We start from the raw sequence: 60,948 nt of genomic DNA, 5'->3' as shown, positions 1-60,948 counted from the left end.
TTGCCCACCAACAAAATATGTTTTACCCAGAACTCACTTCTACAACTGAGTGTTTAACATAAATCAGCTGGTAAACTGAGAGTTTTCCTGTCAGGCTCAGCTCAATGGCACATAAAGATAAGAACAGTCTGCCATGTTTTTGCAGGCTTCCTCACACTTCTGTTTTTGGGCCCATAGAGTATGCTCACTAGAGTCCTTCCTCTTGCTTCACAGCCCAGTGCTGCTCCCAGAGGCTTGGGTAAAATGCCTGCATCTCTTTGCTAATCTGTCTGTTAATCCCACCTTCCATTTTATACTCACAAGACCAGTACTTCTAAAAGTCCATCACTTCAGGCAGCAGCTCGCTTTAAACCCAAAGAGAGCAATCCATCCTTTCCTAGAACAGAGCACTGACTCTCATCATTTAAAGTTTAAAGTAACTGAGTAAATGTACTTAAGTTTTTGTTTGAGATTATGATACTTCACTTGGTGGAGATTCCATAGTTCTACATTATTTTGGAGGGTATTATCAGTGTTTTAATCCACTACATACTGTATATCTATCTTATGATGTAATTCCCTGTAAGGTTTTACCTGTGAAGTGTTAAACACTATGATGCACTGTTAAACTGCATGGCATAATCTGGAATATATGGACCAGCAACACAATTAAACTGATACCGTAGGTCTTGATTGTTTAATTGAAAAGGTGTGAATATTGCTGATCACAAACAAGACTCCACTGAGGAAAAGAAAGGGTTTTTGTACCCACTTAAAGGTTCTATATGTAGGAATCAGAAATTAAAGGTTCTGTATGTAGGAATCAGAAATTCCTTCTCATTAGTGACATCTGTGGCCGTTAAATGAGCTGCAGTCAACATCTTGGTGCTCACGCTTGCATGCTTGCATGCATGCTTGTGGTACGAGACTATTGCAGGTGATGTCTTTTTCCTTGCTTACACTTCTCATAATTACATTAAAGATAAAAGATCTCTAACATTGTGTTTTGCACTGTGTTTCAGCAAAGCATCTATGTTGTAAAATTGGTTGACAGAGGCAGCTAGTTGTTTCATTAGCTATTCTGATCCCATTGCATGTAAACTGGGTGCAACTTCAACAGATAGCGAACACTGATGACAAATCAATAAATCGTCAGACGCTGAAGTGAAGTTTAACCATTTACTGTTGTTGTCCTCAGAATCATTGGCGGTCAATTACATTGTAAAACTGGAAGTTAACACAAGAGTACAATAAACGTGCTTAAAGCTATGCTGTTATATTTCTATTAGCATCTTTAGCCTTTAGCATAAACAGCAAGTAAGACAGAGTAATGTAAAAAATGCAGTATCAAAACATTCACACCATTACAGTTGAAATAACATATACAACAAGCATATACATTATACAATGTAGTTATCAAAGAAATAAAGCCTTTCCCAGGGCAAGAACGGTAAAGAATGATTTCACCTTGAAAGCTAATTGCTGTCACTGACCTCTGTCACTGTCAGTAGATATACTTCCTGCTTTGAAACATGTGATCTAAGCCATGTAAACAAGCTTAACCAATAGGAAAGATACAGTGAATAAATTCAGAAATAAATGCAATTCTACATTATGAGACGTCCACTAGGCATTGCCAAGCACAATATATACTAAGGTATACCATAACTCTCCCTGCCTGGTATTGTAAAGATATCACTATGAACTGTACCGACTGACTAAGAGACACTCAGTCCTTTGAAGACATGAGAAGCACTGTCTCAGATATGAGTCTCAAGAAAGTCTTGGCTCTCCCATGCTTGGTAACTTTCACTTCAATTCTTCTGGTCTTCCCATCCTTGTTAGGGAATGTCTTACTGATGAGTCCCATGGGCCATTCATTGCGCTCCAAAAGGTATCTGCAAGGTGCTGAATCTGTTTCCACTGCTGTCTGTGGAGATCTGCATCACTGAAACTCCCCGAAGGAGGAAGTGGAGAGCACACCTTCTGGGTAAGAAGCATAGCTGGCATCAGGAGGGAAGGTGAATCTAGATCCATTGAGATGGGGGTGAGAGGTCTGGTGTTGATTATGGCTGTAACTTCTGCTATCAGGGTTGCGAGCACACAGCATGAAGTCAAGTATGCGTCTTGATATCCCTATCAGCCTTTCCAAGGAGCCTCCCATGTGGAAAGAATGAGGCGGGTTGAAGATCCATGCATGCCCAGCTCTCGGCATGCATCCATGAAGTTCGTTCCACAATCAGATCAAATTTGCATGGCAGGTCCCCACAGAACCTGCACAGTGCATTGATAAAGCGAGTCCACTGACTCAATGAATTCAATGTGGACTGCACGTGTACTCAGGCATGTAAAGAGAACAGCCCATCTTTAACTGTTCACCTGTCCTCTTGTGCGTCTCATTACAGGCCAGGGGCCGAAGACATCCAGTCCCACATAGGTGATCGGGGTAGGTCAGCCATCCTCGGTTCAGTCACTTTGCCTCTGAGCTTGTTGCATTTAATGCAATGAAGGATGCCTTTGATTAGTTTTCTTGCTCCTGTGATCCTGTACCCTTCAGTGTAGACAGCACCTTCGGTGAAGACTCTGCCTTGGTGCATCACCCGTTGGTGATAGTGTTCCACAAGCAGTCTTGCAATGTAGCTCTGTCCTGGAATGATGAGAGGATGTTTTTCCTTGTAAGCGAGATCTGGTTAGCTCCATGGTATAATGCCCAAACCCACAAATTAAAGCAAACATTGCGAAAATTTGAAAGGATTTGGCGTTCCACCAAAGTGGAAGAATCTTGCTTAGTCTGGCAGGATAGTCTTAAAACATATAGGAAGACCCTCTGTAATACCAGAGCTGCCTATTACTCATCATTAATGGAGGAGAATAAAAACAGCCCCAGGTTCCTTTTCAGCACTTTGGCCAGGCTGACAAAGAGTCATAACTCTACTGATCCATGTATTCCTATAGCTCTCAGTAGTAATGACTTTATGAGCTTCTTTAATGATAAAATTCTAACTATTAGAGACAAAATTCACCACCTCCCGCCCTCAACAGGCACCGATTTATCCCCAAACACAGGGACCTTAGAAACAGCTGTAAAACCTGACATACAGTATATTTAGACTGTTTTTCTCCAGTCGACTTTCCTGAACTAACTTCAGTGATTTGTTCAGCTAAACCATCAACCTGTCTCTTAGACTTCATTCCAACTAGGCTGCTCAAGGAAGTCTTACCCTTAATTCGCACTTCTTTATTAGATGTGATCAATATGTCTTTAGTAACAGGCTATGTACCACTCCTTTAAAGTAGCTGTAATTAAACCTCTTCTTAAGAGGCCTTCTCTTGATTCAGGCATTTTAGCAAACTATAGACCTATATCTAATCTTCCCTTTCTCCCTTAAATACTTGAGAAAGCAGTCTCTAATCAGTTATGTGACTATCTACATAACAATAGTTCATTTGAGGATTTTCAATCAGGATTTAGAGCGCATCATAGCACAGAGACAGCACTGGTGAAAGTCACAAACGACCTCCTAACTGCATTGGACAAAGGATTTCTCTCCATACTTGTCTTGTTAGATCTTAGTGCCGCATTCGACACAATTGACCATCACATCCTTTTACAGAGACTAGAATGTTTAATTGGCATTAAAGGAACTGCATTAAGCTGGTTTAATTCCTATTTATCAGACCAATTTCAGTTTGTACACGTTAATGATGAATCCTCCATGAAGGCAAAAGTTAGACATGGAGTTCCACAAGGTTCTGTGCTTGGACCAATACTATTCACCTTGTATATGCTTCCTTTAGGTAATATTATTAAGAAACACTCCATAAATGTTCATTGTTATACAGATGATACCCAATTATATTTATCAATGAAGCATGATGAAACCAATCAGTTAAACAAACTCCAAGCATGCCTTACATACCTACAATTTTCTACCACTAAACTCAGATAAAACTGAAGTTATTGTGCTTGGCCCTAAACACCTTAGAAACACATTATCTAATGATATAGCTACTTTGGATGGCGATACCCTGGCCTCCAGCTCCACTGTAAGGAATCTGGGAGTTATCTTTGATCAGGATATGTCCTTTAACTCTCACATAAATCAAATTTCAAAGACTGCCTTTTTCACTTATGTAATATTGCAAACATGAGGCACATCCTGTCCCAAAAAGATGCAGAAAAACTAGTCCAAGCACTTGTTACTTGTAGGCTGGATTATTGCAATTCCTTATTATCAGGCTGCCCTGACAAGTCTCTAAAAACTCTCCAGCTGGTCCAGAATGCAGCTGCATGTGTACTAACACAATCTAGAAAGAGAGCTCATATTGCTCCCATTTTAGCTTCACTACATTGGCTTCCTGTAAAATCTAGAATAGAATTTAAAATCCTTCTCCTAACTTACAAAGCCCTTAATGGTCAGGCACCATCATATCTCAAAGAGCTCATAGTACCATATTGCCCCACTAGAACGCTGTGCTCCCAGAATGCAGGCTTACTGGTGGTTCCTACAGTCTTCAAAGGTAGAATGGGAGGCAGAGCCTTCAGCTATCAGGCTCCTCCCCTGTGGTACCATCTTCCAGATTTGGTCTGGGGGGCAGACACCCTCCCTACATTTAAGAGTAGGCTAGGATGCACTGAGCTCCTCTCTCCTCCTCCTCCTCTCCATCTGTATGCATTCATGTACCATCAATGCATGTTACTAATTTGGCTTCTTCCCCTGAGTTTTTCATGCTTTTTCATCTTGCAGGAAACTCTAGGATGCAGGCCAAGCCTTTGCGGTCCTTCACAGTCCTGTTGGTGTCCTTCCCCGGCTATTTTTGCTGTTATTGTTATTGTTATGATTGTTCCTCCAGTTTGCATTGAAGAGAGGTAAGTCGCATTAGGGCCTGCTCTCGGTTGTGTGGGAGTTGCTGATGCGGTTTTCTGAATGGTAGTGGTGCCATACAGCTGTTACAATCATCCATATACATTTCTTTGTCCATGATCTCTAAGAACAGTCTGTCTTCAATAGAGAGTCCAATCTTGTTGTCATTCTCGGATGTGTTGAAGATGGCACTCCCTAAGTTGCATTCTTGGATACTGCAGGTGTCTGGCACTGGGGCAACTTGATGTGCTGGCTTCAAAACATATTGCTCTTTCACCTGGATATTCTTCAGACATGGGCTGAAGAATGAAGGGTGTTGGTTCTCAAGCACATTTGTGTGGTAGCTTTGAATGTCTGAAGGCTTGTGGGCTGCCTCTAGACAGACTTCTCCTATGATGACCCATCCCAGGTCAAGCCGTTGTGCATAGGGGGCATCATGTGGACCGTTGCATTGCTCCCACACCTTATGAACTCTAAGGATGTTGCTTTGGTCATTGAGCACAACATATGCTCTTGTTGCTCTCTCTGGGTGTGCTTCCGGGAATATATTCACCAGACAAATCTTCGAACAGGATCTGCCGCTTTGAACATCTCAACAAACGTCAGTACATTTTGAGGTGACAGCAGATTGGGCTGATTGTCCTTCTCCCTCCCCACCATGCTCAGACAGGGTAGAAGGGGCAGGTCCTGGATGAAGAGCTGAGATGTGGCTGTTGCTCTCACACGCAGTTCTTGGCTAGGTGAGCATCATTGAACAACATCTAAAGCAGATGCCCCTATCTCTGAGGAAGGCTTTGCACTCCTCGAGGGGCTTGCTTCTGAATCCTCTGCAGTGTGTTAAAGGATGTGGCTTCTCATGGAGAGGGCATAACTTACATCTGCTGTATAGCTTGAACCATCTTGCGTGTCTTTTTCTCGAGAGACTTCTGTCTTATGTGCAAAGACCATGCTCTTACCTTGATTCTTGAATGGCAGCACCGACTTCAGCTGGGCTGTGTTATTCGTCAATAGCCTGAAGCTTGGGTCATTGCGTACGCGTGTCTCTTGGCTGATGAAATCGCAGAAGAATGCAAATGGTTGAAAGGCTACTTGGTGCTCAGCTTTGTATCTGGAACCCTGCAAGATCCACTTCTCTTGGATGTTGTTGGGTAACTTGTCTACAATGGGTAAAGAACCACACACAGTGTCCAGATAGCTCAAACCAGGCAGGTAACCCTCAAACTTAGCTGATTCCAACTCTTGGAGAAGGTCACTTAGCTCTCTCAGCTTCACACTTTGTTGTTGATCTTTTGGAAGTTCTCTAGCCTGTTGATGAAGGACTTTTCAATGACCTCTGGAGACCCGAAGCACTCTTCTAAGCGTTCCCAAACTTTGCATAGGCCGAGAGATGGGTGGCCAATATGTACTGCTCTTATTTTTCTCACAAGCTTTGCAGATTCACTCCCTAACCACTTAATTAGGAGGTCCATCTCTTCTTCTCTTGATTCTGAGTAGTAGTCCGTCAATGGCGTTCCTAAAGGATGACTTACAAGCCCAGTAATTTTCTGGAAAATCATCAAACTTGGTGAGACCACAGGTTACGAGGTTGCTAAGTTCCTAGCCACATCACTGACATTGGTTGTGTCACCGCTTACTGTAGGTTTGTACGATGAGCCCTGGAGCATGTCGGGCATGGGCTGCGCTGGTGTATACTGGCTAGATACTGTCTTTGGCCTACTAGGTTGCAGTAGTGGAGAGCTGTCTTCATGCTTCATCCTGGAGAGTGCTGTTGCTCATATGAAACAGTTGGACGCTGTCTGGGTGGTGAGGAAGATCTCAATACATGGACTGTTGGCTCTGGGTCGGCTATAGACTGCTTAACATCTTCAGCAGGTAGTGATAGCCATGACTGACGCTCTACGTACTGGCATGTGCAGTCAGTGATTGCATGAATGATAGCATCTGTACTACTGTCTTCATCCTCTGCCACTGCCTCAAGAACGTTGCTTCAGCGATGGCTACTGCCACTTCTTTCTCATGCAGCAAGCTCTTTAATCTTGCGTCTATCTGGGCTCTCTTAATCATAATCTGTGATTCCATCTTGGCATAGTCAGCATGTGCGCGAGTTACTTCCACTTTGACACGTGCATTGATAGCTGCCATACTTGTTGCCATTAGCTGGAAAGGTAATATCTGCAGGGTGTTCCTACTCTGATAGCAGCATTTTTGTTGTGTTGTTATGCCAGTTGTTTTTGACATTAGTGGGAGAGAGGCAAGGCCCTTGGGAGCGTGCAAAATTATCCGTTGGATTTTCCCAGAAAACCCGGCCCGAGTCTTTCACATAGAAATCAGTCCATAGGCTGTTACAGACAACCGAGAAAGTCAGAGAAGGTCTCATTTTTTACGTTACATTACTACCCATTCACTCATTGGCAATAAAAATGATTAATACATTTAAATTGCTTCCCAATTCTACATATAAAACCTTTAACTTTTTCAATATTGATCTACTGTGGGTGTATGTCATTTCAAACAAATTCAAAAGATAACAGGACATTTTTGACACATCAACCGTCTTGTGTGGCCAAAGGATTTACTCAGTGGTTTTCAAACACAGACAGCTGTTAACTGTCAGTTTGGGTATTCATGAAAGTGAAATAATATCAGAGAATGAACAGAAATGTCAGGCTGAAATTTGCATTTGCAATTTACTCCATGATATTACTGTAAATGTGTTAAAATTATATATCATCAACAATATGTGCTTCTAAATTAGAGTTCACAGCTTTTGCTTTAAAAAAACATATTTGTGACCCTCTAATAATCAAGTGTGACAGAAGTGAAGGAAAAAGAAAGAAGAGATGAGGATTCACAAGTTTACAGTAGGTTTAACTTTGTAACAGATGTTTCCTTAATGCATTTCCCAACATACCAGCCACATACAAAAATAATTCTGATAATCATAACTGCACAATCACCAAAGGCACCCAATTCTGACTTTTTTATTTGTTTTGTTTGTTTCCCATTTGTTTATGAGAAAAGATTTGATTTTTTTCAGTGAGACTGAAAGCACTTCTTCAAGTCAGAGACATGCAGAGACAATGTGAGAACCAGAGGCCCAATTAAAAGAAATGCATATTTACTTATGGGAGAAAGAAAATGTGTAAGAACTACTGGTTGCTGTTTTGAAATTAGCTTTTTAAAGAAGCTCCTACTTTCTTACTCTCTCTTTAGAGGCTCTGCAATGTGCAACAGCCAACGTGGGGCTTCATTTAGAAAACTGTACCCACATATCAAGTTAAGCAGCCATGAGCTCTAACATACACCATATAATACAGCATTATGAAAGCAGTAATGAACAGTTTCCACCGTTATGGACACGAATACTTCTTATTATTAGGAATTATATAAGCACTGAATAAAATGTACTCTGCATCTCACTCAATGTCAGCTGAGATTAGCTCCAGCTCCCCTGCCACCCTCTAGAGGACAGTGGTAAAGAAAATGGATGGATGGATGGATGGATGGATGGATGGATACAATTACTTACAAATTACATGATTAAGGCTTAGCCACAATGCAACGCATTCTGCACTAATTAACTCATTAATGAGGACTAATTAAAGATGAAACAGGCAAACCTTATGACCTTAGTTTTCAGGCAAACATACCATGTAACCATAACTGCTGAGTTGATCATGACTAATAAAGAACAACTTGTATGATGTCCATTTATGAATGAGGTGGTTAAGTCACGGAAAGAAATGATGTCAAGCAGGAGCTTGGCCGGCATTCTCAGTCATAATTAGAGGAATAACAGCAGGAGTGGTTATTAGTATAATAAACTGTTGTTGGAACAGACGAGAACTGAAGCCAAAGCGGAGCTCAGGGTCAGTTGTTTGAGCAATGAAAGCCAGTGTATGTGGTTTGTCCCCGTTCCAAAATGCAAACCATCAGGCAAGCACATGAATGGGCAGCAGAAACCAATATAACTAAAATATGAATGATGAGTCAAGAGCATAAAATGAAATGCAAATTCCACTGATGTAAAATGTGAAGGTAAGAATATGGCAATGCGAGGGCGCGTCATTAAATGCTGCAATAACACAATACAAAGTTCACTGAGCTGCTCCAGGCCTGAGAGAGGAAAAAAAATCAACTGGAGGTACATAAATACACCCAGTCTGCATACATGTATGATCCCTCACACACACACACACACACATTTAAATGCACTCTCTTAAAGACAAGTGATAAAATGACATTCAGATGGCCGTACATGTGATAAAGTAGCTGATGAGTTTCAGCTTCAGTTAGACAGTGAAATTATCTTTCCACTGTCTATTATTTTTTCCTCATGCTCAAGGCTGTCTCCAAGTAACTGCTCAATTGAAAAGTTTCATATGTTAATACTTATTTCAGTCTTTGTGCATAGTGCATGTTTAAATAAAAAAACAACCTCTGTTTTTATCCTACTTAACCATGAATTATGTGCTGGTTATAAGTAGAAATAATAATAGAAAACCAAATCCACTTTTCTTCTTCCAACATACATAAATACAGAGTCAGAGTCATAAAGAAAATAGCTTCAATGATGAGACAAAAAATAACAGCAGATGAAAACAGATCTGTGATTAGTGATGAGGAGAGTGTAACGCTCCTCAAATTCAAACATGAAACAAACGTTAATGTCATATTTATGTACTACTATTGTTTATCAGTGTTTGCTGATGAGTTGTCATCTTGTTGTGTCCCCTTCTTCTGCAATGGTTTAATGGCACCAACTGGAGAATTAGCACCACTAACTGTTAATCTTGTTGAACCAACTTCTAATATTTGGAATCCCACATTAATTTTCTTTGGCCAATTTTCTGGAAATTTTGTTAAAATTTGCGCTCTGTTAGGATGGAAACCTGTGATTTTATATTACAAACTGTTTTGTAATATGATAGTGGAGTTGAACTATGGGTTCAACTCCACTATCATAAGTCATAAAACTATGATATAATCTTTAGCATTATGTCAAATTATTCATAAATTTGAAGTTCTCCAAATTGAACAACACATTGAAGATTTTTCTGAGCTGATGCTCATAATTGCTTCATTTCTCTTTCTAATAATCTGTTTATAGTTATGCACAAGCCTACAGTACATTTAATGAATGTTTATTTTCCCCACTACAACCTTCCCTGTGGCGTCCATCTGCGCAGCATTTATGCCTGGTCTTCAGAGGCGGAGAATTGTCCCCGCAAAACTGGAATTTGTGATGTTGGTAAATCCAGTGGAACACATAATCAACCACTATTAACATGTCTCCTCCTAGTATTTGAGCGATCATCCCTCAAATACATATGCAGTGAGGAGAGAGACCTCACAGACACTCTTACAAATGACACACAGACTGTGACTGCAGCCTGCTGCGTCTGTTTGATAAATACACTGCATGTATTAGGGGCAGAATGCGTCACATCTGTAGCTGAAAAATAGGCGCAAAAGCTGCAGCAAATCTGTCCCTGAGCGTATTGTATAACATGTTAGCTATTGTATTTGCTACAAAATGACTTCAGGACTCACCCACTCCCTCCCCTCCTCATCTCTCTATCTCTTCTTCTCTGTCCAGAGAGAATGGTGTTCATCTGATAACCTGTCTGTTATGACCTTTTGCCCTGCTGTCTCACATCTGGTCAGCAGAGACTAATAATGGCTCTGCCCTTTTGTTTGCATCTGTTTCATTTTGTTCCGTCTGGTCATGCAAGAGAGGAGAAAGAGGAAGGCTGATGATTTGAACTCCTGCCTGCCTGCTGCTACTCTTCTGTTTTTGTTCTGGCTGCTTTGTTCTCCGCTCTACAGCTGAGACAGACGAAAAGAAAATTCTCCTCCATCTCATGCAGTTGAGCACAAAGAGATGAGCACAACACTGGCTATTTTCCACTTGTTACTCTCTCAGCTCTCTTTCACTCACTTTCTGCCTACATCCTTTCCTCATCCCTTCTTTTATAAAGAGGAATTAGAGGTTATTTTTGCTGAGGGCGTTCAACTGCCTCATTAAGGCGACCGGGAAGCCAGCATCTGTGGACTTTTTCACTGTTGTATATAAGATTTGTTACACTTGTCCTACTTCTCAGGGTAAAATGCTCAGATTATTTAAGTCCACAAGCCTAAGCTGTGTCGAGCCTGTCAGAGGCTCTTAACTCTGATGGAAATGGACTGCAGAGCAACATAAAGCAGTTTCCTCAGCCATGTTTGATCTATTAAATCTTTTCTGTTTTTTTGTCATTTGTCACCAGTTCCACAATTTTTTCACTGTGTAATCACTTTATCAATAACTGCCCCGCTGGTAGTGGGGACTAATGAGGGTGATGTCAGTCTGTCAGCTGGTTGGACTGTCTGTTGGTCCATGATAGGCTCAGTCAAGTCCATCTGTTCAAGATACAGCAACCTATATACAGTACTTAAAGTGGCACTCCAGCAATTTGGTATTACACTTCCACTAAGTTGTGGGTCTTACAAGAGACCAATTACAAAAAAATCATGTTGCCTCAAATTTAGTTGCTAATGGCTGTCAGCATGATTAATCAATGCAATATCAGTGTAATATCTCATTTTCCCAACTTAACTCAGTTGGTTTTACATTTCCACCACTCTGAGGCAAGGTGGCAAGTAAACTTACATTTTGAAGTCAAATTATCTTAAAATGTTTTACAGTGTAATAATATAGTGAATGTGTACATTCCAGCATTGTTTGGAGGCCAGCTCTTCTTGCAGGGTGTATAGCTGCTGTTTCACTCACTGGTACAGAACCTGAGGAAGCAGTTGTGGTTTAATGAATGCTGGTCTATATTCATCCATTTCTTGATGAGGCAGTTCACTGCATGAATCACCCACTTTAGTGAAGCGCAAAAACAATGAATGTAGCAAAAAGATTAGACTACAGAAATAGCATAAATTATAATATCACACAGTCAGGAGGGAAAACAGAGAATAAAAATTGTGCAGTCACACCAACCACTGTATGAAATGACACCAGCATTACATTACAAGTTGCTTTGATTTTCTCATGAATTTGTTCCAAGTGTCTCAAGTGTTCATTTCCCTCAGATGTTCCCTGCTGGTTTGAGCTGGCTCATAATACTTTATATTCCATGGATCACACAATCACATTGTAGCATTTATAATTAACATAGGCAATCTGGAGGACTGGGAAAGATCCTAGTGGCCTGGTACAGCTCTGGGCCGGTACTTTGAGCTAACAATATTGAGCCTTACTGTGGGCTGAACTGACAGGCAAGTCTCCACATACCAACACAAACAATAGTTAGGTTTACAACACAATTTGCAGTATGGGGGTGATTGAACGACCCCTCCCCTTAAAGGTGCAGTCTCGTCTAGTCTACACTGGATCATACAAAATTAGGCAGGAAACTTGATAAGGATTATAGTAGATGATCATATTATTAACCATATGGAACATGGAGGAATGTGTATTAAAAAATTAAGGGTGAGGACAAATTTTAATAAAACACATTTTAATAAAATATAGTGGTAATGGTGAAGTGGTGAACCTATGGAACAATCTTGAGGATCAAATAAAATGTGTAGTATAATTAAAATATCAATAGCCTGCTTCAAAATAACTAATAACAAATAATAATAAGACAATAGTTTTATGTGTTTATATGATGCTTTGATACAACATACCAGTATCCAGTGTGTGTGTGCATGTGTGTGTACTGTATGTGCATCTGCACATGCATCTACATGTGTAGGCATGTGTACATACTGTATATTATATATGAATCTATAGGCATAACTACCTTTACTGAATTCTCTGGACTGTGTAGCCCACAAAACCCCTTTTTATTTGTATTAATTTTTGTTTGTATCATGATAAGGGGAGGTGTAATAAGCTCTGGCTTCAGCTGACACCAGCTGTTTTTGACATTTACTCGTTATTTTAAAGTTGTTTAAGCTATATTGATGGTATTTTTTATTTTTAATTGTATATATTTATTATGTTATAACTTAAAGACAGAAATGGAGATCAACTCAGTCAAATGTTCATGTGTATTTTTAGTGTTACATTTTACAGTCACAGAGCAGTCAGTCCAGCCCAGATTTTCTTAAGGTAACAGATGATGTGACTACATGTAGAAGATCTTTTTTCAGAAACTAAATGGAGCTTAGCGTAGATTCAGGCAGGAAGACTATCTTTAACCATTCATTCATTTTCCACTCCTCTCTCTCTCTCTCCACTGCTCCTCCCGCTTTTGCATCAGCTGTTTATGGGCGTCACTCCTAATTATCAAATCAGATTCCTCCACGATCTCTAACCCTCTGTTTCCCTCTCTGTCGCTGTCAGCTGTCATTCCAGTGCAATCATCGGGACCCTCCTCCACCCCATCCACCTCCACAGCCGTGTCCCAGAAGCTTGCTCCTCTCCTCTTCATCCCAGATCACCATCTCACCTTCTCCACTCTGTTACTTCAGCACCAGGCCCAAGTTCACCAGAGGCTACCACACCACCTAGATCTACGGCTCTTCATCACCACCACCAGTGTCTAGACTCCATCGGGGGGGTTATCCTATACTATTCTCACATTCACCTCCCCCTTTCATATCCGGTGACATCACGATGGGGTCTAATCGCCAAAGACTTTTCCACCTTCATCTATCATGCTTGTTCAATAAATATCATTTACTTCATAAAGAAATGGAGTCTCTCCTGATTGAATTGTCTGTCATGTGTTTATATTGGTTTGGGGTTGTGTCCAGTTAAGGGTTTTTACTACCTGCTCAGACACCTTTTGTCGATCAAAGTCAGCCATTCTTCATCTTTTAACTTCTGGGTTAAAAGTGAGACCCACTCTGCCCCTGATAATATATCTGTTAGAATCAGTATATTGTTAAACCACCCGGTAGTTAGAATGAGCCACAATAGCCACAATGGTTAAACAAAAAAAACAAAAAAAAAGCACCAACAGCATCAATACAAAATCTAAACAATGTTGCAAGTTTTTGGCTTTAAATGGGATTGCTTGTCAGTGAATAACTTAACTGAACAGAGGGTTTAAAGCAAGCACTTGCCTTAAAACTAAATAGAGATGGATTTTTTTAAGGGTGAATAACAAAAGGAATCCACAGAAGGAACAGAGCTTAATCTGTTAAGTAAATCTCATCCTGCACAGCTGCCCATCCAAAGAAAGAGGACAAAACCCAAAGGCTTTGAAACAAGGATTTGTTTTCTTTCTGTCATACACCCTCTCAGGGGAGAGCTAATAACAAGAGAAAGGGGGTAAGGAAGGCAGGAGTGATGGATGAAAAGTGAGGGTTGAAGTCTTCAAAGTAAGAGAGGGGAAAGACATTAACCAGATGACAGACATAAAAAGCCCAAAGAGCCAGACAGGAGGGAGAAACAGGAGGGAGTACTTGAACCCAAAATTCTGAAAAATCAATATATGACATGAAGTCATTTCTGTATGTCCAAAGAGCAGAGGTGGGGCTGAAACAGTAACAGGGATCAGAGCTGGCAAACTGGGGAGCTCGGCAAGCTTCCACTGAGCTCAGACTGGAATACTCTGTTCCCATAGGTCCCTGTTTTCCACTGTTGCCTCTGGTGACCAACAGACCAAAGGCTGAGAGAGGCTTTACCACGAGAGCCATTGATTACCAAGCAACTGCATGACAAAAGCCCTATCCTGTGAGAAAAAAAGGTTAAAAACAGGAGATTTTCCTTTTATGCTAAAACTGTTAAGTAATAGCTTCCATTTGGGAGGTTGTGTGAGTGTGTGGAGAGGTTTGCAAGTGCTCATCAAACAGATACACTTAAGTCCAGATCACTTAAACCACTTAAGGTGTTTGTACTCTCCTGTAGCCAACATCTCAGGATATCCATGAAATCAGACTGACTGCTGTTATGTAATGTAGAATGACTTCAAGTAAGAGACATTGAAGTTTACTGCATTTCTACATGCCCTGTAATCATCTGTTTATTTCACATCACACACACAGTAAACAGTAGTAAACGATTTAAGAAGACTAAGAATAATTATAAAAAAAAAATTATATATATATATATATATATATATATATATATATATATATATATATATATTATAATAATTATTCTTTATTAAATTAAATGATAACATGATCATCACATCTAAATTTCTGCTGGGGAAATTAAATTACTTGAGCATGTATATCGCTAACTGGGATGTTGATGTTGATGTTGTGGAAATGTGCTCAACAAAAGAAGTTTTCTCTCTGAGGTTTTAATAGAGATTTATGTCTAAGTCTATGAATGTGTTAATATGTGTTGTCCTACTGAGGAAGGCATTAGCTGAAACTTTTGTAATTGTTACATTGTAAATTAATTAATATACAAATGTGAAGTCATGTATTTGAAAACTCATAATGGTTGATTTTCCTGGTTTAAATGCACCAATTAAACAATGGTGAACACAGTGATCCCTCACTACATCTGCCTCGTTTAGCACCAAGATTGGAAGCACTTTTCACTCCTCACACAAAAGCGAAAAAATACAACTTGCAACACCTCTCAAGTGTTTATTTTATGTGTTGTAAGCAAGCAAGCTTACAATAAAAGCATCACCTATGTTTTCCCACAATGAGGACAGGACATTTGATAAGCATGTCTTTGCCCACTGCAGTTTTTGTTCAAGAAATGGCCCCAACGCTAATGCTGCTTCTAAACCACAGTGTCTAAGTGTCTATTTTAAAGGATAGGTTTTTCTTGCCATAATCATTCCTCCTGTCCATACTGGCCAGTACACAGTCCCTCCAGGATTTCACTGATTTTTTTTGTTATTATTGTGGTCAAAAATGCTTAATGTGCCCTTATTGCAGTAAAATTGCAGGAATTGGGAAAAACTGCAAGCAAAGGGAAATAATGGTTTTCAAAAAAACTGCCACCAATGAAGAGTCATATGTAAACATACTGCATATCACAGAATCAACTATATTTCAGTGCTATTTTTTTGATGTATTTTCTGAACATTAGAACCATGGGCTCAAAGTTGTATAAAAAAGGAAATACTGTACTTGAGTTCCATTTAGAAGCCTTTATTAAATAGATTAAAGAACTAATAAGGAATACTATTGTACATTTAACAGAAAGTGTTGAAATAATAAAATGAAAGTTATGAAAGTTCATAATTTCACAGTGGAATTCGCAATGTGGTGGCCTTCATTTCAGTAAAAATTGGAGGGGAGACATACACAAGTGTGTCATGCTGCCAGCAAGAAACACAAACATTTGAGCAACATGAGAAAACATCTCAAATCACCATGTTCTTTACTAAAAAGCACTCTGCCGCAAGAGACTGTAACTACTGCCGAGACAGCTCTACCATTTGGTGAAATATGTAGCTACATACTGTATGCAGCCTGACAGACTGCTCCTACATAATACTAGTGCACGTCTACACGCTGAAAGAGTTCAACGAAGAGGAAACCATAGGACATCTGTATGTATCTATGTACTATTTCTGCATCACTGGTCATCTGACTTTTGCATGTTTTGTGGTGCTGAATGGACAGCTCCTTTAACGTCACTTTACAAACATTTTGTTTAATTTGCTGCAGAACTGTTTAGCACCATCACTGAAGTGGTTTTCACTGATATGGTACTACTAATATTCAGAGACAAGTTGTCTGACAACTGGCTCTGACTAGGTCACTCTCCCCCTCTATGATAGTTGTATGGAATTCATCTTGGTATTACTTAATCTTTTCATTTCTACTGTACTTGTTGTTGGCAACAGTGTTGGAATCTTTTGGTTGTTTTCATGATCACAGTACAGAGCAAAATGGAAAAAAAAGTTATTGTAAGCCAATCCACATGAGGTTTTGGATCACTGCAAATCAATACAAAGTTGTTCTGAGTGATCACCTTTATCCTATGATGAAACATTTCTGTCCTGATGGGAGTGGTCTCCTCCAGGATGACAATGCCCCAATTCACAGGGCACGAGGGGTCACTGAATGGTTTGTATGAAAATGATGTGAATCTTATGCTATGGCCTTCACAGTCACCAGATCTCAACCCAATTGAACACCTATGGAAGATTTTGGACTGATGTGTTAGACAGCGCTCTCCACCACCATCATCAAAATACCAAATGAGGGAATATCTTTTTGAAGAATGGTGTTCCTCAGCCTTGGCATTGATTCCACAAGTCTATGGAACTCTTCTGGAGGGATGAACACCATCCTAAGGGGACAAGTGGACCCAAACCATGCCAGCAAAATGCCCCCCACAGCATAACAGAGCCACCAGATCCCCTGATTGTAGGGGTCAAGCATTCAGACCTTTTACTGGTTTTTAATTTGTCGGTGGTCTGTATTTAAGCTGATCAACCCTGCATAACCCTGAAGAACATTTCCATTTGTGAGTTCACATACAATTCAAGTTTGCCAATTAGATAAGTTTCTCTCAACTGTACACTAGTAAATTTAACTCAACTCAGGGAGATTACTTCTGCTTCCAGAGCAGCTCAGCCACTCACAATGTTGACATTTGCCAATGTCAAACTGCGAAAATCAGCTTACAGTTTACATCTAAATCTGCTGTATGCTGACCTGGGTTACAGTCCAACAAACTGCAGTTTGCCTTCATCTTAAAATTAACAGTTGTATTTTTATTTCAAAATGCAGTTGATCCTTTTGGGGGAGATAAAAGTACTGAACCTGAAATTTCGTTATTTAGTATCTTCAAAATATGCAGGCACCATCTGTTAAAGGGAGTCATTTTATATTGTTTAGATTGTAGATATCTCAAACAGAAGCCCTTAATTGTACATCTTGAAGTATCCTGGGTGCAAATTCTATTCAAGTGAAACCGTAAGTTATTCAAGCTCTTTAAAGCAATGAAAGGAGTGTCAGGAGGATTGTTTAAGGTGAGAAAGCACATCAGTCTGTCAAGTTTATTTTGACAGCTTATCCCCAGGGATGCACAACAAAAGAATTGGCAGAGACAAGAAGAAACAAACCAAAACAACACAGCAGGGGAGGTATTTGCCTTCACCATTTTCATGTATAACTGATAGGAAACAAGCTCTTTTTCCACAGTGTCCACACAGCCACGATGTCAGATAAATACCAAATTTCCCAAGATACTTGAAATGTTTGATTATTATCCAAATAGATTTGTAAAATACAACCAAACCATCGCTTGTGGCACAAGTAGCCAGACAAGACTAAGACATTAGCCAGAGCCGTAACTTATCAGCATTTGGCTGCTAAGATGTATTTGACATGCTGGACATACCCCCTCATATCAGATATATAACTCTACTTCCTCACTGAGTAAAGTAACAATGACTCAGAGGAAAGCTCCAACAATGCTCATAAAACAAATGTGATTCCAAAGTGAGATTTAAGACAAATTTGTGTAGGATAGTCTCTGGGTTCCTTGTTTGACAAGATAAAACTTTTCAATATTGGATGCTTTTAATGTTTAGCAGGTATAATGTTTACCATCTTAATTTGGTGTGTTAGCATGCTAGCATCTGTTAATTAGTACTAAACACAACAAACAGCTAAGGCTGATGGGAATAATGTTATTAGTTTTGCATGTATTTAGTCATAAACCATTATTAGGAATCATGACTGTCTGTACAACATTTTGTCCCAATCTATACAGTAGATACTGAGATATTTCATTGGATAAGTGAAAACTTTGACTTACTGTTGGCACTAGTAGAAAAATCAGGGGTCACCAAAGTCATTAGGATTCAACCTCTGGGCACCACAAATATCTCTTCTGTATTTCATGTCAATCCATGACAGACAGACAAACAAACCTGTCTATCCCTAAAGAGAAATAAAGGTCAAAAGGCAAACAGAACATTTATTTCTTGGGCTCTGTCAGATTTGTCAGAACTTGTCAAAAGGTGACAGCATTACAGCTACCTAGGGTTTCCAAAGGGCTCTATGTCATGGTAGGCTGCATATCCAGTGCTCCTGCTGGCAGACCCAAAACCACAATGTTGTCCAGCTGCAGGCATCCCCTCTATATTTTACAGCACTCAACAACTACACCTGAATGCCTCCTGTTATGACTATGCAACTATGGGAAATGGGATTTAAAGTGCAGGTATCTTTTGCAAAGTATCAAAAACTCACAGTTGGTCAGAATGTATCTAGTCCTTTGATAAAAAGCTCACAGTACATGAATGTCTACATAAAAAGTAAGTTAAATTAATTACAACTCCCAAGGTGCATTTTGTAAGAAAACAGCCAATCACAGAGCTTAAAGTTCTGTTATTTGTGCTGTTAATGGTGGACAGAAGCTAAAAATGTCACTGTTGTCAAATACTGATTTTACAATCTGCAGTTTAAAAGAAATCACTTTCGTATTGTGGATCAATTTTGGATGAGTTCAGCAGTGATTACGTGTTTTGAATTTGCTACATTCACACCTCTGACTGGCCTCTTCTCCTTAGTAACCACCAGTGGTGGCTGGCCAATAGAGGGCACTAGAGCACTGCTGTCCCTTGTGTAAAGTGTTTTTTGATTTTTCTTTTTAAAATATATATTTTTAAAAAATATACGATAATGAGCTATTTTATGTATGTGTGTGTTTGCACAATAATGTTCAATATATAAAATATAAATCATTAAGTTTGGGGGAAAATCTGCTTCCTGTTCATCCCCTGTCTCTCAATATCTCTTCTGGGGTGATGAAAACAATGCTGAGTCATTGCAGCGGCACAGCTGACACAAGCTGACATAATATATGCACACAGCAACATAAATTTAGCCAGTCAATATCCTCAAATCTCATGCCTATGGGGCAATTAGTTTATCGCCCCAAGCAGAGTCAGTCAGTGGTAGAGTAGGGACACCTGACATTATTGACAATGATGAACACAATACTCAAGGCTCTGGATTTCAGCCACCCCAAAATTCTGTAAGATCTCATCTCCAAAATCCATTTTGGAGGAGAATTTTGGTGAAAAATAAACCATACATGAAAGATAGCCGTGCTAGGCTGGGTTAACATTGCTAGGCCACAGGATTGGGGTGAGGAAACACAACAAAGAGGTGGATAAGAACAAGTATATTTTTTCAAAGATAATTGACTGTGTAAGATTCTGCATGGCCTTTGAGCAGACCTTGCACGGCCACAATGGGACAGAATCCTCAGACAACCTTGGTGTTTTCAGGGGTTTACTAGATCTGGTTGCCTTGCTGGACAGTGTGTTGGAGGAGCACCTTAAGACAGCTACCATTTTCAAAGTTGCCTCAAAGACTGTAGAAAGGAACTTTTGGAGTTCTTAAAGATTATACTTTGGAGGAAGTAAAAAATGATGATTATCTTGCTATTCAGGCAGATGAGAGAACCGACATTTCCACCCACTGCCAGGTGGTGCTTGTGCTACAGTACATCGACATCCACAACAATGTCCAAGAGCGAGTTCATCCCTCCTCAGAATGCAACTGCTGACACAACCGCCACAGCACTTTTGAAGAAACTACGCACTATCCTCCCTGAGGGACAAGAGAGCAGACTAATTGCCCAGGCTTATGACAGGGCTGCCATGACAAGTGGAGTGCAGGGTAAAGTAAAGAATGTCTACAGAAGTGCACACTGCATCCACTCCTATGCGCATCAGTTGAACCTCATCATGCAGCAGGCAATATCACACATCCCCAGGATCAGTGCTTTTTCTTGATCTTGGTCAATTTTCTGTATTCTTCTCCTAGTCATTCAAGCAAACCACTATGCTTGGTCAAGTGGTGGCACATAAACTTCCCGGAACTTCAACAACAAGGTGGAACTTCCACAGTCATGCTGTTAACACTGTGAATAAGCACAAAGATGACCATGTTTCCAGACCATCAGAGACTCTGGTAACTGATCCTCCATCAGAGAAGCCGGTGGGCTTTGTGAGAATATTGGAAGATGAGAATTTCTGCTTTTTCCTGACATTGTTTCACAGGATCATGCCACACATGGACATGCTGTCTTGTAAGAGAATACTGATGACATTATTAAGACTTAAAGTTGTTAAAATTTAATTCTGCTGTTTATTATGTGTATTGCACTTTTTTAAAATTGTCTATCATTTCATAGGTATGTGATACCATTTTGAGTCATGCCAAAGAATGATTGTCTTTCACCAAGCACCTAATCAGTGCAACTCTAGTGCAAGGAGACATGTTCCCAGAACACACTGTAAAGTTCATGGATTCAGTGCTGGAAACCACAGTGGAGGCCTATCCCATGATGAACAAGGCCAAGCTCAAAACAGAAGTATCCCTGATCTATTGTATGAGAAAGGCGAGTTCGAGGCTTGCAGTAGTGCACTGACTCTGTTTCAGTTTTTCAAACAACCATTATCTATTAATCTGCTGATTATTTTCTTGACTCTTTCGTATATAAAATATTTTTTAAAATGTGAAAAAAGCACTTGTAATTTCCTAGTGCCTGAAGTGATGTCTTCAAAGTGCTTGTTTTCTCTGACCAACAGTCCGCTACCGAAAGATATTTCACTGACACTCATATTAGACAAATGAAAGGAGCAAATCTTTCACATTTGAGAAACAGAAACTAACAAATGTTCGGAATTTTTGCTTGAAAAAACCCCCAAACGATAAAACTGTTATTATTACTATCAAAATTGTTGCAGATCATATTTTTATTCGATTGACTAATCAATTAATCAATTTATCAGTGCAGCTCTGGAGCACATTAACATTTAGTGACATTTAGTTTGATCATAAAATACTGTATGCTATTCTTCAAGTCAAAGGTTTGAGTTCAGCCACACATCTACAGTATTTCTTTATTATGAATCCTTTATACTGTGTATGATTTCCTATAAACATTAAATTAACTTTATTAACTATAATTTGATGTTATGTGTAAAAATAAAAAAGTCAATTGTTTACGAGTTCAGTTTCAAATGCAAATGGAAAGTTTGTGCAATATACTGTTTATGTTTTTGTGTAAGAATGTCTCAACTTTTTAATGTTAGCATTAAATAATTACTGACTATTTCACAGAGCACTGGTATCCTGCAGTTTGTGTTAAATTGTATTGGGAAGATTACTGAAACTGGCTGAATATGGCACAACCCCACCTAGAACATTTTTCACCAGCCACCATTGGCAACCACTATGGTGGTACTTTTGAATGCTAACAAAATAATTGTTATTTTAGCTTAGTTGAAATGAGGTTCAAATTTTACAGTCCAATACAGTAGTAGATACTCATTTTTCTTGGAATACGGACAGAAAACTGCAATAACAGAAAACTGCAATAGCTAAAAAGATGCTAGTTTAAAAAGTTGTATGCGGTCATTTTTCACTAGTGTAGCCTACACTTCTTGCTGAGCAGTACTGGGCAAGTTACATGAAAATTGTAATTAATTTCCCATTAAACATCACTCATTGTAAAAGTAATTAAATGACTTTACTCATTACTCAGCAGCAAAAGTAATGTGTTATTACTCATTACTTTACTTTCGTTACTGCTGTCACCTCCGTCAAAGTTGCCTTTAAAGAACTCAGAGTTCTCCACAGCCACACACTGCATCTTTTGTATTTAACACATGTTGAAACAGAAAATGAGTTGTTGCAGTTTAACAAGCAGGCAGGAAACAGTTTGGAAGGGTTTACTGATCATCCTACAGCTCGAGTTAGCTAGCATAGCCTCAGTAACCACACACAGCAGTTGCACAATTCAAACACCTTCCAACTCTGAACTAAACTAGCATCAGGTGACTCCTGAATGTCGGCATTTTACAAACTCAACAGTGACATCAACCACAAGCTAATCTAGTACCTTATCAATAATCATTCACAACCTCATCTCAAGTTCACCTATAACCTTCTTTTTGACATCAATATTAACCTCCTACCCTGACTCATGACCACTGTTTCACTCTACAGGATCATTCAGCTCATGTGATATTATCATTATGCCCTCTCACTCTGAAACAGTGCTGTGTTTGATCTCTGAGTCAATAATCCAGAACACTGCAGCAATGTAACAACGTGAAAAAATAACTGCAGTGTGTGTGTTTATGTTTGCTGTTGGAGTGCCTAATGAGTTCTTTTGTCTTCTCATTAAAGACCAGGAAAGGCGAGTAATAAGCACTGGAGGTTGTTCTTTTAGAAGTGTTCTTCCTTCTGACTAATTTACCACACTTGTTCTCATGCAGATAAATTTGCTACATAGGGCTTGAAGCTTCTTATGAGAGGAGCAGCTCATGACATTTACTCAGACACAGAGGGAAGCTCAAAGAGACAAAATAGCAAAGATCAGCTGGAAATGGGCAACAGTTAAGGATGGGGGAAGATGTGTGTGTTTGAGGGAGGTTATCTGAGTGTGTGTATTTGGGGGGAAAGTGACAGATGAGGGAAAATGAGGGAGAGCAGAGGAAACAGTCAGCTTCCTGACGCTGACAGAGAAGCTTTACTCAGCAGCCACCTGAACCAGCATGAATGACAGCAGAGTTCACAGACAGAATAGTGAAGTGGGCAGAGCCGCAGGTTCTAGAGGTATTTCACTGTACATTCATATTTTAAAGATGTATTTGTCAGACTATATGGCTCTGGGGACTGCAATGTCTGTCTGTCCACTGCTTTGGTCCAGATTGAAATATCTCAAAAACTATTGCATGGATTGACCTGAAATTTGCTACAGAAATTCAAATTCCCTAGAGAGTACATTCTAATAACTTGTGTTATCCTCTGACTTTTCCTCTAGCGCCACAATATTTTTGACTTTTTTGGTCTCTAGCACCATCACCAGGTCAACATTCCCATCATCCTTTGCTGTGCTCCACTGTGTTTAGTGCCAGTTAGCAAATATAAGCACAATAACATGCTAAACCTGCTAAACAGCATGTTAACATGCTAATTTTAGCATTTAGCTCAATGAACCATTGTGCTTTAGTATAGCCTCACAGAGCTGTTAGCATGATCTTAGATTTGTAGTCTTGCTTTTATATCTTCATATCTTGATAATTTTATAATACTAAAGGTTTACGTGGCCACTAGTTATAAATATTTCAACTTTGTTTCTGGGAAGTCATTTTTCTTTTCTTTTGGGTGGAACAATGGTGCAGTTGTCGCACACACCAGGTTTGAATCCACCAGCTCGGGCAAAATAACAAATTATTTTCTATTATTATTATTATTATTATTATTATTATTATTATTATTATCATTATTATTATCACATGATGTATATTCCTAATTATTGCTGTGTTAGATCACAACCTAACTGATACACAGGTAGTATTATTACAGCATAGGACTGGTTGGTGTCTGGACAAATAATGAAGCTGCAGTGTGTAGTCTGCTGTGTGCTCTGTACCTAACGGGAACTTCGTCCATACACACTGCAAAGAGTGGGGGGGACAATATAGGCCCATTTGCAGATTTTTCCCCAAGGGCCCCTAACATGTTTATCTAACTGTAGTATTTCATTGTATTTTTCATCAGAGTTAGTTTTGAGGCTGTTTATTTTGTGTTGATGTTGCACCCTCACTGTCACTCACTGTGGACCCAGTTTGTAGCACCAGTTTTGCCACTTTCTTTTTGCATTAAAGCAGCACATGAAATAAACACATCACTGTCAACAACACTGAACACCTCCATCACTGCTGCTCTCCCTCTGTCCTCAGCGCCGAGCACAGAGTCATACATGGATTCTGACTTGACTGTTCAGCCTGAGGTTGCGTCACTACAATTCAAACATCAGATCTAAACAGCAGAGATGAAAGTGACCCAAATCAGAAAAACTAATTGTCAGATTTAATGTGATTTCTTCTACTCATGCTATCATCAAAATAACAAATCAGAATCACAAATGTGGGACACTTGAATATGCAGTGTGAATAAGCCTTGAACATGCAGGCATGTGCAGTGTGTTTTGTAAGTAACAATTCATCCACTTGGAGAAAAAAAAACCTGTGTGCCTGTTGCACTGGATTCAGCGACACACCAAATGTCAGGTTAATTCAGACTAATATCAGTGTCACTCAGTGCTTACCGTAGAGAATGGTCACCATGGAAACCGGCATGACCAAGATGCCTAGGAGCATGTCAGCGACTGCCAACGACATCAAGAAATAGTTTGTGGCGTTCTGGAGCTTCTTCTCCAGGGAGACTGCCAGGATCACCAGGATGTTGCCCATCACAGTGACAGCGATGACAACTAAAATCAGCAGCGCTGCCCAGTTCTTCTCCATCTCGTGGGGAGGACACTGATTCATGTGAAACCTGCCGTCCACCTCGGTGTAAACTCCTCTGTTACCATGAGACCAGTTCCCCAACTGTGAGTCAACGCTGTTACGGAGGGCCTTGTTACCATGACACCCCAAGTTTGTCATGTTATTGTTTTGAAGGGCGCTTTCTTCAAATCCACGTGAGGGCCAGGAGTTGGGTTCCAGAGGCTGAATGGTAACGGCTCTGACAGCGTCAGAGATCAACTCTGACACGTTGCCATCACGCAGGTCCATGATTTCAGCTCAGTAACTCCTTCACAGTCAGAGGCAGAAACACCTCAGAGCTGCTGCCAGGAAAATGAGTTAGAGTAGAATACGAGAAGGGAAAGTCTAGTCATCTTTTACTCCCTCTCGATTTCCTTTCCTCAGGTGAATAACATAAATATAACACCATTTATCACTTGACTAATGAATTGTAATTCAATATGTCTCAGCCTCACATTGTCTGTCATAGGATCAACAGATGATGATCCTCTCCACACAGGGAAGCAAAAATAGCAGACTGCTGAATTCAACACAACAAAAAGCAGCTGCTCAATCTCCAAGGACAACGCTGAAGGGACCAAAATTAAATAGCTTGGTTAATACCATTACTGTTCGCAGCCCGTCACACAGCACTGGAAATGAAAAGTGACCCCAGCTGGGGTCTGAGTTTCAATATTCCAAACCAAACAATTTTGACTCACATGACTTCAGTCAAAAAAAAAACTTCTCATCTTCTGATTGATTATAGAATCCATTTGAAGCTGGAGCGATGGAGGACACAGTTGCAGGTTTCTCATCCTTGATGTCTGGGCTTGTCAAGGCAGCACTCATGTTAAAAATATTAGATCCATCTGAAGTCCATGATGTTACAAATCAGAATTTCATCTCCTAGTTAAAACACTGTTTTCCCCTGAGTCTGTTTCTTTTCAAAAATATGAAGATCTTTAGTCTGTGATATTCATGATACAAACAGCCATGGATATAAGGAAAAACATGAATCCTGCATTTTCATCAACTTTTATTCATTTGATACAGATTTTTAATGAAGTAAGCTGTAAATTTAATGCTTCTGTCTGCCTCAAAAGGCTGTGTACTATAAATAAATGCCTGCAGATGTAAAAACACTGTGTGTGTATGTGTGTGCGTTTGTGAATGTGTTCATGTTTGTGTGTGTAAATCCTCAAGTGTCCATGCCGTCTTGTCTCAACTCATCCTTGCACCTGTGAGAGTTTTACGACAAAGATGGATGGTGAGCATGATATTTTATGTGTGTGTGTGTGTGTGTGTCTATGTGTGTGTGTTACCCAGAGACACCTCACTAACTTTCTCTTCTCTCTTTTTCCTTCACACACACAAACATATTCATTTCAGTTTGGCGATAAGAAAGTCCTGACTTGTCGTAAAAATATTCCTGTGTGTTCCTTCTTGAGTCGTCCAAAAACAATGTCAGCCCTCCAGAGATCTTAAATATTCCTTTAATTTTCCCTCCTCCTGCTTCCCAGAGTGGAAAATGTCAGTAACACTTCCAATCCTCCACAAACAAACACAGATCTGGTTCAGTATTCCTTCAGCTCTATAAATCTTCAGTTTTTTGTCATCTCTCTCTCGGATATTCCCACGTCTCTTATGTCACTTCCTTAAAAGAAAACAATTGAAAAAGAAGCAGTAAACCTCCATTGGACATGTTTCTCTGTTAACCTTCAGCAGACACAAGAGGTTTCATGTGGTTTTCAGGCTTGCAGAGAGTAAGTTCATTCTCCTTCAGTGATGATCAGGCACTGAACGATTTTCTGCTTTTACTCTCCTCACGCTGCTTCTCATATTCAGCCTCTCCCTCTCTGCAGCTCTCTCACTGGGTTCTCCTGTGTTCACTCTCTCACTCCCTCCCTCTACCCTGGGTCTCTCTCCCTCGTATGGTATTGGCTCTCTCTTAAGCACCTCTCATTCTCTCTGCCATTTACTGTGCCTCTCTCTCTCTTTCCTGACTCTGTTAAGTCCTGTTCTCTTTAGTTCTTGCTTCTTAAGTCATCTTCACTCTTTCTCTCTCTGAGCCTCTCTGCTACTCTTAATATCTCTCACTGTGCTCCTCATTTGAGTCTTTTACACTCAAATTCATATCCAAAGGGCTTTATTGGCATGACTACAATAAGATACAATATTGCACTGAATACTGACATCTCAAATGCTGTCTTTCAGTCCCTGAGCTGACTGTTCTCTTCTTCACTTTTATTAAATCCTCTTGTGACTCTTAAAGGATAGGTTCACATTTTTTCAAGTCAATCTTAAAGCGTCTATAATCAATATTTTTAGTCAATCAGTCTCCCTCAGCTCTATGGAGCTTTTCAGCATTTTTCAGCTCATTGTTTTGTTTTTTTTTTGGCCCACAACTTTACTGTTTTGGTTCATCAATTTTGGCTGCAGCAGGCAATGGAAAAACCCCACCGTACACTCCCTGCCCAAAAGGTAGAGACCAGCTGGTGAAAATAGTGGAGCCGGATATTTTTCTCAGGAGTTGGTGGAGACCAAAAATAGAGCTAGAAGGAGAGACAGTATTGGACCTACATTCTTCACATTGTCATATCAACTTAAAAAGTGATAACATTTCGTAGCCATGTCTCCATTGGATTCGCAAGAGGATTTTAAGCCACCTTTTGAAATGTTGCAAAAGGACAATGCAAATTAGGTGCTTTTCCATAAACTCGTTTGAAGAGAATAAACTAGGCTACACAATGCATTGTTTCGTCAGAAGATGGCGGTAAAGGCTTAAATAATCCGCCAGTAAAAAGAGTAGAAGAAGTAGAGGTTGCCAATCGGAAATAAATCAAATAATTATATTGCCTTGACGAGCGAAAAACGAAGAGAGGTCTTCAGGAAATTGTTTCAATTGGATAAGTTGTAATTGTTCTTTCATGTCAGCTAGTATTGGCCATGTTTCATGCTATCTGGAGACACCTGAAGACACCAAGAGTTGAAACAGTGAGTTACTTTATTCAACGTCATTATTCATTCACAAATACGTCGTTTCCATTACCCATTTTGCACATAAAGTCTTTTTTGACATTTCGAAAATCCACCGCAAGCAAGCGTAAAACTTTTTATGTGACATGGAGGAAGTTTTTTCAAATTTTGGCATTTCCATTAAGCTTTTTATAACGTGATACTTCAAAATGCACTTAAAATCCTTGCTAGTGAACATTTTAGCCAGACATTTTTAACATCACATCGGGGCATTTTACTGATTTAACCAAAAACTATGATCTTTCCCTAACCCTAAGTGGTTTTTGTGCCTAAACCTAACCAACAATGTTAAATGAGACACAAAGAGGTTAAAAATGCGGCATTAAATTGGCATATCACTTGCACGCAAAATTGGGCTGTGGCATATGCACTGTACGCAATTTGAAAGCGTAAAGCCATGTTATTTATACGCAGATTATGATAATAAAAAATAATAACATAAAAAAGATAATATAATATAAAAATAAAACATTATTTCCTGATTGTTTCATAGCGGTTACATTCTAAAGCACAAACAACAAGCCCACACCACACAACGCTGCGGGAAGGTGCTGCATTGCCGGATTTTGTGTGAATGCAGCCGAAGCGAAGGCTTCATCTTGCCTACTGTGGTCTCTCTGCTCTGTGAGTGTAGCTCAGCCCCACCCTCTGTCAAACCGACACATAGGTCTGCAGCTCTTTATATATCCATGTCACAGAGAGCAGGGCGGAGCAGAGGAGAGAGACCAAGACAGTAATGTAGCCAGGTCACTATGCTACGAGTCCCAACCTCACCCCCTGATGCCCAGAAATGTCCCAAACACAGCAAAATAACAAGAAAATAATAATTGAGAAGAATTATTTTTGGGCCAAATGGGCCAGTTTTGGAATCGTTCTGGCCACACTGAAAAACTTGGACTACCAGGACATTTCCCTCCACTGTGGCTCTGCAAGGAAATACATTCTGGGATAACACAAATAGGGAACTTTAATACTTTTAATACTTTTATTTAAAAAAGAGCATATAAGCTTGATTTGTCTAACTCTCACTGTTGAAACCTCATTTTGGCTTTGGTTGAACTATGAAAGGCATTTTTGCGCTGAATTAGGACTGTGGATTTTGGACTTTAGTGACCCCTAACTATTTCAATGTACATATGTAGATTTAAAAAAAGTGTTATGTCAATACTCACATGTACATCTGTGACATTTAAGAAAATACCTAAATTGTAACCCTGTTTTGTGCCTCATGTATTAGCATTCAAGTCACAGTATAGAACGTCTGTGTTTTTGAAAAATAACTTACCAGCGATCTCTGAAAAACTTAGATTGCTGCTTAACAACCTTTTCTGCTTTTCTGTATTTACAGAATCCTAAAAGACTCCTCTCACTGTCCGCTATGTAATGTCTTCTTCAACAGGAATACATCATTCACTAATTATTATTATTTTTCAGTCTCTGTTAAGCTAACATGAACATTACTGCATAAATGTCTTTGATTAAAAGTCTTCAAGTGGCTTGAAGCACAGTTTGAAGCTTGCATGAAAAGCTGATGTCAGATCTTCGCACATGCCCATAAATGACCATATGTCCCCAGTCTTTGTTTGTAAGGTTTTTCCATGTGTTGTTTGTTTTGTCCACTCTCATATTTCAGATCAGGTTTTGGCTTGAGCATATACATACAAATGTATTTGAGAAGTTGACATTTCATGTAAAGAATGGGAAAAAGTAGTGAAATCCTACTACTATAGTTTGTTGCATGGTTTGTCTGCAGCTGGCAGATATCTGCTGTGGGGCAGCTCCCAAGAGCTGGCCAATCAGAACAGACCTGGCTCATCAGGAGGGGGCCTTAAAGAGAGAGAAGCTAAAATGGCCTGTTTCAGAGAGAGGCTGAACTGAAGGGCGGCATAAAGGGTCAGTATAAAGGGAGTTTTTTGAACAGTAAATCATGTAAAGATATTCTAGTAGAGCCCTAGAATATACATATAGACCTGGAAATGTGCATAATATGTCCCATTTAATGTGAAACATCTGCTAGAAATTTTAAATGTTACTGACAGTAGCCTAACAGTGACTAAAATGCCAAAGTATAAGCTATTGGATAAAAATAGCCAATGTAAACAGTATTTTTGTTAAAAACAGACAGCAGCAGAGTGGTGAGTATGACATAAATTAGTGCTGTAGAAATGTACATTACACTCAATTTACCATGTGAGCCTTTATAGTTCAAATAATTCCACCACCCCAACCCCACCATTACTTGTTTGTGGTACAGGCTTCTAGTTGAGAATTGATGGCACCTGAAATGTAGACATTAATGCTCCATCTTATGCTGACTGAAAAATCATTCCCAGTGTTCCTTGTATTCGACCACTTAAGTGAGTTGTTTCAGCTACAAACACTACACTGGTGTTTAAATCATGTTCTGTGTTATTACTTGGCTCAGCTGACATTTTTCTTTCATTTTCCTTCAGATGACGTAAAAGCTGTTTTATACTCCAGAACAACTGATGTAATGAAGACAGAAGCTCTTCAATGAGGCAAAAAAAACGCTAAATAAAAGAAAATCACAATGAAGATTATAAAACATGTCCTCTCTCTTGTCTCTGTCTTGCTCATTTTCATTAGCTGGACCTCTTCTCTCTCTGACTCATACACACATAAGGGTTGAGTGTTTAACAGAATTACTTTTGTTAATTTTGTTATTTCTTTTTATCATTATGTGTATTCTGTGTAGTTAGAAAAAGAAACATTGGAAATAATTACAAAGTAAACTTATAGAAATAGGTCCATATAGTTTTTTTTAATTATTATTATACAGAGTTTCATACTTCATATGCACTGTACATGTTTTAGGCCAACTCTTTTGAATCATCTCTGTATATTCATATTTCATTTTGCATCAGTCCATGTTTCACTCTGTAGCATGGTACAATAAGGGAAATATTAATATCCATACTTAGGTCTTTTTCCCCTTCCTGTCACCCCTACCAAACACATTACCATGCCAGCTGGAGAGTCATTATCACTGCCCTTTGTGTTAGAGGACAGATCCAATATAGAGAATCATTTCCTATTGTGATAAAGGTTTTGTCACTGTGAGGTTGCCAGTTAACCAGTGGAGACTCCACAAACTCACTGCTCCCGGCCAACAAATACTCCGACACATAACCCCCAGTAAAACGGCAACTTTTACAGTTTGTTGTTTTATGGATTAAACAACTGTGGTATATCATGTTAGGCGGTGAGCAGTAGCAGATTTTGTTACCTTTGGACAGAGCCATGCTAGCTATTTCCCCGTTTCCAGTCTTTATGCTAAGCTAAGCTGATCGTCTGTAGCTTCTTATTTACTATACTCATGGGCAAAAATCTAACACGACCACAGGTGGACTAGTGATTTGTTTTCTGTGTTTCACAGGTAATAAGCAGAATCCTGGTGCTGAATTAATGTTCCAGTTGATGCCATGGATAATTTACCATATCCTGTTGAGTCGCAATCACCTGCTTTTTTTTGTTACCATGGCAATGGTAATGGTCTCTCAACTGCTGCATATTCTACTGAGGAATTACAATTATTTCAATTTAAAACTACATCAGCAATATTAAGTGTCCACTGTAACTCTCTCTTCCTCACATTCTCCTCCTCTCTCTCTGTTCCTTAAGCTGCCTCTCAGTCAGAAGTGTAATTACTGTCTCCTACTGTTCACTCAGAGTCTCCAAGTGTCTCTCACACTCTATTATTTACTCAGCCTCGTTCTCTTTTGAGCTGACTGTCAACTTCTTTCTAGCGCTGTCTGTTTTGCAGCAACAGCAGGAATTACACCATTAAACAGCCTCTCAAAAAATGATTGATCACTCAGCCAAGGTGTTGGCCATGGCACTACTTACACCATTTGACACTGTGTGTGTGAGAGTGTGTGTGTGTGTGTGTGTGTGTGTGTGTGTGTGTTCTGTGATGGTAGTGCAGATTGTGTACTTAATCAATGAAAGTAAAAAAAGGTGTGCATTAGTGGGTGCTGCAGTGAGTGACTGCCTCTGAAGGGTTAAAATGTTCTGTTGGTTTTACATTCTGTGCATACATGTGGTGCATTCATGGCTGTGTTTGTGTGTGTTCCCATGGATAAACTGTGATTGTCAGCAGTAAAATTAATCTAATATTAGTGTTTGTTTGTTATTGTGTAGTCTGTGAAGGCTTTGTCTCAGTCTCATTCACTGTCTGGTGAACTAAGCAGATGTTAGGTTCTAGTTAGGTGCAGCTGCAGTCACACCAAAATCCGGCGGAAAAAATGTATTTGTGTGGTGTGGTAGGGGGGACAGGAAATATCATGGGTATGGTTATAAACCTAAACCGTAGGAGTTAGCACAGCTGACAGGCTAACAGTAGCCCACAGTATTGTAAATTGTACAGCATTTTCTCAAACATTTTACTGTCATTGATATCTAATTGTCCTTATACTCGGTACAGTCAAACAGCATCTCTGCTTCACTATGCAGATATGACAAAAGAGTATAAACTAATATTTCTTGGGGTTTAATTTTGCCTGTTTCATATTTTGTTAAAGGGGACCTATTATGCTCCTTTCCAGCTCTGTATTTTTTATCTTTGGACTCCACTAGAGTAGTTTTGCATAATTTACAGTTCAAAAAACTCCTTATTTATCTTATACTGGCCCTTTATGCAGCTCCTCAGTTCAGTCTCTGTCTCTAACAGGCAGTCATAGTGCCTGTCTCTTTAAGCCCCCCCTCCCGATGAGTCCACTCTGTTCTAATTGACCTTGTTTTGTACAGACTCCTTCCTATAATCTGCTTTTCCAGAGCCAAGCAACATTTCTGCCCTTTATACAGCACGGGGTGGTGGCAGTATATTTGGTACCAGTGGTGGTAGACACTCACTAGCTGTTGCTTTTTTATTTTCTTCAATTATAAGTCATCGTTGTTTTATTTTGCAGGGTTCATTTTTGCCTGTTTCATTAACATTTTTGTCAATAAATGTCATCTCTTTTGCACATATTTTTGCCTACTGACCTGCTTCTTCAACATCACCTTTAAAGGGGAACTACGCACTAAATCTTTTATTTTTCACACTTCACACATAATCACATAGGTCTATGCTGACATATGACATTAATACAAGCGATTTTTTTCAACAAGACACATATTGTTTGTAAAAACTGCATTTTATGCTCAAAATTAGCTTATTTTCATCTGGTTGGATTTGAAAATTCAGTTCTCAATCTCACTCCGGTGTCCCCCCCCCCCCCAAAGCAATCTTTGTCTTTATTTGGGAACTATGACAGAGAGATAACTGCAGAACTTAAACACAGAATGGTTATTGCAGTAACAATGCTGGCCATAAATACTTTCAAATATGGGGTTTAATTTAATGAAAATCTTAAGGATTACAACTTCCAATACTGTAGATGCTGATTGATTTTGTACTCTGGCAATTTTGTATATACTGTAGATGGGAAGAAATCCAAGAGATTGTAAATGATGAGCATCCAGGATAAACAGAAGCGCGCTTGCACAAACACACACACACACACACACATACTGACCTCTCTTTAAGACAAGCAGGAATACAGTGATATGACAGGGGACTAAGATAACTTGAAATTTAGTAATAGATGGACAGATAGGATAAATATTTAGAGTCAGCAGGAGGGAGAGGAGATGAAGAGGACAAGAGGGATGAAATGGAGACAGCAGCAGTTGTTTCTTATCCTTCATAGCCTATATAAACAACAAAATCCTCCAGACGAGTGGTCATGCAGAGAAAACATTCACATAGGCACACACTGCATGTACACACAGTGAAACACACAAACACACAGTATATGCATTTTTCCCTGACTGTCTGTTATGCCTGGACCAAGTGTTTCCTAAATATTCTGTCTTTCATAATAATGAGAGGAAAGCAGCAGGTGTGGCAAGAAAAGGGAAAAGGATGTACATTTATAAAGTATTCCACGCCGTTGCTCTAATTTTGTTGATTTTCATTTTTGAAGGAATTCTTCAGCCCTAGGGCACATGAAGTTCTTTCAGAGCCTCGCTGGATAAAGTGAAAAAAGCAAACTGAAAGCTCGTTTTTTCTCTGTTCCTGAGAAGTTTAGATGTTAGTCTAATCGGACATGATGTGTGTGAGTGATGTGTTTCATTATTACAGTTTTTTTTTTACAATTACACAGATTTCTCCATGGTGAGTTCACTTTCACACAGATCTGTTTACCGACATGCAGCTCTGCACAACAGTTCCTCTCACAAAACACTTTATACATATCTGTTCTATGTATTTACCAAAATACATGAACACCATGTATTTACCAGTATAAACCAATGGAAAAAAATAGTTTGTACATAAAGAAAGAAATGACATTTATTCTGCCTCAGGTCTTTGTGGATCCATTGTTCCACAACAAGTGAACTAACCAAGCGGCAACCTCCAGGACTGAAAAATGGAGCCAATGCAGATGTGCCAAAAACTGCTGTTCCCCCAAAGGCGAGTCAATCCCCATAGACTCCCATGTTAAAATGCACAACTTTACAGCAGAAATAAACAGCCTGGTACACAAAACAGTTTTGGTCTCTATAGCTAATTTCCCCTTTCATGACGACTGTACAAGGGTTGAATTTTTATGTAACTCACCTATTTAAATTTTATTAAGCCGTAAAGTTATGCATAATTAAGGACATGGCCGCTTTGAGTGACGGATTGCTATCAACAACCACACTTCATTCGGCCCGCCTCTGCTCCACCTCTTTGCCCATTTTGGGTCCCAGTGGCTATGTCCATATTTTTACAGTCTATGGAACTGACCCATGGCCTTTTTATCTATCTATCCTGAGGTTCTGATTGGTGTGTGAACAATTTTGTCTCTTCCACCCGGGGTGTTAATTGGGTTCCAGCTGTGATGACTTGAGCTAATGATATGGATGATAGTGCTTTCTAAATGAGCACAAGTGAAAACAGGGGAATAGTGTTTTTAGTTATGGGAAATGGGTCTGTTCTTTGATTGATGGTGTCATGATTTGGGATGTTAATAGTGTTTCAGTGATTGAGAAAAACTGTCAGAACATATTTGAGGGGTCCTTTTGCAATATCTCTGTTTGTATTTATTATCCTAAATCTTTTTTTTTTTGTGTGCACTCCAGGGAGTATCATTCAAACAGGTTTTTGTTTATTCAATTTAAGTTTCTGTTTTTGCAAATTAAGTCTTCATATATGATACATGAGGGGGAATATTTTGATTCATTTTACACAATGGTAACAATCACACTGTTTCTCGCATTTTGTCCTTCTGCTGTCGGAGTTGTAGTTTCTCATTTCTCCAGTTTATGTGCATACACATGGATCAGAGTTTCAATGGAACACCACACATTTTCCCTTCTAATTTGTTTTTTATAAATCCCAAAGTTTGCTTAGAAAGTGGCGTACGTCTTCTTTTGTGCGTATGCAACGGTTATAAATGATTATTATATATGCAGTGTTTAATCTCACTGCGTGAGACTAGAAGTCATCTCCATTTTAATGGTGTTTCTCAGCAGTGTGTGCAAAGACTCCAACTCCTTCTTAATTAAATTGGTGGACTGGAAGCTATGGACAACCTAGAAAAGATGCACTTGCAGCAGAATTACTTATGTCACTCACTAAGTTTATTCTAAAATCTAACTACTTTATGTTTGACAACAAGTATTACTTGCAATCTCAAGGTACGAGCATGGGGTCACCATTTGCTCCCAACTATGCCAATTTGTTCATGGGTTTGTGGGAAGACAGACATATATTTAACACAATCCCTTTGCTAAAAACATCTTGTTTTTTAGGAGGTATATTGGTTACATTTTTACTGGGTTTACAGGCTCTGAGGATGAACTTAGGGCATTTAGTGACTATATAAATGGCATTCATCCCTCTTTGCATTTTATTATGGAATACAGTTGTGAAAAAAATCATTTTTTGGATCTTTTCAATACTGTTAATGAAAATAGAAAATTGGACGCAAACAACTGTTAATGTCAGAGGCAGATCCTTCTGCTGTTAGTTACCAGCTAATCCAGGGCGTTACTTCCTGTGTTTACTTTGGTTTGCACTTAGAGGTTGTATCTGAAGTTTATGTGAAAAGCTTTAGGAGGCTCGCACTGCTCATCTCTACAAACTTTGTTTTGTCAGAGTTCCTGAATGTCCGCAGCAGAGATGGATTTATAAAAACCCACAGTCAGAAGGTGAAAGCGTACCTGAGTCTGGATGCGGTTGAAGCCGCGGCACCAGAGCAGCTTTCCCTTCTTCAGCTCCATCTCAGCGTGATCAATCTCAGCCAGGTCCTTCATCTCCTCCTCAGGGATCTCCTCCTGCTGAGTGCCATGACCTGCTGTTGTCAGGAACTTCAGCCAGCTTTTGGGGATGCTGAGAGAGGACAAACACAAACAGTTCACCGCGCCACCCCCCCCACCCCCCCCCCACCCCGTCAGAGACAACAGCAGCACTTCCTGTCTGTCAACATGTCTGTGACCTGAACATGTCACAGTGAGACCAGTTTTTATTGTCTAATGTTGCTGATCAGCTTCAGAGAGAACCAGGTCTGTATCTGTAATTATATGTGATGATATTTCAGTAAGACGCCTTCCTGTTTTCTCATGTGTTCCTGTTTTAATTGGCTGTTGATGTAAATTCAGTCAGTCATTTCTACTTTTCTGTTCAAGTTTCAAGCAGTTGAAAGGCTTTTAATGTGAAACATCTGCAGGAAGGGTGGAGGTTAATGACAGCAGCTCCACTGGGTGATCGGCTCTATTGACATTTAAAATGATCACAGAGAATGTTGTTACCACATCTGAATGAGCTGCAGACGTGTTGTTAATCGGCCGTAAAACACAAAACAAGTTGGAACTATATTAGTCATGTGAGTTGGTCATTACTTGAATTTTGGCTTTAAATTTCTGGCACTTGTGTACGTTGAATATTGGACCAAGACCGGCTTCAAACTATTTGTGATGTCACAAATCATGACTGTAGACCCGCCCCTTAAAATCAGACTTTTAATGAGCTCAGAGAAACTTTCCACTTTCAGCAGCTGAATGCGAAAACAAACTCTGCACATACATCACTCCGCAACAACACCCAGCTGAAGGAACAAGAAGAAACACATTTTTGAGTGGAGGGGGGCTTTAAGCATTTTTGCCAAATCATATTGTTTTCTTCATGGCCTGGTAGTGACTATTTTGTGGACCTGGGTGCAATTACACACTCAAAAGCATGTTAAAAACAAGTGACTCACCTGTCCCCACACGAGACTGCCGAGTCCCAGAAAGACACACCACAGCCACTGCTCGACGTTCAGACTCACACAGCTGAACGGTTTACCACCACACTGCACGATGACAAACTACAGGAAGACAACATCTTTTTATCACTCACTACTTTGCTTTAGGTATGCTTTACATTTGGGTAACGTGGCTCTTCGTTTCCCTCACTCGTGTCTCTTCCTCACGTCTCAGCTTCTCCCAGCGAGGATGCAAGAGATACAGGACGTCCTCGCTCACTCCACAGTCATTTTGATGACACAACAACTACTCATGACACACATCATCTCAATGTCAAATATGAAGAAGTCATCAATATATAAAAATAATCATACTTTGTTTAGTTTAAAAGCAAAACAGCTGATAACTGCTGCTCCAATACTGATTATCGATCTATAGATGCATCTGACCGTCACAATGTTACTGATAGAAATAACACAAATTGATAATTAGACCTAAAATCTGTTCATTGCTAAAAGAACAGAACAGATGTGAAGGAGCAATAAAAACAGCTAAAATCTTTAAACAGTATAATTGCCTCTTTAGTTTGTGAAAGTCTGACATCCTTTACAGGCTGAGGTAAATATTATAGGAGACGTGAGACTGTGCAGCTGTATATTTTTACTGAATGAGCCAAGATGTATGTTTCCTGGTAGTTTTCCTGATCTGCTACACTGCTGTATTACATTAAAGCTGTTTCCACAACAGCCCAACTGTTTACTGTTTCGTCAGATCAGCTGACCAAGACATTCATCAAAGGGGTGTTGCTGTCTGGTAAAAAACCTGTGTTTCCTCACTCCTCATCTCCTCTGAGGTGCATTTAAGGGGTTGGAACACTCTCGATGATGGCTGAGGGAGATCAGTTTCTGGGTCACGGCCAGAGGACGGAGGAGCGAGGAAGGGAGGAAGCAGATATTAGCAGAATGGAAGGCACCCCAGGTGTGATGACGGCCCCACCCCTCACAGGTTACCTGTACGAGGAAGGTTCCCAGGAGGATGGAACAGAAGATGGGGTTGTTGATGATGCCTTTAAAGATGTTCCGCTCGCCATGAATCATGCAAGCATTGACTTCATTGACGAGCTGCATCAGGACGGAAGTGTTGAACACAATGGTGTGATGCTGAGAGGGCGGGGCATGGAGGGGTGCGTTCCTGCCACTCTTAATATCAAAGATCTTCTCACCTGTGAGCAAGGATCAAAGATTACTGAGCAATTGCACAAATCAACCCAATTCCTTCACTTCTACATCAAACTCCATTCATTTACATGTGTAATGATGAATGAATGTATTTGTTTTTGTACAAGTTATTGGAGTTATTTATGTGAAATGCAACATCACTTGTCTCAGCCTCCCTTCACTGGCTACCAGTTCATTTCATAGTTGATTTCATAGTTTCATTAATGATGTCTGAGGCTAAATTAGGTCTGGCCCAGAACACGTGAATTCCTGAACCCTTACAAGCTGTATGACAGCTTGCGGTCCTCTGGCAGGAGTCTTCTGTTTGTTCAGGAACTAGAGGTGGCTGTATTTGCTGTGAAGGCTTCACTGAAGATACTCAGAGCACTACTGTCAGTTTTCAGGTCCCTACTCATGAAATATTCCTACAACTTCCAGCTCGCTATCATCCATCATAACTTCTAGTGTGATTTTTATATTTTATTTTTCCTTTTGTTTGTACCTCAGTATTTTTTGTTTTATGTATTATTATATTTTTGATTTAGTAAATGCTCAAAATGCATCTCTTGTAAATCAGATATGTAAAGCAGGTGGTGCCCTTGCCTCATGTGTTGAATGGGACGAGGACTGCAGTAACCAGAGGAGTGCTGTCCAATATACAGTATAGGATTTATATCCTTATCAGTGTACTGTGCAGTCTGAGTGGGAACATGATATCAGCACATCCTTATCTGCCACTGAGTAATTTCAGCTCATCTGAATGTGTTAGATACAGAATTATGTGCATCTGTGACTCTGTATGTGGTGCGTCCACTGACCCATGAAGAGCAGGGTGAAGATGAGAGTCAGCTGGTAGACGGCGTGTCTTGTGGCTTGTTGCGGCCGTACGGAAAAAAAACAGATTTTAATGTCAATAAGACTTTTTATCAGGGTAAATAAAGGAAAAGAACATGATTTGGCTGTATGTGTTCAGGCTGACAAGCTGTATAATACTATATACAAACAGACCTTGACTGAATAGGCCAGTGAGATGGTGACAGCCAGAGGGAGACCTTCAGGCACGGCTACCACCAGCACAGTCACACCGATGATGAAGAACTTTACCAGGAATTGCACATAGACGGGCAGACACTCCTTGGACCAGGGAACTCCCTGAGTCCAGAAGGTGTCGATCACGAAACGAATAATTAGGATGAGGATGTGAGAGTTGACATGAACAGACCTGAAGGCAGACAGAAAGACAGAGAGTTAACCAGAGTTAACCTAAGGCCTCCTGCCATGTGTGCTTTGCACGCTGGGATGTTGATGAGCAAAATCAACAGTTTCTAGCAGAGAGAATCAATCGAGATCTGACCTGTACTAGCGACAAAATATGTTGTCTTTGTGATATCTGGAAGACAGAAGCTTCTTCCTGGGTTTACTTTCTCGCTCCTGCTCCAGACACATCTGACCAATGAGTGAAGTGAACGTTATTACATGGCTTTTAGTGATGCATTGTGGTTCGCTTGAATTGTTTTATGAGAAGAGAAACTGAACCAAGGGGAAAAACTAAGCTCACTCATCCATTGATTCAGACCAGAGCAAACCAATGATCAGTTTGAAAATGACTAAAACCAGTCAGAGTAGGACTGAGAGTTTGAAGAAGCACAACTCCTGGGAGAGAGTGAAACATCACTTTTTTACCAACCTCTCAGACACAAGTAAGGCTGTGTGATGTGGCGATATATATCTTGTGTCTATCGTTTCATATTATGCTCTATCGTTTATTTCGTTGTGATGCAAATCACACTCTTTACAGCAATATTTTTCATCATTTGGAGTTGTATACACGCGGATTACATTGATAAATTATTCTTCTTGGCTTTTCACTCGCGAAGCATATATTGTATTTACAGTAACATAACGAGTTTAGTTGTTAAGTCTCCACTGCTGCACTGCACACACACACTGAGGGCTCAGCCCTGCCTGCACTGAGAAAAAGCAGAGAAGCAGCAAGATGGCAACTATAAAATGACAGCAAAATGCAGTAGAGACTGTCTTTATTTATGTTATTTACCAAATGTATGTGTACTCACTTTAAATTCAGCTCAGTGTGAGAGTCGTTGCTGCTTTTTGCTGTCATTTCTGGTCGCGCTGCTCTCCTCTGCTCTCTATGGTTCACCGTGGGCGGGGCTGAGACCTTGTTGTGTGTGTTGCACACACAGGAGAGACAGTGACGCAGGTGAAGTACTCAAGTTGACGACAACTACGCGTGTTATGTTACTGTAAGTTCAATAAAAGCTTTGGGAGTAAAAGGCCAAGAAGAGTGATTTGATTTCATCCGCGCAAAGGATGGACAGACAGCGGGAGGAGGGAGGGGGGTACAGACCAACTATTTATTCATTGAATTAAAATGCGCTATGTTGGGATAGGTTTCGTTATCAGGATATGAAATGACCTTTATCGGGATATAAGATTTTAGTCATATAGCCCAGCCCTAGACACAAGGTAGATGTTGCGATGTGTCTGACAGTTTTGATTTGGATTAGACAACTGTAAAGTTAAAAATGCAGAACATAGGTTTGACTTGTTGATGTGCAGTTTATATATGGGTAAATAAGTGATCAAAGAGAGTAAGACTGATCAAAGATTATTACTGCTGGAATTTTTGGGCTAAGACAGGATCATCACTGAAGTGGAGAGAACATGTGCTCTCGTTTGTGACTGACCTGCTTTGCCAATCTGCATCGCCAGCTTGGTCAGTTTCCCCTGGAGGACTGACTTCTCCTTCTTTGAAGGATTTGTCTTCATCTTCTGCGGTTGTCCATCCTCTCTGACTGGCTGCATCTCCACATCCACAGCGACTCCAACCTTGTTTTTCCCTATTGAGGAAACAGGAAGTCAGTTAAAATTCAGGTGTTCAAATCCTCAAAACTGCTGCTGCTGACACTTGGCCGAGCCAATTTTGTTTATATAGGCCTACCATCAGCTCTAGAATAAAAGCTTTTTCTTTTTTTTTTTAAATGGACAAAATCTTATTTTGTAATAGAGTGCATTGATTTGCTCAGCCCCCTTGCCCCACTCTCGCTCTCTCTCTCTCACAAACACACTAACAACTGAATGTGAATAGCCCCTCCTCCCCTTGCACACTCTGAATCAAAATGCGATCATGTGTGGGAGGAAGGATTGTTGTGTTATCAATACTTAGTTGGAAGACTGACGCTACACTTGTAAACTTAAGTGTCTGCTCCGTGAGTCCGCAGCAGCGGGAGAGTCGCAGCACAGAGTAGCAGAATGAGATGGCTGTCCTCCCTCCTGCTCTCTGCTGTGACTGTTAGCAAACAGCTGTTCTAATGTCTCCCCTGGTGCTTGTTTTCAGCAGTAACTCTCCCGCTCTCTGCCTGCTCTCAGTCAGTCTCTCTGCGGATGGCAGGTGGGTTGCTCTGGTTCTGGTTCCAAGTGGCAGTCGTCCTCTGGCTTGTCCCAGCGTCTGTGTGCGCTGCAGACCGGTGTCGGTGCAGCAACACACACACTCTATTAGAGCTATTCCTTAAAGTAGCTATGCTACTTGTATAACACGTTAGTCTAGAAAACAAATGCGCAGGTCCGGTGGGCAGTCAACTTACTGACAGAACTCTGCAAGTCATCTCTGATAAGTTATGTTCTTAACGCAATACTGTCAAAATACAGCTGGATTGTCAAGATTAGCGGTACATAGTGTAATAATATAAATAAATATAAATAAAACAAATTGTAAAAGTCAATTTCAGTCCATTTGTACATTATTTCATGGTGTTCATTACATGGTTTTCGATATGTTTCAATTGTTTTGGAAGTTAGGGTCAACCAATTAAAAATATGGTCAAATGTATTTTGACCTGCATGCATGGTCAGCAGTTTGACTATGTTGAAGCTCTTATTAATTAAGATAACCTTTCATTTGTTTGTAGCATCTGTGTAATATACTCCTATAAACTGTTGCTGCTAAGAGAAGTGAGTGGTACAGTAATGGCTCAACAAATGCTTTTGACTCATTATATTTTATGAGGATAAAAACAGGTAACAGGAGCAACTGGTGCAGCAGATTCAGGGATGGAGAAAATCATTTTAACCACATTACCCCATCATTTTTAAAGGTTTTTTAATCTCAACCACTGAGAGCAGAATTTGGAGTATTTTTTTTTTAACATTGAGTGACAGATGTCAAAAACTGCCACATTAAGAAATGCTGATCTTTAAAAGTTTCCCTCTAACAGTATCACACACAGTATGAATTTAAACTTTTTTTACTCTTGATGAACTCATGAACTGAATTATGATGATAATTAAAGCATCTTGTTCATCTTTAGAGTAAACTGAACTGAACTGAACTGAACTGAACGTACTTTTCTTGTGCTTCTTCTCTTTCTTCTTGCGCTTCTCTTTCTCAGCTTTCTTCTTGTCATCACCGCTTCTTTCTTCACTGGCACCGAGCAGCATGAGGATGATTCCAGTCTGAGAGTTCACACCTACACCAGTAACCACCATCTTACCAGAGCCCTCCATCACGTGGGTGCCTGAGAGAGACAGAGACTTGAGAGAGGTAGGTACTTCTGCATACTCCATACAGACATGTAGTGCACATCTGTCCTTCCTGGAAGAGAGATCCCTTATCTGTTGCTCTTCCTGAAGTTTCATCTTTTTTCCCTGTTAAAGTTTCTTAAAGTTTGTTCTTGTATGTTAGAACGCTTACCGCTGTATTTCACCGTTGTACAGCAGGCATTTTGTTTTCAACTTGCCTCCGTATTTGTTCATCTTTAAAAATACGTTGGTAATGTGATCGGCGGTGTGTTTCTGGAAGGAGGCGTGAGAGGGCGTGATTTTGGGTCAAGGGTGCCACAGACCAACAAGCCAATCATCAAGCAGCTGCATGCAGACCACAATGTTTCATATTTTAAGAGGCACGTATCTCATGAGAATCATATAGCAGGTTTTAGAGCTGTGCTCCAATAGGATGATTTTTTAAATCGTCAATATTACTGTTGCTATAGTGACGCTCATCTCTCAAATAAACAGCATGAAATTGATTTTTGGTCATGGTTCTTTTTTCACACTCAGCTACAACAAAAATATTGCCAACATTTCAGCTGGTTTAAAGCTGCATTTTTAGTGTTGGGTCTCTAAGTGTGAAGCCCAAAGACAGGATCAGATTTAGCAGTGGAAAAGCAGCAGCAGAAACTGGCCACAGGTCACACTGAACTTGGCTGTAATATTTGATGTGAATGGGGCAGAGTGAAGCACCTGAAAGCATCATAGGGTCTTTGTCCATACTCTTCTTAACATGATCTGACTCTCCAGTCAGAGAGCTCTTGTCAATCTTGAGATCGTTGCCCTGAATCAGGACACCGTCCGCGGGGAGAAGGTCACCTGGAACACCAAAACACACGGGTACACTGTAATAACAGCTCACCCTTATCATCTCATTATGTTACATCATCATTACGGCATCTGTCTGTCACGCGACGACAGCAGAAGAAATGTTTTGACATCAACAAGTCCAAATTGGCTCTTTATCATTAACAAACATAACTATTCTTTCCCAAGCAAACAACTAGAAGAAAGTTCAGAGAGCTATGGTGCGAGCCATTCTTTTTTTTTTTTTTTTTTTAAATCAGTATGGTCTGTCATGGTCCCTCTAGCTGTATTGTTAGAAGTGGCTTTCAGCTGCTGAAGATGAGCACTCTGCCGTCCTGACTTCTGGGGGGAGGTCACTCCACCATTATGTGAACAGACTGTCAGCACCGATATTAAAACAATACTTCTTTTGATACCTTACTTTGAGAAATAAACATGTTTTCCTGCAAAGCCCTGTTTTATTGAACAAAAGATTCCAAAGTTGTCAAAACTGGCAAAATAATTATTTAAATTGAGAACTTGCTGATCAAAGAATACCACCACTCCACCTCTTCACCATGTGATCTCACTGCTTTTAAGTTTTGAATCCTCCAAATTGATTATTTTATCAGAATCAACATGACTGACTCTGATGCAAACACCCACTGAGTCAAAGTTTTTATCTTGTTTGAACTCAGTGAGAAGCAGATTTTAACCGTTAGCTACCATGCTAATCAGATAGCATTCTAAGTTTAATTACACACATTAGCACAGTTGTTAGCAATAATTATGGTTTTTATTAGTGACATAACTTACTCTGAATACTTAAAAAATGACAACAAAGAAAACAAAAATATTAATAACTGTGTTCTCACGCCAGTAGCTGCCTAGTACCTACCGTCTGTTTAATTTGTGACTACTTGTTGGATGCAGTTTAAGGTAAGGGGAAACATATCTATGAGGGAATAGACTTCGACACATTTGTTTGAAGAGATTAATTTCAAAAAAATAAGTGACATCTTAATGCAACAAGTATTAAAATGTTGACACATTAATGCAGTTTGAAGTTTTACAAACTGCGTAGGTGCTAAATAATTTGACTGATACTCCAAAGTGTATGGACAGTCACGTTATTTCACTGGCTGTGCAGTATGTGAACAGCTCCTGCAACATTAAACATTAAACCTCAAAGTGTTACTGCGGGTTAACTTCTACAGAAATAGTGTTGAATTCCTCATAAGACATTAACGTTAGCTGCTCTGCTAATCTGTGTTTCCCCACTGACTGTACATACATATTCATATATTTATAAATAAATCTTTTATACATTCAATGGTTTTCCCACACAAGGAGTAACTTCAAGAAAGGTGAACGCTTCTTGTTGGCGACATCATTTAATTTACATAATGTAAAATAAAGAGCACCAGATGAATATATATTTAACATTCAATTTAAGAGAATTCAAGGCTTTTACAGGACAGCTAACGTTATGTGTTCTGTTCGTGTTTTCAACAGCTGCTGTCATTACAGCAACCACAGACCCATTCGGCTGAAAGTCTCCAGTTAATAATGTCACTCCTTAAACCGAAACACTGTGTTTTTCTGGCATATTCCCCCGCTGGGATAAGAGTCTGTCTGTCTCATGAATGGGACAACATGGCTGTTTCACTGATAACGTTATAGGTATTGTAAGGAAGCCATGTTTCCCCGTATCGAAATGTTAACGAGGTTACTTCAGAGTGTCCCTGCTAACAGCTTTATGAGCCAAGAGTGGAATAAAATAAAACTCTGGATATTAGAAATAATGGCCGTTGACACCAACGGTCAGACCATTAGCTAACTTACCTAAGTTAACATTACTCTCTCCGTTATCCGAAACATTAAATTAATCATTTTTACATTTCAGACTATTGCACCAGGGATTGTTACTCAATATAAGCCAAGATTTCATTGAACAGACAGCCAACAGACCATTTAATGAACTAACGTCATGCTGCCGCGTTTTTTAACCTAACTTAACGCCAGTTATCTTAATTCTGTGCATTCTCTGTGTCGTTAGCATTAGGAGGAGAAATCTGTCTTCTGTTAAAATATACTCAGCACTGGGGGAAATAAGTTACTTTTCCTCGGCCTAATATTGACGTAACTAGTAATTTAAGTTTAGTGGCGTGTCACACACATTTATGACTGTCATTTAACTTCTCTACTTGGCAACAGTTATAAATGGTAGCTAACATTACATGAAATTAGCTTGCTAGCTCTCACTGACGGCGGGTGGCGCCGTTGAATGAACAGGCTGTTTGACTCTCACTATAAACTACACTAATTATTTATTAAATTCATCTGATCAACCTATATTTATTTGACGCTTTGTTTTTATTTAATCAAAATAAGCATACTCCTACCTTTAACGGCAGTTTAGAAGGTTAAATTAGTGCTCATCAATTAAAAATGTAAAAAAAACAACAACGTCAGTTAGCAGTGTTAGCAGAAACACACTAAGCACACTCAGACAACTTCAATTATGATATAATATAAACACATAATAAAGCACAAATACCAACACATTGTGACCAGTTACCATGACAATCATAATAGCAACATAGCAGCTGATCTTGGTGCTACGGTATGTGGAAGAACTAGATCGAATAAGTTTTCTGTCACTGCATGGTACATATGCAGTTTATAATAATGTAGTATGCAGTAATTTTTTTAACAATGGCTGCAGACTTGGACAAACATGACAAAGCTTAGTTTTATTATTTATAATTTGTACTTTCAAACAGTAACTTGTCACTTTTAGCATTACCAGGGAAAGATTTTAGGATGAGGCCTAACTGGTGTGTCTGGCAAACATACTCCCCAAATATAATGAAGAGAATGATAAAACTACTAACATCTACCCTAATAATGTTAATGTTAGCAGCTGGTTATTACTGTAGTTAGCAGGACATGCTAACATTTGCAGCTTATATTAGAGCAGATAAGTAGCAAAACTTTGTATGCAGCTTTGTATTCTTACCATAGGCAACATCTATGTTTAGTCAGAACTAAGTTGTAAAAGCTTTAAAGTGCATTTTCCATGTGGGTGCACATTGTATGTCTAAGTTCACATGTAGACTGATTATAAAACATAACACTATGTTAGAAAGCAAATCATGGACATTAAAATGAAACATGAATGACATATCAGATGCCAATGTGTCCCAAGTGATGATGATACTGACGTGTTGAAGTTACCAGTTCAACCAACAGACCGCCTGACTCACCCCTTCCTCGGATCACCAGTAGGCCTCTAGTGACAGAGCCCTGCAGGTGTGTTTTAATACATCGTTTTACCCAGTTTGTTTGTTCATTTTTTAGCCCATATTTCAAACACAGAGTGGATGGAATATTTGTTTAAAACTTGAAGGAGGATTTTGTTCTGTTTGACATAAAGTTGCTGTATGTTGATTTTGTTTATTGAATTTATTGTTCCATAAGGTTTGCCATCTTTAACCAATGAAGTCACATAAGATAGCAATTCAGTCATATTATAGGAGATGAATGTCATGTACATCGGTTAAATTCTTGTTCTGTTTTAATTCATTTTATTTATGTTATATGTTATAAGGAAGCAAAGGCTGTTTTTTGACAGTTGTGTGTGTTACAGTTTATTCACATGCAGTGAAGAGAGTGGTCTATTCATCACGCCAGACCCCTGAGCTGAGCAGCCACACAAACCACCTCCCGACAGAGCTCTGCCTACGGACACAAGAAGGTGTGCATTAGGTTTTGCAGATGGTAAGTTTAAAAATCCAACCTCAATAAACCTAATTTCATTACAATGACTGCTTAAGACCTCTAAACACACAAACAACTAAAAACCCTAGGCAAAAACTCCAGCCAGTGCTGGAGACAGTTTGTTGGAACCCATAAATCACCCAGTAAACAAAGGAATACAATATGCATGTATGTGCAATATGTACTCGGCATACCTGATCATCTAAGCACAGATAACGGCGGACATGGGACATAATGCCTACAATTAGGGATGTGTGATATTGGATTTTTTGCTGATATCCGATATGCCGATATTTCTAACTCATTGTGGCCGATGCCGATATCGATATATGCACATATTTTTTTCCAGCTGGCTGAGGAGACTATTATGTATGCGAGCATAGATTGTACTAAGTATGATCTAGAAAGACAATACATGAAGGAAGAACTTAGTAAGACTGGAGTTCAGGAGCTCAGCATAAAATTTAATGAACCTGCCAGGTGGGTGGAGCAATAGAGTTTTCTTTGAGTTTATTAGACAGACAGGATTAATGTGTAGGATTAATCTTTGGTCCACATTCCGGAGCCAAAGGTGGCGAAAAAAAGGTGGTAATGCACCTAATACTTGATGTTACTTCGTTACACAGAACATCATAGGCGTAACACAGCCGGCTACACGAGAATGATAAAAGACCCAAAGTCAGATATTCAACATTACAGCTGCTGGTGGAGAGGGGGTGCATGAACCTACCTTGTCTTAAAGATTAATACCTTTCGGCCCAGCTGAGGCCTCTTGTGTGTTGGTGTAACCCAGTTTATGAGGCTAAGTGAAAAGACCTTGAGCTGTCTGTAATGGACATACCTGGGCTGTCCCAGCAGAGTTAAGGAAGTACTTCAGCTCCAAAATCAATGGGTTGTTTTTTCAGTGAAAATATGGTCAGAACTGGTAAAGAAGAGCCACTAAATCCTACACACTGGTCCTTTAAGTTGTATCCATAATCTGAAGGTAACGTCATAATAACAACTATAATAACAACAATAATAATAACATTACCACCACTACTACTAGTTATACTTCTAGTACTACTACTAGTGATAGTAATAATGGCAATAATACCTATAATGATAATAGCAGTGGTGGCAATAGTAGAAGCCATAGCAGCTATAATAAAAATAATAGTGGTTATAGTAACAATATTAATAACTATTCTTATAACAATAATAGTGGCAACAATTCTTGTAGTAGTTGAAACATTTCAAGGCCAATCAGGTCTTCGTCAGGTCAAAATGTTTAAAAATGTATACCACAGATATACACTCATCAAGCACATTATTAGAAACAACCTGTGCAATCTAACCCCAGGTTGTGTGTTAACGGGGTGGACAAAATATAAGGAACACTTTAAAGTAGAATTATCACCTTTCTGACAATGTCAACAAAAACTGAAAATATATAAGCCTCCTAAAAATAGGATTTATGGCAGAGCTGTTGTACTGGATTGCATTAGATTGCACAGGTGTTCCTAATAAAGTGCTTGTTGAATGTATACTAATAGGTTGAAAAGGTGTGGTTATTTAGCCAGCCTGTCCAACATCTTAAAACAAACAGTCATGTAATGCACGCACAACTATGCTCTTAATAATCTCAACATTGCCTAATAAACATCAGCATGTTAGTAAGTCACTGTAAACATAAATGGTAAACCGACCACTTTTACAGCGCTTTTACACTACGAATCACATTCACCCATTCATACGCTGAATGGGTACAGGGGCTACCATGCAAGGTCCCAACCTGCCCATCAGAGGAAATCTAATCATTCACACACATTCTCACACTGATGGCACAGCCATCAGGAGCAATTTGGGGTTAAGTATCTTGACCAAGGACACATTGACACACAGACTGGAGGAGCCGGGAATTGAACCGCTAATCTTCCAATTAGTGGACGACCGGCGCTACCTCCTGAGCCACAGCCGCCCCTCTTTCTTTAGCATTTAGTTCAAAGTACTACTGAATTACAGCCTAACAGAGGTGCTAATGTGTTTTTAGACAGTAGCTGTTGCCACTGCTGCCTCCATTGTATTCAGTCAATGAAGCCAACATCATGCACTCAGACAAAATCTTTAAACTTCTGACCTCTGATAAAACACACATAATCCAACTCACAACAACAACAACAAAAAAAACTGAAACTGCTCAAAAATCCTAACTTGTTCCTACAGTATTTTACTATAGAAATGTCTTTAAACTTTTCCCAACTGGTAAAACAAAGCCTATAATATTCAGAAAAAAAAAAAAACAACATACAGCTGCTCAATAAAATAATACAGACTCACCATTTTGTCTTGATGTGAGAAGAATAGATGACAAACACAGTGTTTATTCCATCAATAACAAAATGTCCAAAACCTTGCTTAGAATAGTCCACATGAAACAGTATCTCCAAATCTTCATCAGATGTCTGAAAAATCAGCAAGTCTTTAAACTGCAAAACCTTATCAGCCTTAAATCCATAAGTAACTTGTAAAATCTGTAAAATGTCAGAGAATAGTCCACAAAGAACAACATTTCCTGAAACCTCACCACCGTTCATCAGTGCATATCTTCACCAGATGACAGTGACTACTGAAAGTTCTCCCCAAATTATTTTACTGTTAAATACCATCCACAACAAAGCATGGGTGTTTCTGCACTTGTCTGAGGTGGGAGTTTGGGGCCACTGTAGTACAGTAGCCAGGATGTTTCGATGCAGGGAGTGACTTTGATGAAAGTACTGCTCTTCTAGGGATTTAATGTGTGTTGACACTGGGAAATAGGAAATGTTCCTAATTCTGCAAGTGTATCTAATCTACAATGTGGATTTTAATTTGTGGAGTTTAAGTTTTTAAAGGACACAAAAACTCCATCAGCGGCGGAAAAGAAGCTGAGTGTTTCCCTGAGATTCCTGAGTCATTAAAACACACCAGAGCCCTTACCAGGAGGGGAACATGGAAGAAGGAATCAAACCACACTGTGACCCCTTGGCTAAGGATTTTCAAAATAAAATTTGTGATATCCTGACACACACACATACACAATTGTTGCAAGGTTATGATGCAGAAATCCTTCTATTGAACATTTTCTCTTATGTAACAACAATATGAACATACTGTACACATTTCTGTGTGTTTTGGAGAGATCAGCCACCCTCACTTCCCTGCAGGACCAATAATAGCTCACAGCTGACACACATCTGTCTTTCTTTGTCTTACAACACATGTACTGTTCTTCAGTGAGGTCTCTGATCCTGATTTAAATATACACTTATAATATATTTTGAACTGATGTCTGGCTGTCCAGTTCACCTGCAGTTTTGAGGCATGATTGGCTTCCAACTGTGTCCACAAATAAACTCTTTCAATGACTCTCTGAATTAATGTCTCATTAATATCTGAACCAAACTTCAAGGCAGACCATCCAATAGTTGCTGAGAGATTTCAAAAAACAAATGCCAATGTCATGGTGGTGCAAAAGGACAAGTCAGGGGAAAATCACCAAAATCATAAGGATTCATCCATCCAATATTAACTGTTATATAAATTGTAAGACTTTGGACACTGAGGTAGCCATGTTTCCATCTAATGTCAAGTGAACTGTAAGCAAAGTTTTGAAATGTCATATAAAAGAAAAAAAAAAGAAAATACGAATTAGGCGCCTTTCCATCAACTGGTTTGGAGCGAATAAAGTAGGCTACGCAAAGCGTAGTTTTATCAGAAGTTGGCGGTATAGGCTACGTCACACATGGCTTTAATAAACAGAGTGAACTGGAAACAAGCCATGGCCATCTACAAGACAAAAATAAAGAGAGGTCTTCAGAAATTTGTTTCAGTTGGGCAAGTTGTAATTGTTCTTTCATGTCAACTAGTATTGGCCATGTTACATATCTGCTGTTGTTACTACTATGCAATATGGGAATATCCAGGACAACACTGACAATGGAAACAGCTGATGAGTCATGTGAGTTAAATGTTCGGTACGTCAGAACTTATTCGGAAAAGGTGTTTTTATCTCTCATTTAGTGCATTAAATCTTTTTCGAAAAAGGAAAAAACCACCTCAAGCAAGCGTAAAAACTTTTTTGCAAACTTGAGGAAGTTTTTTTTAAATTTTGCTGTTTCCATCAACCTTTTCTATTGCAATACTTCAAAATGGCATAAAAATACAGTGATGGAAACATGACTAGTGTGAGTGTCTTGAGCTCAGCTTCCTGCCTCTGCCAGTTACCTATTTTCACATCTAGCTGCACACTTACTCCCCATCAGTCATTCTACCTCAGTATATAAAGGTGAATTTACACAGCATCTGACATGAAAAACGAAGTTACTGTGTGTGTAAGAAAAGTCAGAACTAAATGAAATCATTAAAAATGAATTTTACCTCAATTTTTAGTAACTATGGGCATTTATATACATTTGCAAGGGAATTTTGCAAGTTGAAACTCATAATAACAATAACTCCGATATGATATAAAAGCTGTGTTCACCCTTTGGCCATGATAAGTTTAAAGAGCAGTAAAACAAGTCAGTCATTAGGATTTATTGTCTCACTCTGTTACAAAGTGTTGGACTGACTGGCTGACAGATGTTAGCAAGCCTAGATTGACACAGATTGGCTGAACCTGACTTCTGGCCCCTGTCCTAACAGTATCAGTACTGGAAGGTAAAAGACAACAGGATGACAGTAATCTCTCAACAAATGCTAACTAATCCACTACCCCAGAAGAAGCTAGTAATCACTTTAGAGAATCCCTAGTGACACATATAGATTGCATAATGGATTAGTTTAAACTCCATCTGTTAACTCCTTTTACATGATTCAGTTACACAATAGAGATTTGAAGAAGTTGACAGTGATTCAATGGGAAAAGCTTATACATAAGCCCCTATGCTTCTAAAATATGTAACCTAATACTTTTAACATTTTTGCTAAAATATCTCAACTACTTGTGATGGATTGCCATGACATTTTATGTAGACATTTGTAATGTATCCTAATGACTTTGGTGATCACCTGACTTTTCATCTAGCGCCATCATGAGGTTGAAATTTGTGGTTCTGAATAAAATGTTACAATTTGGTGCAGACATTCACTGAATCAAGACTGAACACACTTTTCATTGCATCACTTACATTATCGGTTCATTATAATCACATTTTTAATGAAAGTAGTACTGTATGTTGTCTTCTTTTGTATTACAGGTAGGCATGTTTTTGAAATCAACTCAGAGTAGGGTTTCAGGCCTGGAATTAAGTCAGTTTTAGGGCAAGGCCACTTTGGCTTTTGATAAATATACATTTACTGGGGCATTGCGGCCAAAATGTAGGGCATCAAGGCCAAAACCAATGGTGCAATAACAATAAGTGATAATTACATTATATGGAGACAAAACAGTATACAATAAAAAATAAGTAGTCAGTGGATTGAAAAAAAGTACTGTTCACTGACTTTTCTGCAAAATGCTGTCTGATTGATTTTTTAAATAAATTTGAACAGTTCATTATATTAATTGTAATTGTTTTATTTTTATGATATCAAGTCTATAAATAGGCTAAGGGTGATCAAAATTAATCTGAACAAGTTTTAACACCCCTCTTTACAACCTTTAAACCAGTCCTATTCAGTCCAGCTATGAACTCCACCCATCTTTTCTCTTGTATGCAGTCCATTTTCTCCAGTGATGTTCATGAGCCCCTGCTTTAGTCTTTAAGTAGAATTTAAGTCTTCCCATTTCTTTTATAAAGATAAAGACTGTTGGATCTCTATATAAAGACTGTATGCACCTAATGAATTTGTCATTAAAACTCCTCTAGCACTCTGTACAGAAAAGGCCAACTAAATGATCAAATACCTTTTCCACATTGAGGCTAACCAGAGCTGCATTTAAATGTTGTTTGTTAACCTGTTTTATAATATTTGGTTTGTCTGATGTTATCCTATGTTTGATGACCTTTTATAAACCCTGTCTGATCTTCATGTATCAAATCAGGCAGAAAGCGTTCAATTCTTTTTGAAATTACAGATATACACAATTTATAATCTACATTCAAAATAGAGATTGGACGATAGGATTCACAGAATTCTTAATTTTTGCCTCTCTTTTGGAATGACTGATATCACGGCCTCTTTCCATGATGGCGGTGCTACTGCTTTGTTGAGTGTCCAATTGAATGAGTCCAGTAATACAGGGGCAAGCTCTTATAAAAATTTTATACCATTTATTTGGAAAACTGTCACTCCCTGGACATTTATTGGTTTTCAGTCTATTAATTGCTGTGTCTAGTTCTTCTTTTGTAATGGGGGCTGTTAATACATCGTTTTGCGTTTTTCCTATGGATAGTAGGTGTAATTATAACAAGAATTGTATAATATTATCTTCATCTACCATCTCAAGCTGTGGGTATAAGGTCTTGTAGTAATCTTTGAAGATTTTCTGAATTTGTCTGGTTCGTAGGCTGTTTTCTTTGTTAAAGGGTCTGTGATCTTGTGTATTGAATTTACAATTTGTTGTGCCCTAAGGCGTCTTGCTAAGACTTTTGTTGCCTTTGGGCCTGATTCATAAAAGGTTTGTTTTGTGAATCTCAATTTCTTTTCTAATTATGTATACACAACAGGAACCCAATGAAGAGTTTTAAGTATAGGAGTAATGTGAGATCGTCTATTTGACCTGGTGAGTAGTCTTGCGGCAGCATTTTGGATTGCCTGCAGATGCTCGAGGGCAGAGATACTAAGAGAGGTGCATAGTGCGTCGAAATAGTCAATGCAAAACGGCATGTATAAGCATTTCTAGTTCAACTGTTGAAACTACAGACATCAGTTTACAGATATTTCTCAAGTGGAAAAAACAAGATCTGGTCAGCTGCTTTACATGAGTGTCAAATGATGAGAATTGATAAAATATTACCCCTAAGTTACACCTACACCTTAATATTAAAAAAGGCCTTTGAAATAAAATGAAAGCCCAAAAACAAGGTTTAAGAGATTATATCAAACAACATCCAAAAACTACCACAGACAATATCTGGCAAAGGGAAACAATCTGGTAGAAACGCATATCGTCAAGGAAACATTCTTTGATACAACACCTGTACCAGTGGCAGCTGTAGGTAAATGTGTGGCATGAGTGATGACTAATGTTATGCCACTTAAAAATTACACTAGATTGACAAAGGATGTCATGCTCATACAGCCTATGGTATGGTCATGACTGGCACATCACGCCTGAGGGAAGCAAGCTAACAGCTAGTGGCAATGAGCCCTGTGCATTCGCTTGAATTGGCCTGTTAGGTGAAACTATAGGTTCAGCTTTAAGTTACATACCCTTATTTTTAAACCTGATTGCCAAATTATGAGTACCCTTTACCCTTAAGTAGGAGAAATTAATTATTCAACCCCGTGTGCAGTTGACCACTCTGTTTTCAGTTTTCACAACACCGTAAACCCTCTTGCCTGCAGTTACAGGCTCATGTGACAGAATTTCAAACTCAGCAATTGGATTTTTCATGTTGAAGTGTACCATGAGAGTTGTAGTTAACCTAGAAATTTATCTCCAAAACCCCAAAACCCTCCTGCATCAGCACAACTGTAGCCACAACTACTACCCAGCCCAGCAATGTCAAGCTTAAAATCATTGGGTGCTACCACTGAGTGGTGGTATGTATGCTGTATAGCTACTGAGGCACAGTCCCAGCAGGGAAGTATGCTGCCTGACAGCATGAGCCTGTGAGCCTGGGGTCAGGGCAAAGAAAACCTGGAGTTACAGTCAAATCACCACATGCATTTGCAGATCTCTGCCAAGGCAGAAGTGTAGCAAAAATCACATGTAAAAAGAAGCCAATTGAGAGGCCCGCCTGAGTTGTAATTGATGATTTTGGCTGTGTCCGAAATCACTCACTCATTCACTACTCCCTACTCACTATCTAGGGAGTTCCATGTAGATGACTATATAGTGAATGCATCAGCAAATAAAAAAAACACTTTCGGACACTACTTGGGTCATTTTCTCTGAGCCGTGAATTACATCATTGCTGTCACACAATTAAAACGTGCTAGGTCAATGAAGGCTGGTGGACTATCAATAACAAATACTGGTGTCTCACTTATGTAAAAGGACCTGATATATTGAATAAATATAACAAAGTACATCATTAATACTGATGAGTCAATGCATAAGCAGCATTTTATTATATCAGTCACAGCCCAATTTTCTCCAAAATTTGTAATTTTGCTTTAGTATTTTAAGTAAATTTAGCTGGTAATACTTATATACTTTTACCTAAGTAGTTTAAATGCAGGAGTTTTACTTGTAATAAAGTATTTTACATCGTGGCATTGATACTTTTACTTAAGTAAAGAATCTAAGTACTACTTCTTCAACACTACAGATCACAGAATCTGATGAGTCACCAAATATGGTATAGCACCAGCATATATTTTCTATGATAAATACATGATATTATAATGAGTGTACTTTCCCAAATTAATAAATACAAAGTATTTTGTGATCGTTTGTGTTGTGATGCGCTGCATGCATCACATACAGGAAACTATTACAACAGTGTGATTGTATTGTCACACAGCTTTTAGTCACAAATTTAATTTGTGACTACCATCTCAGTATTGTGCACTGAACAGCCAAGAAGTTCCTGTCTTGGCATTATACTTTGATGGCCAAAGTGACTGCAACCAGACTTACGTCCCTTCACACCCACAGTAGCCCATCTTGTCCACATCCTCCGCTCACTATTTGACCATGGCTGGTGTCATGACCAGTTCTAGTGGTCCTCTTTTGGCTGGCAAGTGCAACTTCTTACTGTGTCATCTCAAGAGCATTTTGCATCCCATGTTCCACAGTGAATGATACTTTCCACAGGGTTGCAGACAAAATAATTGGGCTCAAAAACAGGGTCATCTGCTTTCCAGCACCTGATGAGCTTCAAAGAACTGGCACTGGCTTTGAACGTCTAGCTGGATCTGCAGCATTCGCCAGGGTTGTGGGCAGCATTGATGGCTGTCATGTAAGAATCAAGCCCTTAAGTACAAATGCTCAGTGCTACTTCAACTGGAAGTTGTTTTATTCTGTTCAAATGCAAACAGTGTGTGACCACCAGTGTCAGTTTCTGGACATATTTGTGGGTTACCCAGGCTCAGTCCATGATGCCAGAGTTCTTAAAAATAGCCCTTTGTATGTTTAGAGACTGTACCTACCTGAAGGCTATTGTATTCTAGAGGATGGTGGATATCCTTGTATGTCACAACCCATCGCACTTATAACAGTGTACAGGGAGCTGGTGAGAAGTGCTGTTGCAGGAAGGTTCAACAGACACCGTGCAAAGGCCCATTCTGTCATTGAAAGGACATTTGGCATTATGAAGACCAGGTAGCGATCAATATTTTTCAAGGCTCTGGAAGTGCACCCTGTTTTTGCAGTGAGGGTCATTGCTTGTTGTGCCATTGCACAACTTCAGCCTCAGAGATGGGGACACACTTGAGCCCATGGAAGAGGCACTGGGGCCAGATGACAGAGGTGGTCAGCTTCAGCCAGACCTGCAGTGTGGGAAACAGCTGTGTGGGCGCATCGCTGCTGCTCTTTCAGCACCAACCGACAGCAACACTCCTCCAGCTCTTCATGACCATGACTATTATTAAGGAGACATGATAATGTCAAAAGTCAAAAATTCATTCACACAAGTTTTTCGGTTCAAGTTTCATTTCATGTAAATAGTTTAAATTGTTCTTGCTAATAGTGTTAATAGTTATTAACAATATAGCCTTTGATCTTTCCTGAAGAGATTAAAATAAATCGACAATCGATATTTTCTATAGTGCTTATGTGACGCTCCAAATTAATTTCACTACTAATGAATTAAAAAATTGTAGCCCATCTAGGTTTCACTGCTAATAGCAATTACTGTACAGAAGAAGGCTAACAGTTACCTAATGTTGGCGAGCATCGATAGCCAGGATTTGTTCCGTAATGGCGTAATGCATACACGTTAAATTCACAATTCAATACATGGCTAAGCAAGTGTTAACACAAACTTCAACATATCATCTAAAGTTAAATGGAAAATTACTTAGATTTGTACGACAGCTCTCTCTCCTCATGTCCATGCTCTTGTCTGTCCACCATTTTTCTCTCAGCACAATGTATGACGGTATACATTGCTTGGTTAGTGACCATCGGCTGTACACTACTTTTCATGATGCATTGTGGGATACTTTGAGTCCACTACATAGGGTATAATAATTCCCAATATACACACAGCGCTACAAAATACAAAACATATCTATATCTCCATGAAGATTAAGGTCAGGGGGATGTTGTAATGTGGGTCTGTAAAGCCCATTGAGACATGTAATGGGCTAAACGAATGAACTTCACTTGATTGATTGTACAAGGCTTATCAGACTTGTTTTATCTGCACATGTGAGCGTGAACCTCTTTTGATGTAAGCTGTAAGTGTGTGCAATGTTTATGTCACGCCCATAGAGTTTAGGGTCACTCAAGGGGAGACATATTTTAGAAAATCATTTATTCTGAAAGAACAAATTGAAAACACAGTGTGAGTTGGCTGATCCTCCGTGGCTTTAGTGATTCATACATTAACTGCCAACTGAACTTAGTTGGATCAATACAACGACGATGTAAAACAATAACAATGTAATATAAAAATCACAGTATTACAATTTCAATATTTCAAAATACAGTAATCATGCATAAACTAGATATTTCCATTTCAAATCAATAGGCTAATAGAATCACAAAAAATACATATATACATAAAATAGGCTATTATATATAACAGCAAGCTATTAAAAATGATCAATTCTATTTAAGAGCATTGAAAGTGCGATATCAGTCTATTATCTACAAATCTTATCATTTCCATTATAAAACAATTATCGTATTCCCTCATAACTTCAGTCACACAACATTTACATTAAAGATATATCTCTCATTCATCCTCTCTGCCTTCATGTGACGTATTACAACCTGTGAGCTGCCTGGTTGCCTTGGCAATGGTAAACAACAGCGCTGCTAATCAGCTGTTCGGGCTCTGGCTCTGTCTACATTCTATTAACCATTATAAACAAACTGAAAATAAACATTATTAACCGTTAGAAGAAAATTAATAAAACAAAGAAAATATAAACTACAAAACAGTCTAACATTAAATCTTACACATACGTATATATCAGTGGAGTCAGGCAAACTTTACATCTGACTCCCTTTGATGTTTTTGCAGGTGTAATTTGACAATAACCATCATCGTAAACGGCAAGCTAGTGCCAACTCGTCCCAGTTTAGGACACCAAGCTAGCGTAAATACCACTGACAAACTACAAACTACACGCTAGAATACATAACAGTACATCAAATAGAAAAACTGTATAAATGCTTACATGACATTTACCCACCCATTATTACAATGCAGAAGATGGGAGTGGGTATCTGGCATGGAGACTGAAATTTGTTCAAAAGGAAGCATCAAAGGGACAAAGCAGAGTTAGCTTGCTGCTAACTCTGTAAGGAATGCACAAAAGAGTGACTTGGGCCCTCTGACCTGCATGACTGGAGCACCGACTACCCAGCAAGGCCTGCATCCTTCAGCCTTGGAACCAAACTCTTCTCAGCCTGACTCATCCACGGCTTTGCCAGCTAAGAAACAGCACACCTACAGAGCCCAAGAACGTCTGCTGCAGGGAGATACCACAGGTAGTGTGAATGCTTGATGAATGAAATTGTAATAATGCAGTCATTATCTTTTCTTCATTCCATCCCAGATAGCAAAATTGCTGTGGCCCAGATCCAGCCCACAACAGACACTTTCGGCACTTTCATCCGGTCCACATACCACATGGACTGATGGCACTTGGGCAGTCCGCCCCTGATTCCCAGATCTGGGCCACAAGCAAGCCGTATGTCAACCAAGAACAAACCAGATAAAGCACAACTGGCCCACACCCAGAATACACATACCTGAGAGCACTGCATCTTTACCAAAAAAGGCCCACATTTGATTTGGGATATTTGGGCCATATTTGCTCTTTTACATGTGGGCCATTTCAGGCTCACATCCATTTTGTGCGGGCCAGAAGAAGGGGCCACTTCCGTTTGCTATCTGGGATGTCATTTACCTTTTCAAATTTACAAGAAGACTACAGCACCTTTAGAACCACAATTATGATTGTTATTATTATTACTCATTTACGAATGAGTAAGGAAGAAAATACAATAAATTACTGTTTCTTCTATCTTACATTGCTTCATGTTTGTCACTTGTTAACTTGTTACACATCAGTGTTTCCCCTGTATTCATTCAGTAGCAGCACATCACCGCTGCAAAATTGTGAGCGCTGCTGCAAAAATTTCATTTCTTCCTGGAGAATCACTCCACACTAAATATGTGATTATTTTTGCCTGTGGTTTGGTTTATAACAATGTTCCACAGCTGGTGGGTACCGAGGCGTTCAATCTCACACTTTTCTTTAAAGGCAGACAAATTTGTGTTGTAGAAGATAATCTTCTTTGTTCATGAAGGCACTTAATTTCCAAGAGAAATGCAACTTCTGCTAACTGCTAACTACACGAATGATGACAAGTTACTCAGCAAAAACAGTCAAAGAAATAGCAGCGGGGCGACAGGTAATCAGCCCCACTTAGCATCAGATTTATGTCATCTGCTTGTATTCCCAAAAGCTTTGGGCATGAGTATTGTTGTTTCCCTGTACTCAAAGCATTTGATGTTGTGAGAGTGAGGCTATCTCCACATAGTGGTTTCTGGAGACAAACGCACTTAAAATCACCCTTTTAAAGCTTGCATCAAGCCACTGACTTCAAATGATTAGAATAACAATAAATAACAGCAACAACCAAGTATTTTATGTCATTCATTCATATGAAATAATAAGTAATCAATTTCTAAATTACTCAGTGCCACAGAAACCAGTTTTTTCTGCAGCCAGCAGATGAGGCTGCCCTAAATGACCCTTCGTCACTGCTCCTATAGGCGAAAGTGCATTTTTGTAGCTTTCATTGTCTTTTCTTCAAAAGGAAAATCCAGTATTTTTTTGGGACTTGGTCCAATATTGAGCAAAAGTGTTTTAGCCGGCACCTGTGGAACAATTAGTCAGTTGATTGATGCAAAAAAGTCAACTCATGGCCATCTTCTCATCCAGTGACCTTTTTGAAAATGCTTGTACAGACTGCTTTGTTTTCCCTGTTTTGGTCTGCAGGAAGTGAGTGTT

At 39.3% G+C, this 60,948-nt stretch overlaps 1 long non-coding RNA gene and 1 pseudogene across 2 annotated transcripts; one reads left to right on the top strand and one right to left on the bottom strand.

Moving 5' to 3' along the window:
- Positions 1 to 1,144: 1,144 nt before the first annotated feature.
- Positions 1,145 to 44,161, bottom strand: LOC121906766 (annotated as a pseudogene).
- Positions 44,162 to 46,532: 2,371 nt separating this feature from the next.
- On the top strand, positions 46,533 to 52,577 carry LOC121906629. Of its 2 annotated transcripts, none has more exons than XR_006098696.1 (3): positions 46,533 to 47,211; positions 47,549 to 47,679; positions 50,544 to 52,577. It is a non-coding gene; the product is annotated as an uncharacterized LOC121906629 (long non-coding RNA). The 2 variants fall into 2 exon arrangements; XR_006098695.1 differs by having other exon boundaries at positions 50,538 to 52,577.
- The last annotated feature ends 8,371 nt before the right edge of the window (positions 52,578 to 60,948 follow it).

This window comes from Thunnus maccoyii, chromosome 11, assembly GCF_910596095.1.
Source record: "Thunnus maccoyii chromosome 11, fThuMac1.1, whole genome shotgun sequence".
Classification (NCBI taxonomy): domain Eukaryota; kingdom Metazoa; phylum Chordata; class Actinopteri; order Scombriformes; family Scombridae; genus Thunnus; species Thunnus maccoyii.
Note: the sequence above shows the minus strand (reverse complement) of the source record. Positions and strands in the feature narration are given on the sequence as shown.